The 64720-nt window shown below is 37.7% G+C and overlaps 2 protein-coding genes across 7 annotated transcripts; one reads left to right on the top strand and one right to left on the bottom strand.

Moving 5' to 3' along the window:
• Positions 1-4697: 4697 nt before the first annotated feature.
• Positions 4698-34926, bottom strand: LOC126869366 (uncharacterized). 6 transcript variants are annotated; one of them, XM_050625787.1, is made up of 12 exons: positions 34571-34926; positions 34327-34491; positions 28807-28878; positions 25455-25756; positions 23619-23956; positions 21059-21406; positions 18326-18869; positions 17110-17207; positions 9149-9260; positions 7663-8021; positions 6491-6702; positions 4698-5184 (listed from the first exon to the last, which is right to left on the bottom strand). In XM_050625787.1, the coding sequence occupies exons 2-12, from the start codon at positions 34344-34346 to the stop codon at positions 5007-5009; spliced, it is 2583 nt and encodes an 860-aa protein (XP_050481744.1). In that variant the 5' UTR covers positions 34347-34491; positions 34571-34926; the 3' UTR covers positions 4698-5006. The 6 variants fall into 6 exon arrangements, with proteins under 6 accessions (XP_050481744.1, XP_050481743.1, XP_050481745.1 ...); XM_050625786.1 differs by having other exon boundaries at positions 21050-21406; positions 34571-34924; XM_050625788.1 differs by having other exon boundaries at positions 4698-5160; positions 21050-21406; positions 34571-34922.
• Positions 34927-36029: 1103 nt separating this feature from the next.
• LOC126869372 (odorant receptor 13a-like) lies at positions 36030-44693 on the top strand. The gene is made up of 10 exons (XM_050625810.1): positions 36030-36986; positions 39340-39462; positions 39762-39879; positions 39953-40214; positions 40277-40441; positions 42509-42599; positions 42683-42819; positions 42898-43030; positions 43107-44363; positions 44425-44693. The coding sequence occupies exons 1-9, from the start codon at positions 36942-36944 to the stop codon at positions 43155-43157; spliced, it is 1125 nt and encodes a 374-aa protein (XP_050481767.1). The 5' UTR covers positions 36030-36941; the 3' UTR covers positions 43158-44363; positions 44425-44693.
• The last annotated feature ends 20027 nt before the right edge of the window (positions 44694-64720 follow it).

The following is a 64720-nucleotide window of genomic DNA, read 5'->3' as shown; positions in this document are numbered from 1 at the left end:
AAAAACTGTGATTTTCACCATTGTTCATCGTTCGTACCTCGATCTCTATGAAATTTTCAGTACGCATAAGTGACACGAATCTACGAAACGTATACTTTTTACCTACGTAACTTCCGCTACAGGCTCAGATAAATAAAAAAATATCGTAAAAAGCTGCCGTTACGATGAGTATATTCTTCGCGATTCCGATCAATAGCAATTTTTGTTCAAAATTGCTTTTACCCGTCATCCGGTAAACCGATCCTTCTTGCTTGTGAAAAAACTCAAGTTGTCTGGTCCAATTTTGAAAAAGTTATTCCATTTTAAAGGATGCCCGAATATTAACGTGACACACAGGATATAAATCCGTATGAAATACTTGAGAATAAAATAACTTGATCTAACTCTCTTATGGGTCGATGTTTCAACGATTTAACGTCACATGTACCAATTAAAAGTTAAACGTTTTATGATGACATATACATACGTACATACATATGTATAGCCCGTATATTCTCGCGATTCAAGAAAAAAAGGTATCGTTCGTAGGATTCGTACTTGCTTCTCTGTTGCTCTTTCTTCGGCATATTATTATTGCATCCTAAATTTGACCTTAAATTTCTCAAATATTGCGACCATATATACATACGTATGTATATTCGCATGTGTGACAATTAACAATGCTCGGCTAACATTATTCGCGTTTCGTCTTTTCTTACCAAGTAAATTTACGATGTACGCTTTATCAATAATTTCGTATACAGAAGAACCGAATCTCGGGTTTAGCTGAAGCGAATGTGAATCGGTCGCCTGAATGATCTTAGCGTTTACGATCGTGCTCCTATTTTACGCATCTTTGATGAACGGTACAGCTGAAAAACAAGAATATCTTTCTCAGGTACAACAAACTCACCGAAAGTTGTACGATATCCAATACCATCGGATGACGATTCTCCAAGTTCGTCGCGCTTCTTTCTACCAATTCCCTCGTCCATGTTCTATCCGCGTTTACGTCAATAGCACAAACCAGACAACGCTTCGAATCTTCAAACAATTAAATATTATAAAACAATGATTTTTTTCTACCGGAAGATTTCGGTGAATCGATCGTAGAGTAGCAAGAACTCAGTTTCAAACGACCACATTTATCGTCATCGTTCTATCACGATCTCCGCTGTAAACGTCAGAAAACGCTATCAATTCGTTAATGAAACAGTCGGTTGAGTCGATTTAAGGGATTGGAAGACGTCGAGAGAGAAAGAAATTTCCTCGACTACGGAGAGCAAAAAATCAGTGTTCCATCGTACGTGTAGCGATGACGTTAGCGACGAAGGATGTATGTAGCAAATATTCGCCTATTCGAGCCTTCGCAGCTGTCCCGTGTCCTTTATTTATAACACAGATAAGAGATCTGCCTATCGTTTAAAACGCTATTACATGTATGTATATATAATGGCGATACATTCGGCAAACACGTGCATGCATGGCCGCAAGTTTTAACCAGAGTAGAAAAGGAGGGATATATCGGCTACATAAACGATCCAATTTCATTCGTTTCGATCCAGGGCGATCAAACTGCGATGCAAACGAGCGATGAAACTTCGCGCTCATTGTGATTTTGTACTTATGACGCTGTGCGACTCGGCAATTTTATACATGGATACAAATGATTATAAATTACGTAAGATCAGGCTAGTGAAATATTAATAGAAAAGCGAAGGAATGAGAGTTTTTATAAAACGTGCGTTAACAAGTTTTTAAAAACCATTCTTTGTTATAATTTGGTGCTATTTAACATTAAACCAATTATTCTCCATGCGTCGAATTATGCTTTCGCCACATTGGTGAATAATACTGTTCGAATTTTATTATCTACTACAAAAAAATGAGAATGAATAATTATTATAAATCATGAAAAGTGCCAAATTCTTTGTACGATATAAGTACATGTGAGGTTTCCTCGTCACGTTTGCATAAGAGGGCATTTCTCACTGGGCAATGTAATAAACATTCTCATGTTAGCCGACATCGACAAACACCTCATCAATAGTGGACACAAGTTGTGCGAAGAAAAAATGGAAACACACACTACGGAACTATTCTAGAGAAAACAGTTTCGAAGTGAACGAGGAGAAAACTAAAATATTAGTATTCAGAAGAACAAATGGAAAAGTAGGAAGCAGAAAAACGAAATACGAAGGCCAAAACGTAGAAGAGGTAGACGTCTATACACCTATGTAAGAATATTATTTTCAAAGTCAGCCACGTTTCATACGGCAATAAAACATTGTACAACTCGGGCAATAGTCGCAGCAGGCACGATCTGGAAATCATTAGTAACGACAAAATATAATAGTTAGGACACGGTAGTAAAGCTATGTGAAATATGAAATGAATAAGAAAATGGAAAATGTGTAATCGAGTCTCCTGAAAATTGTGTCAAATGTATCTCATAGCACATCAGGATGCACCTATGTATGTTGAGGTTAGGAATTGGAAGAATGCTCTTGGAGCATCAAATGTTGAAATGAGGCGGGGGGGGGGGGGTGAAACGTTAAATTACTGGACAAAATTAACGAACATGGATGACCATAGGATACCTAAAAGTAGATACTTGAAGAATTACCGAAAAAATGGGACAGAGAAACACCGAGACTCGAAAAGGAACTGGTTCGCTGAAATAAAGAAAGGCAAACTGGATAACCGTGGATATGGAATTAATAACTCAGCAACAGCAGCCGAATTAAGCCAAGTAATCAGTAACAAGTACTAGAGAAACTCTTCCGCAAAGACAATTTACCCATATATGTATGAAAAATACAACAAAAATAGCAAAAGCCAACTACCTAAATACCAAATTGCCACTAGTGATTACCACGAGATTAAATGACGCTAGCAAGAAGATAGGAACGGACAATAGTAAGGCCAGGAAATTGGATAACTTACAAAACAAATGCTATATGCAACAGACAGGAGCTAGAAAACAGAGAATGACATATTGACGGATTGCCCGTAATAGAATCAGTTCAGAACACGATTCGTGATCAACTATGATCGAGCATGCCATAATAATATATGTAATAATGACAACAATGATAATAATGATAATAATATAATAAATATCATTGTTTACAATCACTGATAGAACCCGTACTTACGATAAATCTGAAATACTCTGAAAATCATTGCAGCGAATTGTGTGTTTCTAGAAGCAAGTTTCTTAAAACTAAAAATAATCACGTTGGAAGAAGCCCTGCAAAAGACAATTTGTATTTTTATAAGAAATCGCGATCATGGGTTGAGAATCCAGCCGCCATTGAAATCACATTGAAAAAACATTGAAAACATAGGTGTATGTATGTACGAAGCTGTCGAACCGCACAGAATGCGATTGCAACTACGTGTAATGTATCGTTTGTCTGCATCGAACATAAGATAGGTGGATTAACTAAGGGAATTTGTTGCTCGTTGCTATTTTTTTTTTTCGCTATGTATGTATATGCACGTACATGTATCCCCGTTCATAAATATTAGAATACCTAATGACTTCGTATAAAACACGATAATTCAATTAGTCAATTATGGTAGTCAAGGAAATGATTAATAGATCAGTATTGTGTATTCGTGAAAGATAAGGAATCAAACGTTACATAATAAGACATTGCGTGCTACAAAACATATGAGAAAGTTATAAAATTATTTGAAAATGTTCGACATTTCGATATTCGACGAATTACCATATCGCTTATCGACGCAGATAGTGGCACGAAAAAAAAAAAGAAAATTAATTTTTGTTTTTATTTGTAATAAATTCTATCGCGTGAAACGGTATACATCTCTATCTGAGTTTGTCACGCCAGAATTAAGTAAATTTAGACAAAGTAAAAAGAATAGCCCGAAGAGTAAAAATAAAGAGTAAAAAAAAGAGTAAAAATAGAGTCACGTTATAACAGCATCGAATAGAAATAACAAGGTCTTACGAAACTATCGTACAAAAATACGTAAATACATCGTATTACGAAAACGTAATACGTTACGTATGTGCGTAACGCGTATACAACATGGTACAAACTGATGAACGTAAGTTACAAACAATTTTTATTTTCCAAGTTGTGTGATAGGTCGCTAATGTCAAGAAGCGATATGTTGGTCTCGATGAATCACCGATTGAACAAATTTAAGACGATCAAGTAGATAATTCAGGGAAGTTTGTCAAAGCCTAAATCCGGTTTATGGAATTACCGATAACGCGTACAACTAAATAACAACAAATAACAATGATTAACGGAATAATAATATAAATATTGGAATCGATTAAAGTTTAGGTAACGATAGAAGAAATGCATGCGTGGCATGCATGGCATGCATGGATGGGGAAAAAATAGTTTTCTAATAATTCTTTGGATTTACCTTATTATCCGTAAATGTCTTAATATGTACATAGGTATATATAATTACGAACGGAGGTGTACGTATTTACATATTACTTTAGCTTTTATGCTGATAACGGCAAAGCTGTAAAAACTTTGGAAAAAGATGCCCTTCTTCCCTGTGGAAAACACATTTATCAAACAGGGAAAAAGAGGATTCTTCGTTGCGATACGTACTACGGTATATCTTCGAATCTCCATTAAGGAAGAAGAAAACGATTGTATTTGCTTGCTATAACTTCTTTTCCCGCGCGATAAGAGAAAACTACCCGTTTTTCTACCGTTGCCTCGAAACACATTCATTTCTCTTTCTTTTCGTAATACAATTTCTGGTTGCTCTTCCAAGTGAAAGAGGGAATCCGAGCATCGACATCGGAATCGCAATCGGAATTTCGGTTATCCGCCGAACGCGGCGCAATTCATATCGCATCTCGTCCAGATCGGTATGATTCTCGAGCTAGAGCTCGAACGTCGAATCGAGCAGATCTAATCTAACGTATTCGTGTTCTCCAGATGTTGTGCTATGTACCAGTTAAATAGTAATTCCTTAATTCCCGCTTAATTGCCAACGAGACTACGCAGTCTCGTGGCGAGGCATTATTTTCTTACCAACGAGACTAGACCGCGGTGCGTAAGCTTTGGCTTCATCGACGACTTGTTCTGCCCAGCGTTTACTTGTTGGTGACTTCTGCTCGTTGTTTGCTGCTCCCTCGCGTTCTGCTTTTTCTTCAGTGACTCCTGCTTGGCACCTCTGTGCATGTGAACGCAGCAGAAGCTGTTTATTAACGCGACAGGCCGGAAAATATAACGTTCGTCATAGCTTGCCCGGAAAACGCTACTATCGTTAAAGAAACAAACATCTATGGTCGTGATTATACAGAGAGCGACGAGCGATAAGCAGCAAAATCATACACAAGCGGCTACGTCCTACTCATTTCCGTAATCTTTACGATTATCCTGCCATAAAATCGGCCTACACTGCGGTTCAACTGTTAAAGATTCGATATCAAGATAGTCGTTCGCATTCGTCGTTAGTTACTACGTGTTTGTTTGTCGCTCGGGTATCTACTACAATAATAATTAACATAATAAAGGAATGACGGTCGCCTGATTGGTCGCCTTCTCTGTCGCTCATTCGTTATATCGCCTATTTCCTATACCTGTGAAAGTTAATAACGATTTGGCAACGATTTCAGCGATACGAATTGGCAGTGATATCATATCATGGCAGAGTATCGTCAAGTATTCGGCGAAACTTTTCCATTATATTTCAAAGATTATACCGACTATACCTGGATAAAAAATCCATTCACGAATACTCTCGCCGAAACTCTAACGACGAGGAAAAATCTTTAACAGAGCTGTGTTGCGAACGAGGCTCAAAAATCGAATTCACAACGTTTCGGCCAGCTGAATTTTGGCCAAAGGCAAGAAGGAGCGGTTCTCAGCAAGTTTTTACTTGCATTTTCTACCACTTACTCGCGTGAAAGCGAATATTCTATCATGGTGCCGATAAAGAATCAATTCCGAACTAAAATAATCATCGAGCCGAATCTAAAGCTGCGAGCTTAAAACTATGTTGTGTCGAACCCTTGTCGATCCATTATATCGGTCGCTTCTTTCAAACTTGCACTTTGCGTCATTTACCACATTCATTAGCAGGTATTTAAAAAAATTTTTTTTATTTTTTCCAATACTTTTTCTAATACTTTTTACGCGTCATAAATCAGTTAAATTCGTAGCATGTTCTAACATTGCTGAAGCGTAGCATACGCGTGCCGCGCACTATAACATTTATCTTAATTTTAATCGATGGTACGTAACTCTATTCGTATAGATACCTATACGAGTGGTACGCGAAAAATAAAGTCTGAGAATTTCTGCTATAGATTTATATAGGCCACATACAGCAGCTTATCGTTTACTCCTTATTGCTTACTGCTTACCGTTTATCGCTCTTTTGTATAATCGTGGCTTGAAAGGACGAAGGAAGGAATAAGGAAGGCGTAGAACAAGACGTAGAACAAGGCGTAGTAGAAGAAGGAGAGCGAATTAGAATAAAGTGTAAGCGAAAAACTTACAGATATCGAGTGAGATCTTCGACGTCGACGAGCATCGAATCTTGTTCCATGTGTAAGTCGTCTCTTCTCAAAAGTCCTTCGACCAGAGCCTCGTTCAGAGCAGCGATTCTTGCGTGCAAATCGTTCGCGACTACTTGAAGTTGCGCGACATTTAGCTCCGTTAAAAGTACTCGAGACAATCTGCGCCTATCCTCACCCAGCTGAACGCCAACCTAGGGATAATAACGAACAGACCTTTTTATTCTTTTTAACGCAAAATATTATATTCCAGTTATTCGAACACGTTTTTCTTTCGATGTTTCATAGCAGTAAAAATAACGACACATAGATCTAATTGTTTTCCACACTTTGTTCTTCGTATGTTGGTATCGTTTTGGAAACACAAGTTGGAGAACACCTCTGTTTGTCTCATAGGAAGTTTTATAATATAGTTTTAGTTTTGGTTGCTATCACGGGATAATTAATGCATCGATTAATGCTTAATTTCATGATATTATTAGATTTCAGGATATAGATCGAAGAATCTGATAGTTTTAATATTAACGTACTCAACTCGTATTCAACTAGAATACGATACGGAGTTCCTTGGAGGGAGAAAAAAATAGGAGAGATTAAGAGGCAGACTTTACTGGAGGGTGGTTAGGTCGGGGTGTCTCTGGTCTTTGTCTTGTTCAGAAGTTGTACCAGTTATGTCCAGCTCGAGACCATCCGTTCTTAAACAATGGTCGTAAAAGCGAGCCTGATTGAGTAGCGATTCGACATAGCACAACATACGGTTGCCAGATTGAAAGAAAGGCCAGAGTACAACGATACGAACGTTAATCTTTCTTCAGCTCTCTAACGATCATTTTCGATCCAGTAACCACAAATATCTCGGAAGCTAAAAAGAGTCCGATATTTTCGTGAGAGGAAAGAGTCGTTGAAGATATCATAGAAATTATGACACATTTAAAAATCATGGAAATCATCGAGGCAATCGCTAATCGACGAGCTCACTGTAAATCTAATCTATAATTTGATCAATATCCTTTGTTTGATCAAAGACTTTTCGAATTAAAGATATTTTTCTTGAAACTAGGAAACTCGCGGAAAGGACAGCACGATTAGATGGAAAAAGCTTGAACCATATTTAGCGATGTGAAATTATTTGATATATATATGATAAAACTCACTTTTTCGAGGCTAGATCGCACCATCTCGGTGATGGGACTTTGTTTTAGCCTTTGCCTCTCCACTTCCATCTGCATATGCGCCATTTCTTTGGCCTGTGCCAAGGCCATCCGTGCCTCGGTTTGCAATCTGGCCTGTCTGGCGAAGAAGTCGGCTTCGTCGATCGGTGCTGAATTCAAACCGCTATCCAGTCTCAAAGGTGGAAGGCTCAGCACTTGAGGTCTGACTGGCATTTGTTGTTTCTGTTGTTGCTTCGAGTTCAGTGGGCTCGGCGTGGATCCAGGGGATGCATCGTTCTCTGAACACGGAGACTCCGTGTCCGAGGGTGTTTCGTTCATGAAGCAGATCTGTAGATTCATCCCTGAAGAAAGCAATTGATTTTCTAAATGTAAAATGTTGTAATTCTAAAATGAAATTGTACACGCTCATCTACCTCTGTATATAGGATAGATTATCTTCGAAGATATTAATTTGTCTTTATTTTACCTAATTTTGTACTTTTGAGTTTTTGTTTTCCAATCAAGATGCTACACGAACCATGTTTTGCTGGGAATTGAGTTGATTTTATAATTTCTTACTTGGACTTGTTTTCAACCGAAGTAGTATGTAACGCAAGAACATCTTACGTAGATTGCTGTTATAATTATCTACGAAGAGATTAATTGGCTTTTATTTTATTCATCTTTTCGCAACGTCGATCTTTTATTTTATAACAAAGATAAATAATAGCGAGGGAAAATCACTCTATATCATACCTTCTCTCGGGCTCAAGTATAGCAATTTCAATGATACAACGAATCTACTACGTATTATGTAATTGATAAATTTTGTAAGAAGAAACAATATTCTTGATAGAAATACAGTCGAACATATTTCAGTTGATACTAATTACTACTAATTAATTTTCTTAATTCTACTAGAAACTGCTCTCACAATTATTTCGAAACAGTAAGATATTTGTAAGATTTATCTAAAGCGTGGAATTTAGCCTTCCAAACTTATCTTGCGTTTCCATTATTTCCATATTAATCAATAAAATGAAAAGTACAAGCAAGATGTACATATAAATTCGGCGTTATGCTCTGCTTAAGCTCGCCTTATTATTTATTTCTCAATAAACAAAATCTCTATGTTATATTGCATAACAATGCACAACCAATTACCATTCGTTCGAGGTGGTGTAGCATTTTCAAACAAAGGATCTCCATGCCTTGAAAAATTATTTACTTCTATAAATAAACATAATTTTATTCTAACTTGAATCTTTCACATATCGTCAGAGTCCGCACTCCACGCCACGCACGCGATACATATCCATAATAAAGTTGATAACCAAACATTAAACCAATAATCATATACCATTGCAGTTATTCGATCGATAATGTCACTATAACTATAAAATTGATCTATGGGTATAAATCGATGCTTTTCCACGAAAGATGCGATTAACGATATACGCTTCTTGCGAAATGTTCAAGTGATACGGACCGCTTTGCAGCCGCGACTGGAGACTCGGTTTTCTTCCGCGTTCAGCGCGCAAGTCTTCAGCGTCTGGACCCATTGCCAATCTCCTTCGTATCTCTTCGCGATCATTTCGCCGCTGTGAACAAACAGAGAAATCTAAAATGTAAACACGAGGGTGGTAGAAAACCGTCTTCGTGCTTTAATTCTTCCTAATTGCTTTCTTCGAAACTGTGCCTATGCGTGAGAGTGAAGTTATTACCGACATTGACGGTATTTAGCTTCTCTAACGTATACTGTAAATTAGACATTAGCCATTAATTGGAAAGGAAAAGGGATGTTGTCGATAGATTATCCGTTTATTGTACTTTTCTTTATGATTTTTACACGGTGACGAGTGGGAAGGATAGAGTAATTGGTGTTTGCCAATCGAAACGAAATGGATCAATAGTAGAACTATAATATCTATTAGAAGCGATGTTTATAATGACTTTACGTGATAAGGAACAGCAAACGTCTCTCAAAGCATTTATTATTACGTAAATTATATTACGTACATTACACGTAAATTCGAGTAAAGAATAATTTTTGAAAATAAACCATGTAGTAAATAAAAATGTTCAAAATGAGTACGAATGAATGTATTCTCAAATTTAGAATGTATTCACAAATATTAATATCTAACTATATATAATAAATAATCGTGATTACTAATAGGAAATATAGGAATAGCGAATCTTTACTATTGAAAAATATCATTTCTCTAAAATTTCCATTCTTATTATGAATGGTGCCATTGGAATTCGACTTTTTCCCTATTACTATGAGTCAATTAGAATTACAAATCCACCATGGTTAGATATTATTCTAATGAATCATCTAATGTGCCGTAATATGTCATTACAAAATTTCTACACTTGATATAAATATGTATATTAAACCGAATTGTAGACAAGAAATTGAAAGTAAACCATGATGATTCTGCACCGTAACGGAATTTAAGAACCAACCGTTTCCCTTTAGTAAAATTTCGCAACTAGTAGGAAAAACTATTTAGAAAGGAAGCATTCTTTAGAATGGGAGGTCACCGGAAGTCACACCTGAAAAGTTTCATCCGATTCTCCCCGCACTACTCTATCGAATCGCATAACGAGATCTTCCCTTTCAACATCTTTTGTTTCGTCGGGCTTCTGTAGCAATAAAGTCGTTCCTTCCGACTTTGGCTGTTCCTTGTCGGTCTCTTTATCGTCATCCTGATGTCCCAGAAATGAAAGTCAATTCAATGTAACGATCGATACGTTTGATTACCACCAATAAAAATGATCAGAATGATATTCAGTCGTGCGAATGGCGACAGAGATTCGCGCGCAAAGCAAAAGGATAGTGACGAGTAATAAGTGATAATGCAATGCTCGATGTATTCAGCAACACTCAACTTTCTTTCCTCCTTTTCCTTTAGCGCTTTGTACTTTTGTATTTTTATGAAATTACACGACGACTAATAACTCGTATGTAATAACATCTCGGTGTCGTTTTTAACTACTTTCCAAATGCTTCGATTTCAATTTTATCTTAATTTTATCGCAAATACATATATAAATAAAAAAGATATTTAGATTTGAAATCTACTTCAGAGAAATAGATTTGATTTGATTTGAAATAGATTGAAATAGAAAAGAAATCTACTTCAGAGTAGAGTGCAATTTCATGGAATCAGAAATTTTTCATTTTTATCCTTTAGGTGGATAAAATACTTTATGATTCGTATTCCTATTCGTATCCTATTCGTATTATTGGCCTTTTTGTATACCCTATTGGATTATAGTAGTACAATATAGTAGATTATAGTAATACATGGACATGTAAAGGTCAAGTTTGTTTTCTAAATGGAATCATATTATCATATATATGGCAGCAATAATACATTAACCTACTCACGTGGGAAAACTATTTATCAGTTTAGTGAATATTTTAATTTTTATTTTGTAAAAGATATCGCATGAAACACATATGCCATTTGTATTTATTTTCCTCTAAGATGTCGGTATCACAGAGACACCCTGTATAAATAACTGAAACGATATTTATATATATTATACATATATATATATATATATATATATATATATATATGAACTGTAGTCCTTTTCAACAATGACATATCTACCATGACAGGTTTTAGCGTTTCGCCCTTTTTTTCGATGAAAAGTTTGAGATTACCAAAAGACGAATAGATCAGTATCCGTATTCTTTCCGTTTCTCGTAGTTTTAAGCCTATCTATGCTTTGTGTTTTCCTAATAATAACAATAAGAATGATTTGCTTTTTACTTCTACTGTATAGTAGAGAAACTGCACCAAGAGGCTGTCTGCCAATAGGACATGAAATCATTTCCGAAAACTTTTTCACAATTTCTTTCAACTTTCTCAATTATATTCCTAGTTATATTTAATACTTAATAATTAACACGTGGTCGGCCCATTTCTTCAATAATTGCCAACAAATGCGGCCATCAAAATCTTTGCGTGTCGTATTTACAAGATATGCGAATGTATTCTTATGTTTATAAAAATACTTTTAAAAACTTTTAAAAAATGCACGCAACACATGCAAATCAAATAGTATTTCTAGAGACAAAATAAACTATCAAAGCCTCGTTTCGCTTATTTATCTTTTTATACAAATATCATGCGTTTGCATAAATGTCCGCAGCTTATCGACCACCTACTTATTCGTTACTTATCGGTATTCATATTTTTACTTTCTACCTAGTTGTTATATCGCTATTATACATTCACTATTCTACGATCCTAACATTAATATTATAATATTATTTTATAAAACATTACTTTTAAGCACATTAAGCCGCAAAACAGAGATACGTACGTGTATATACATACGTGTTTAATCTATCGCCATTCTTTCGGCTGATAACTGATAATGTATTGGAGGCTATGTATGTATATCTTACGAGATCGAAGTCATCGTATGTAAATGTGTATAGATCCGTAACGAATCGGGAGTCCTTTTTATAATGTTTTCTTGCTTTGTTGCTACTACCCATGTTTTCAAGATTTTGCCCTAGTTGTTCTTTCACGTTTTAAGCTTTTCCGTCAAGCTTTTTCCTTGTCAACTGTTTATCTCCACAAGAACACCATACGCATTTTTCCTTCACTCTGTTTACACAGTCTCATCTCCGCGTATCATTACGAAAGGAGTTCAACAGGCGAATTGGAAAACCATTAACATTAGTGGAAGGAGAAGAAGCCGACAGATTTGACAGACCCGTTGATATTTCTTCGTTCACCATGTCTATAATAGGTGCTACGTCTACATGCGCTCGCGCGCAACAATAAATTCTTCCTCTTGCTCGTATGCCGGAGAGTAATAGCTCGAGAGTAATAGATAAATGGCTTCATCGAATGATTTCTTATTCGTTGTATGCGCAAGGCACGAGAATAAAAATCCAATTTTCTTGTGTTATCTATCGGTTACTTTCTTTTCATTCATTCATATGTCAGAGACTAATTTTCCGTCGACATTGTTCTCAAATTATTCATAGTCATTCTCATTTCTAGCAAGGATTAGCTTCGTCTTGGCTCTACTTAAAAAATGAAAGTCTAACAATAAGGTAACGTTATAGAGTTAATGAAAGGTAGTAACTATGGACATTGAAAGCGGATGAAGAATGCTTAATCGACAATGAATTTAAAATCAATTTTCTCGGAGTACGATGTAATTTCCTCTGAATATGATTTGCAAGTGATTGGTGTAGGTCTGGTGAATTACATTAAACGTAAAAGAAGAAACGGATCTAAAAGTCTTTCTATTGTCCTCTCTATATTCAAACATGTTGAAAAAAATATTGAAATATCGTACAAGAATACTATTTACTATTTAGTATCGATATCAATAACAAATCTGCCTTTCTAATCTTCTAATGTACATATATAATGTAGGATTCATCGTAATCAAGTTACTGTACGAAGAGATGTAAATATGTTTAAGATATCAATTTTAAAATCTAAAATCTTAAAGCTACACGCCACCTACTAAAAAAGTAAACAGAAAAGGTCTTTTCTTTTTTCTTTAAGAAGAATTTGATGATATTTTGCGATTCAATTTGCAATTCGATCGATATCCTCGCTCGTTCCCAACAGTTGGGCTTTCCTTCTATCGATGTCACAAACGACTATAACGCGTTTGTTCACCTCGGCAGACACTGTGGCGCGTGCTTTCCATTATATATAATAAAAGGCAGACGAACAACGTCACAAGACGCTATTAGATACGAGACCGTGTTTATGATGCAAATGAAACGTAAGTATAATTTAATTACACGCGCCTTTCGATTTATCACGATTCGATCTATATTGTAGCATCTAGAGATGACGTAAACTGCTACTTGTGAATCAAGAGTGATTCGATCACGTTCGTTATCGATCACGCTGGTTCTTCACAGTGATTTGCGATTTTTCGTAATCGCTTCTGATTGGTGAACAGCATAACCGTTCTTTGCAAGCATCACATAACCCGTATGTTTTGTATCAACGATATTTGTATCAAGAATTTTGGAATCGAAAGGATAAATTCAGAATTTTAAGATACTGACATAGGATAGAAAAAAAAGGCAAAGAAAAAAATGAATAATTCCTCGTTTCGAATATTAAATAAAGTAAATCTACGATAGACGAAGGAAACGCAACGTAATTTTAAATTAACGTTATACGTAGATATTTTTGTACAAGCTATATCGAAGTATTTTATAAGAAATGATCACAGACAATCAAGATGAAGAATTACGATCACAGTGAGCAAATTCACTCGAGATAACAGAAACACGTTCATAGTTACGAATAAAGCTAGATCAGACCATAATCGTGATTCTGCAATCGCCGTAATAAATCATAAATCATCAAATGTCAGTGATTTTGCACGCCATCTCTAGTAACATCGCCAAGCTATTTTCCTCGCGAATACTGATATTCAACATAACCTTCAAAAAGTATACGATCTATATGATTTTCGGGATTCTTTGATCAGAATGTACAACGAATCACGATGAAATCAATTTTTCGCTAATAGTTACACAGCATTACTAAAGTAAACCAAATTGTCGAAGAAGATCACGAGGACACTGTTATTCAAACTTCGTCGCATTTATCACGTCAAGAATATCAATTTCTCCTTTGACCGTCATAAAGTAAGCCGCAGCGCCAACGAAACATCGTTCCGCGAGTAACGGATGCGGAAGAAGATCGAACTGCCGACGATTCGAGTGAAAATAAACTTTATACACTGTTTGCCGATGTTAGACGCATTTAAAGTTTAGTAAGTTTCACATAGTTTGGCAAATAGCTGTTCGATCAACCAACGAAGCTTTTATCTCGAGTCACGATTCACTGTCGTTCATTGTCGTTCATAGAGACAAGATATTTTTTCTAGCTTTTTACTCGTGATAAAACAGATCGGAAACATGGAAAGATACTGGAGTTTTTACGACGTGACTGGACTCGCGCGAGACGAGAACAACACGGGACTGGCATAAAATGAGTCAAGTGAGCGGCGAACCGATCTTCCGGTAACGTTTACTCGAAGGAGGTGGTAAAGCCGATGGTGCCATTAACCGTCTACGGAGGCTGAACTATCTTTTCACAGTATTCGGTGAAAGTGGTTAGCTTATTTGATGCGCGAGTGTTCCTGTTTATTCACGTTTACAACAAGGAAACATTTAGTTTATACGGTTTATTCTTGATCAATTATACGGTTTAAAGTTCGGCAAGTAGTTTCGACTTTTCACGGGAAACAGGAGAGAGAGAGAGAGAGAGAGAGAGAGAGAGAGAGAGAGAGAGAGAGAGAGAGAGAGAGAGAGAGAACTATCAGCTATACGTCGTAAGACAAAATAGCTCGAAATAAGCAATTTAATTCGTCTGATACGACGAATGATTAATGCAAATAGTTGGCTGTTTGAATATTATTCGAAAAAATCAGCTATTCGGTATAATAATTGAAATTTAATTTAAGAATGATTTTACCGTTAATGTATAGTATTTTCTATTAGCTATTGTATTACTTATTGGATATTATTATTTGATTATTCCCCGATATATATCTTTTGGTTGATATTGATTGATTTAAAAAATTATAAATGGCAATAGTAATTTAGGAAGTGAATTACTGCTTATTCTATTCCGTTATTCTATTAATATTTAACGTAATAAATAGACATAGAGTATCGATCAAGCAAAGAGTTTATTTACTAACGATTTCAATTACTTTAGAGAATAATGATTCAACATTTCTCTCGAATGCCTTAAATTATTATGCTTTTATAAGTATTTCATAGGTATTGCTTGTCCTTGTTAGTTCTATAATCGCACTTGCTTTTCTAAAATCGCAGTTCTATTTGTAAAACGTTTGGTATTTCGAAACAAATCTTTTGATTATCACTGCTAAAGATGGTATATGTACCTTCACAAATTGTACGCAAAATGTTTCGCTTGACTGCTCACGCTCGAGTACTCTTTTCACCTACGTGAAACCGAAGGTGAAAAGGATACGTGAACCGAAGATGTTAGAGAGTTAGTTGCACCTCATCAAAACTGGTTTATGGGTAGTACGAAATCTCTTTCGATGCATTAGTTTATGATAGATCAGTCGTAATTATTTTTTTACGCATAAATTTGTAATATCTATACGAATGTAACGGCGAAATAACGCAAGTATTCTCCGCCACTAACACATCGATTTGTTTGATTTTATACATAAAAGAAAAATAAAATATCGAAAAGTAATATGTGCATTTATACATGCACATACGAGCGATAAATTCTTTTGAAAAATGTCTTTATCGTCTCCATTATTTATTTTCTCTCATAATTTATGACGCATCGTTAGGACTACTCGAACGTTTTACGTGCTAAATAGTGTTACATTTTATCTGACATGACGGTTGCATTGATCCTCTTCGTGGCGACATCCGTTTCCTGCTCCCCCATTTCCATACAATGGACATTGCGCCGCGCCGGCGAATATAGATCGTCTGTGCATTTAACGAGACTCGCTATCGGGACCCTGAAACGAGGTCCCAAGCCTCATCGACCTCGTTTTCCGCGTCAATAGTCAAAAAATTACTCGCGCGAAACCCCTCGTCCGGAATTACATGGATTTTCTTTTCTCTCTTGCAAGCAGCCGATCGAGTGCCTACGCGCAAGTGAAACATTCTCTTTCACGGATTCGTTTCCTTCGCTAACTGTTTCACCGATAAAGTAGGTTAAACGGGATTTCCCAATTGTCATTTAAACTCGACATAATTCTTCTTGTTCCCAAACAAAAAGAAAAGCTAAGGAGAAAACCTGTATTTCTTTTCCATTTCTGAGAAATAATTAGGTTAATTAATGTTCGAAGAAAGTTTCTCGACTAGTTAAACAAACTTTTGCGTTTTCTATTTCTTTGATTTTCAAATAGAAACATTATGGTTTCAATTAACGAAGATATTCCACAATTGAGAATATACTGGCGACTTTCCAGTTTTTCGCTAAACCAGTAGTTGCAACAATTTTTATATCGCATATCGCGCCTAAACTGAGATCGATATCTATCTTTGTGTACGCCTATCGCATCCTTTACAGTTTTATTTACAGCGGTCGACATTTATAATTACGAGTATATCTCGGCCTTTGACGATTCAATATCGTCGCGTGAACGTTCATTGAATGTTACCGTATTATCATCTGTCTGTGAGAACATTGGCTAGCCGAATTTACCTTCCCGTACAAAAATTACGCGATCATAATTAACGTAATTAACAGTTGCACGCTTACGTTCGACGTTTCGTTACTTTCTATCATTACCCCTTCTACTACAATTTATTATTCGAGAAATACAACCGTTAACATACCTCGTTTCTCTTGAATCGGCCTTGTAACGAAAACGTTGCTACGCACGACACCAATGCAATTAGACATATGTAAAAAGGTGTTTACTCACTCGTCGTTCTTCTTCGCGTGCAGCTCTCAGGTGAGATTCGATCGCATCCAGATCGATCTTTGGCATCGCTGTCTCGATATTGTAGACGTCGAAGCCACCTTACATGGAGAGAAGATCGCATGAGATATCGTTACAATCTTAATTATGTAATGTTAAGTTATTGCAAGTCGAGTCACATAGAAAATAAAGATTTTTACTTTATTATCTTCTTCCTCAACCATCATAATTATTTCATTTCTAGGTTTACTATTATGGTCGTAGCCTTTTTACATTTGTCACCGAAACATTATGTGTATAATATGATATATAGTATACGTATACATAAAACATATACATATAATGCATGATAGATAAGCGATCGTTTGAACGAAAATGAACAAATGTACACAAGTTGAATTAAGAAAAGAGCAAATTGACATTTTTATTACTTTCTTTTTCTAATAATTTTTGTTTTATAAATCTTATTTTATTACTATCCGACACTACGATACACACACCACATGACACTACGATAAAATTTCCATAGGATAAGCGTAAAATCTTTCTTCCATGATAATTTGCTCGATAAATGGTTAGTAATCCGATCTATTAGTAAATGTTATTTGTTCTTAATACGCGATTTTCACATAATAGAAAAGATATTTGTTACCATCGTAACGCTATCGATTTACTAACAGAAATGTTGATAAATAATCTCCTCCGTTTCATTTGATATACGTATTTTCCTTCGTTCATCGATAAAGAAGAACTTGGATAAAGAAAGAAATATGCATATTTGATATTTACTTGAATAATTCCTCTTTTTCTTCAATTACTGGAAATTGAAAATTAGCCAAAGGAGCAACACACAAGCTATTACGTATTGCAATTATAAATGATATCTGCGTAAGGATTGCTGAATTTGACAAAATTTGTCAAATATAATCCTAGACTATAGATACAATATAATGTGTAAAATTATACGTTATAATGTGAAACACGATGTAAAAAATGTTTTGAACATACTCCCCTTAAAAGAACTACATCTATAAAAATATAATCGTAAAATACGTGTAGAGAGAAACACGATACTTGGATAAAAAGCTAAAATATTCAATCTTCACCACTTAATGTCGCAGAAATCTTATTTATATAGACATTATCACATATAACGTATACATTATTATATGTATTATATATATAATAATAAGTTATAATAACGTTATAATAAGTATACCTGGTCCATTGTCCGCATCAGCTCTTCTCTTGTCCGGACGTTTCTGTGGGTTCGCCGCTCTTAACTGTTGCAACTGTTGCTGTTGCTGTTGCTGCTGTTGTCTGCGTTTCGCTTGATTCCTCACCATTTTTTCTTTCTTCTTGGTATCCGCGCCCGATGCTTCCGGAAGATCACGGTCCAATAGCTTGTTCGTATCTTGCATGTCGTCTTTCGTCATATTGCTCGTGGGAACAGAGGATCGCGTGGACGAGTGAATAGGATCCAGTGCCTCCATAGCGACCACGTCTGGTACCGGTTGCACGTACTTCTCGAGATCGACCCCGATATCACGGCCGATGCTCGAGAGCAGATCAATCTCCTCGAGCTTCGTGTAGGTGGGCTGCTCCTCCGGATAACTGTCAGTGTCGGTATTGCTCTCCGAGTCGTCGTCGGCGGAGCCGCTCGACGTGGCCGTCTGACGGTTGCCTATTTTGGAACGGGCCTGGTGAGGCAACTCCTTTGCCTCGCGTATCAGGTCGATGTGCTCCACCACGATATCCTCTGTCTGAAAAGACAATGCTCGTTAGCCGCTTCCTTTTGCTTCACGGACAATGGCATTGGATGCATCGGACGTTTTTCATTCGATTTTTACCGAGTACCTTTGCTATTTATCGTAAACGCGATTCCAGTTAAATTTTCATTTTCTCTTTTATTCAACGCTATGCATCGTACGAAGAATATTATATACATATAGCATGTGCGCTAGTAGTACACTAGTAATATGTACACTGTTATACACGTATCGTGTTATACGCTTGAAAAGCGTACTCTTTAAAATCCGCACTGCATGTGACTTGAATTTGAATTAGCACGTACTCTTACAATGGGCGTGTACGTGTGCGACTCAGAGACAGATGCGGGACACGATTCTTTGGTTTCTGAAAAATTGAGTATCGCATAATGCAATACGATATAACGCAGCACAATTTTATTAAGAAATTCGTAAAAAGTAGAATCGATTAGTTTGACTTTGGATTACGAGTGGCCCGATTCGTTTAAAGCGCTTTATTTATTAAAATTTACATAAATTTTAGTTATGTAGAACTGTTTTGTTTTCTTCTAACAAAATATTAGAGTTCTGCTACGTATATCTGTTACAATATTATGTTTATACGTTATGATACAGTTGGTAAAAATTTTTGTAGTTTTTATTTCAGAATTTACCCACGATCAACAGCGAATATATTAAATTATTGGAAAACGTAAATATCAATTTAATTCGTGAATATCAATTGGTTGAATATTTGTTGGAAAGTGGTATTGAATAGCATTTTAGTGGTCTATGCAATAGATATTTGCCGCAATATTAGCCAATATTCTATCTGTAATATAACCCCAATCAGTTTGATTAATTGTCATTGGTGCATAATGGTTAAATAGTCATGATTTCGCTTCATCTATGATATTTATCATGATATTTTATATTCTAATATCGCAAGATCTTTCATTTAGATAGTTCCCATATCGCTTAGAATCTATCGTTTAGAATAGAAAATATATTCACGTTACGATGGAGTGGTTTGCGAATGTGTGAAACAATGCAATTGAAATGGCTTCAGAAAATTACAACAAACTGACGCAAACAACTATATAACACGAAGATAATATCATGATAGAGATATAGATGACATAAAATAATATACCTCATAAAATAATACATATAAAATAATATATAAAGTATAAAATAATACGATATCGAAACATGCTCATGATAAAACGAGTTTTATCAATTTTTCAAATTTTCCCTATCGTACGAATAATTGTTCTTTCTTCAAATAACAATCTGTATAACAGTGGATTTTCATTCCGAGTTTATTTTACAACTTGTTCTACGTTCTACAGCACGATATAGTCGCGAAATTCATCGCCTCTTAGAATATTACTAACGCTTTAACATGATTTCGTGAAATTAGCCTGATTAGTCCTAAAGTTTGCGGAAATTTCTGATTAACGTAGTGGTGTAACTGTAATACATACATGTCGCCAGTCGATGCCGACTGACGCTGTTTTAAAACCAGGAATGTAGTGTGAACTCTGTTGAATACATTGATGTGTTCTGCACGCGTGTGTGTTCAGTGCGCAGTGCTGCGCAGTTATTAGTCTCGCACATACACGGACAGAAGCGTGACACAGACGGTATAAAGCGAATTCTCGTTAATCTTGATTGTTCGTGCTTCGTCGCAACAGAAATCGTTCGTATTACAGTGATCGCTCTGTAGTATCACTGCCGCTTTGGAAAATTCCGACAATTAAGCACTTTTCTTAATCTCTAGCGTTGCGAGATTCAATGTGAACTTGTAATATAAACATCGTAACGTAATGTCCGAAATGACATACGATTTACGAGAAGCTGGCAGATGTTAAACGACCAAAGTTAACATTTTTTCCTAAGAGATATGGCTCCATTACGCGGTGTGTTATCGAATTATAAATTGATTTTAACTTATACAGATGAGCGTTTATCATACGTTTAATACAGAAACAATGTTAGTTTATTAGAATTGAAATTATAATCGCAATGTCGAAATAACAATATCGTTACAACACACATGTATTTACATGTATATCTGTATTTACGGGTCACATAAATTCTTCGAAAAAGTTACTTCGAACTTGCTTCAATAAATCAATAAACTTATTCGATATGAAAGTTTGTACATAGATGATAGAAAGCTGGAAACCCACCTCACCGACCTCGCTAGTCTTCCCCGAGTCTGGTATTTCCTCGATCTCCGGAAATTGGAGGATCTCCTTGACGCTAGTCGTCAGTTCGACGATCTCGACCTCGACCGGAATCTCCCGTTCCTGATTCTTTTCCAACACTGCCTCCGACAATTCCGTAATGTCCTCTGCGACTGTGTTAGCAAGCGCCTCCTCCGGTTCTAGCACCGTCAAATGCGTCTCCGCTTCAACCACGCTGTTCACGATATCCGATTTCGGCGTGAGGATCTTTTCTTCCGTTCTAGAGTCTTCAACGCTTTTCACGTAGTTTATACATTTCTCCGATGGCGGCACCACCGACTCGTACAAAGATGTTACAGTCTGGAAACAGAGTCGATGCGTGTTTAACCCTTCAGTAACAAGTCGACCAACTACTTGCATATAGTCATTATATAATCGGATCGTATATCGTACAGACCACAGACGGTTAGTATAATACATTTGAACGGATCCTAATGCATCCCATATGATTACGATGATACATGGAAAGGAAATAAAATACGATGTATATTGATAAGATAATATACATACGTATTAGCCGAATTGGTGAAGGAAAACTGATAAAATTGTAACAATGTCATTTTTCAGGAAATGACGCGAAGCAATTTCATTTATGCATATCTCTGATTAAATAACGAGGAAAGTGTTTGGCGTTGTTGGAAAGAAAGCAATCGTTGGTATATTTCAGTCACTGTTAAGTCTTAGTCAAGTATTAGTTGCAAAGGAATGTCGTTGAACGCCATTGACACATTCACATTGTTACTGACTTAACGTTATGACTTTTCATAGCTATGCAGTTAAACTTACAGGTAACTTACAGTTAACTTACAGTTTAAGAAAGAAAAATTTAATCTGCAGAGAAACTATAAACAAGCTCGGAATTGGAAACGAAGGGAATTGGAATATAATTAAGAATTCCTCTGTTGAACGTATTTTGGACCAGTCTGAAACAAAGGCGGCGTTTAAATGAAAGCTGTAGCTAAATTTGAAACGCGTGAATTTGCTTAATCAATATTAGCTGTGACTCTGGTTTCCAACTTTAAGTTTCTTATTCCGTTTAACTAAGCTTACTTGGTTGTTACTCGATACATTATTCGTAGCGTTGTCTAGCCTCTATTTCAAAAATGTTCATTTTATTAATTATCTATCCAAAGAAATATTTTTGTAAAATATACCTTTCTGATTAAATAAGCTCGTTCCTAATTAAGAATTTTCGCGTCTGTCTATCACAAACACGAATTACAGCATCGTTTAATAACCGAAGCATTCCCACATGTTAAAATTGTTTATAAGTGAAATATATATATATATATATATATATATATATATATATTTATTCATTTATTTATTTATTTATCTCTTTTGAAAAAAGTGTCTCAAAATTTCGCAAGTGCTGAAAAATATTTGAACACTTACAATTAGTTGTCTTTGACAGAATATAGTTTAATTACGATATTATGTACGAAAGGATCTGAAATTATTTCATTCTATATTATTGTTACTATAGCTATGTATAATAGAATGATCAAATTGACTTGTAAAAACTAATATGCAATAATAAAATTAGCCAATTGTCCAAGCTCATATCCAGCTTGTTGTTTGAAAAGTTCGTTGTTTTCAGGTCTAAATTATAAATGGAACAACAAGATTCTAATTTCGAGTAATAGTACGTGAAACCAACGGATACATCGACAAATCGCGTATTTAATTTTAATATAACGCCGTCAGTCAAATATTTTGATAAATAATATAATAAGGATATAATATATGCTGTTCCTATTCGTGAATTTGCCATTCATTCCTATATTTTACAATTTATATATTATCTTGTATGCGTATTGTAGCTTCGTTGGCATTTTTCAAAAGGGTACAACTTATATTTGAAACTTAACTACGATTTTGATAATCGTACTTTTAAGTACAAGAATAGCCCAACAGACTTTGATCGTTTTCTTTTATAAAACACAGAAACATGTTTTCAATTCTTTTCTATGTACATGTATGTAATAGTTACTACAAAAGGTTGTTGCACGTACCCTTATCGTTCAACGAGACGTTTTTTATATGAACGTTTTTAGTATATGCCAAGTTGTACAAAATTTAATACACTTGAAACTATCTAGTTAGCGTGTATATAAATGTTACGATAAGTAAGATAAATAAGATTCCACTTTGGACTTTTTGAAAAACAACCAAGTTATGGTAAATTTTATAAATCGATGTTGACTAGATCGACCAATCGAACCTAATCCATGCCTACAGTATTCGATCATTGTCCTTTATTTTGAAAATTACATTTTGCCAAGTATTGTATAAATATCAAATAATAATAAAAATAAAGATAATAATTGGAAGTAATTTCACGATGTGCACCATAAAAAAAAAGAAAAAAAAAAGAAAAATATCGCACGCTACATTTCATCCTCCTTTGTTCACCTTTACTTACAGTCCTTTAAGCCCTTTAATCAGCTTCCTCGATGAGTATTCATTTGCTAAACAACGAACAATCAAAATCCGTAAGCATGTTATTTACCTGTATATTAAACTTAGGTTTCTCATAAAAAATCTTCCTCTCATTTCTTTGACCGCACAAATGATTGATGCTGTCTTCAACGTTGTTGTTGTACTCGTTGTCGTTCTCAGCTGGTCTGGTGTCGATGTCGTTCAACCTTGTATAATCGGGACAGCTCTCGTGTTCATCCTCTGTCAGATCTGTGTCCGATAGAAGAGAAGGCGCCAGGTGTTGAAAGCCAGGATAGTTAGGGTTGACGATACCGCGACAACCTGAAGGCAAATTTCCCTCCTCGGACCAGTCAGACCACTCGGACGGTGTCAACTCGTGGGACGAGTCTTCGTGAGAGGAGTTACGCCCTGTGGAATTTCATGCTCGTCGCACATTGCCGGAATACTGAATAATCGTAGCGTGCCACTGACTGACTCATCACAGCTGCACCAGACGCCCCTCACCGGGGATTTCATTGAATCGTTTCATTAAATCACACGTGTTGATCTTAAACATTCTCACATGGTTCGAATCGCTGCTCTGGCAATTGCAGATATACATGTAATGGCTGTTTGTAAACTCTTATACTATTACTAGTATTCCCTACTATTGCACTATAGTAATTAATTAATACTAATTAATTAGTAAATTAGCCGAAAGTGCTGGAAATGCGATTAGTGAATTGGCAATGTAAATGTAAGGAAGATGTAGATGTCAAGATGTCAAAAAGCTTCTTCCTCTTCATTCCTTTCTTGTTTATGTTAGTTAATTACATACATACGTGTGTGTGTGTGTGTGTGTGTGTGTGTGTGTGTGTGTGTGTGTGTGTGTGTGTGTGTGTGTGTGTGTGTGTGTGTGTGTGTGTGTGTGTGTGTGTGTAGAATTAAAGTTCAACTAGAAAATTGAATATTTAATATGGATGTTACATGATCTTAAGGTATTAAGATAAAGAATTTGGAGACTTGGAGAAATATTAAGAAATGCGATAATCTGCTGAATTTAAGATATAAAGGATTACCGTTAAACTAAAATATTCCTAAATATTTAACATGTATATCGTCGCCGCAACTCTTAACTGATTTCCAACTTCATCCCATTTCTAATATTATTTTCAAAAAGATGTAATTAGTCAATCTACATATGTCTGTCATATCTCGCTGGTATAGACAATAAAGAATACAAGTTGATGATAATACGATGAGAATTCCACTTTATCAATATCATGTAACAGTCACGCATTAATTAACATTCCAACTTATTTGAATACTTCTATTTTGAAAAGACTGGTCTCGACTCATATCGACGGTAAAAATCACATAATTTTCTAGCGCAACGCTTTTCCGTATATTAAATCATTGTTCTTTGGATGATTCTCGAGATTCGACGATGAATTGTTCCTCGTATTTTATAAAAACAGTTCATTATTAATCTCTTCCCATAAATTTCTACCATAACCAGCATTTTCGACAGAAACCTAGTCTTCAGTCACAAAGCATTCAGCCAGGATGACAATCGCAGAAACTGAATGAAATTCATCGCAATCTCTTTTTTCGGAATCATAAAAAAATCTGCATTTTCACAGCGCCCATAGTCATCTTCCAATAGAATCTTTTACCTAAATCGTCTTTGCTACTCAAATTTCGTCCATTAAATCAAGTCCATTGTGTATCTGTAGAATAATACGACATTAAAGTTTTGCAAGGAAGATGACAGAACGCAATGGATCAACGAGTTATGTACTTGTCATTCTGCAAGGTACATCGTCCGCGTGTCAAAAACATTCCGTTCGTCTTCTACTTTGATCGAACTATCTAAACTACACAAACCATTTATAAAATTTTTCTTATTTCAAAAAACAATGATTACCTTCGTAGTCGGCCAAACTCTCCACGGAACTGTTCCTACAGATTCCCGGAACTGTCAGGTTGTTGTTCAAGTTGCTGGTTTCGTTGTTCGAGCTATTGGTTTGCACGTTTTCGCGGGTGATGGCAAACGAGGACCACGTGGTCGTGTCTTCGGCGACGCGAAAATCCTGCGCAACTTCCACAACGAATTCGGTGTTGATTTGGTGGCTCCTGGCGACCGTATCTACGGTCGTCGACGAAGTTCCGTTACGATTTCCGATCTCCTCGACGATCGGCTGGCTCTGGTCGCTCCTACGTAACTGACTGCGAGTGAGACAGAGAAATAAGTCCAAATGGATCGATACGTTCCGTTAGCCGTGGCCCGTACGATCTATAACGATGCAAATATAGAGGCAGCACACCCATGTAAGATGTCTGCAAGGTGGCACGAGCTACACTCTGCTATTTCATATCGCTCTAATTTTGCGAATAATCAAATTTGCGATTACGAGCAACTAATTCAGCTTTATCGCGCAATACTTTATTTACTGACTCTCTTGGACCTCGACGCGCGATTATCGCTGCTTTTTCTTCGAACGCGTTTTGTATTTTAATTACATTATAATTAGAATAATTAAAATATTTTTGGTAAAACTTGATAAAAGCTTACACATCACTCGATCAATCGATATTATTTTACGAAACAACAGAATAATTGTTATCGCTTGACGTAAGCGGTGGCTGGCTTAAAGGAACTAACGTGCGCGCTCCCGCCTGTGTATATGTATTGCAAAATAAACAAAAGATAAGTGCTAGATTTGAGTTGGATTTAAACAGGATACATATCAGTAGGTAGTGGTATTGACAGATTTATGAGAATATGTTTCGTGAAAACAAAGCGGGATCACCGGTGATACGTTTAACAGGAAAAGATTGTTCAAGATTTCAACGTGTTTTGACGTGTCGAAAAATTATTGAAATCAGAGATGAAGTAACTTTTTTGCAGTTTCATTTATATGTGTGTATATTGTACATATATATACAGCGTCCCGTTTGGAAGTACGCGCGCAATTATTTGCCAAACTGTATCTAGTTTAAAAAATGGTTTATAATAAAACTTACTGTTAACTAACTGTTGCTTTTTATTATTAAATATCATATATACCTTAAACGGATATTGATTAAAATTTACTGAATTTTTATTTTCTCACTTTGTTTAAAAAATTGCGCGAATTACTTATCCTCAAAGCATACGAAAAAACTGTTTATACTTCCTGTAAATGACATATACAGTGTATTTTCACTTCCTTTTGGTATTTCATTTTCTTCGTCCCACTACTTTTTCTTTCTTTCTTTTATGTTATCGACACCGCTGTCAATTTCCCTATATAGACAAGTCAACAAATTTTGTTCAAAAATCAATCAAATATTAATTCTCAATTCTATTTCAACTTACTTTCTTAATAATGTCAGAAATTAACCAGCAACATTCATCTTTCTTCCCTCTTTTATTAAGAGGAACAGATTTCTATGAAAGAGATTAATTCATTGATTGGAGAAAGTATGTACAAATATGTATCCGCAATACCAGTGCAAAAGGACGAATTTTTTCTCTCAGATCAAACAGTAGGTGGTCGTTAAATTGAGTTTCGAACGTTAGGCAACGCAGAAGGGCATCGGTCAAGCTAGTTTTCGTCGAATCTTTGAATCAACCGAGGAAAGTGATTAGTGCGTTACTGTGCAATTTCATTGCATTTCATTCGTCGTTAGAACACGAATAGACTATTTTCTATCCGGTCTCTCATAATCTCGTACACACGGCGGCCACGTTTTCGAATATTAAAAAGGATAACGTAATTCTATCTAATAAAGGCAACACACCATACTAAAGAAAAGAAAATTACTATTAATTTCGCGTAATCGCTTGCTAAGGATATGTACGATCCTTACGTCTAAGGATATTTACAGGAGAGAATTATAAAAATCATTGAACGACCAAAAAAAACTTTGTATTCGCTAACAAGGCACGTGTAACTGTAAAACTGTTTTCTCCAAAAACTCGTGTCTTGGGGAGGGAGAGGGGGGGGGATAGGTTACAAAACACATGCGGCACAATCATTTATTGTGGTCTGTATGTATAGTATATGCGTGTGAGTGCGCGTGCGCGTGCCTGTATGTGTATATGTGTTTGATGCATTTGGAAAAGGTTGAAATATTTATAAATGACAACATCGATAAATTAGAATCTAAACGAGGTACATAATTACTTTAATCTCGTTCTACTTTCTCATCGACATCGTAAGAAGCACGAATATTTGGAATGCGTGAATAAAATGGAGATAACAAGAGAGAAATAATAAGAATGAATACAAACGAGTATATGTATATTATATGTATACGGTAAACTCTATGAAAAGGGAACCGTTTAGAGTCAACACTAACCTTATGGTTTTTCCTTTTCAGTTAAATGCCTTGGCATTGCTAATAATAAGGCACGGAATAAATATTCTACGATTTAGACTAGTTAAGTAACATTTAAAGCTACTCGTTGCTAGATCAGTGAAAGCTACGCCGTTAAGCTGTGAGCTAATTACTAATTCTACAAAGAATTATCAGCTACTCTACTTAACGATAATAAATAAAGAAAAGGGATGCAGTATTAAGTGAAACGTGATTAATCGATATTGAAATAAATATTGCACTCAAGTTCATGACGATGCTATTCACGTGAATCTCTTAATGTTTCACTTTACCCTCGTAATAATATTCATCGAAGAACAAAAATGCAAAATAATTAATTTCATGGGAATTATCACAGCGATGATTAAACGATGCTAAATGACAATTTCAAATTAAGCGCAACAACATTAAAAATGTTGACGCAACAAAATTAAAACCAGCCCGAAACGTAATAACGAACACCTCCTAAATTTTTCACTTACAACAAAGTTCGTATCTTTGATCGAACAAATAAAAATATAGTCAACCTAAAAGAAATCGATAAAAAAGATAACAAGATAGAAATTTCGATCTAGTTAGCGGGGAAAGATGGCAAAGAAGCCTTATTATTCGTTTAGAAATTTCCAATTAGAACGACTGAAAGAAAACTTTTTGTCGTACGAAATACTATCACTGTTCACGGAAACCTTTAAACCACTGTTTAACCTTTTTCGTGAAAAAGCTCGTTTCGAACGAAAGCGACCACGGCGCAACAACGATCACGATCACGATCACGATCACGATCACGATTACAATGAGGATCACGATGACGACCACGGTGATGAAACGAAATTGTGCGATTACGGAACGGTGAAGACGGATCACGAACATCGACTAACCCGGTTTTGACTCAACGAATTTGCAGTTGCACTTACTTGTTGTTCAATCCTCCAGGATGCAGCGGTATCGAGACGACAGCCTCCTTGAGCCGCATATCGAATCCTCGTCTGAAAACACAGTTCCAAGAGAGACTGGTTGGTTAATCAGGTGGATCGAAAGGATTCTTTCTGCTTTTGCACGATAAAACACGATAAAACACGATAAAGCACACACACACACGCACGCACATGGTCGCGATATCCATCAATCCCACGGAATCATTTCATTTCACTGTCGGAGCGAAAGAAGAAAAACGCTGGATCGAACCTATTGTAAAATGACCAATAACTCTTCTCTTTCCTCTCTACCAGTCCGAGGGTTCTAAGGAAAGGAGGAATGGGACTTACCGACCGCCATGTTGAAGTCGTGCGCAAGGGTGCTCGCGTTTCCCGTGGTTTATCGACTCGCAACCAACACCCTCGTTTGCTCTCCTTTCACTCTCCTACCACTCTCGTCGCTATTCTACCTTGTCTCTTTTTCGCCCACTATATCCCTACCTTCTTCCTCCTGCTCCGTCTTTCTCTCCCTCTTTCTATCTCTCTCTCTCCCTCCCTCTCTCCCTCATCATTCTTCGTCAATCTCTCTCTCTCTCTCTCTCTCTCTCTCTCTCCCCCTTTCCTCACTCCCTTTCTCTTTCTCTTTCTGTGCTTTCTCGACTAGTTAAAAGTTGCTGTTTTTTCCAAAGTTTTACTAGTATCGCAGAAATTTACATTACACGAGGATATCCTTTATATTTGGTTAGGTTGTACTTTCGAAAGGAATATTTTTGAAAGGTTTGGCAGGCATAGTGGGAAACGTTTAATCGATCGTTGCTTCCATCACGCTTTCGGCTCGAGAGATGCATTTGCTCGGGTTTCTCCGAGAACCTGATTTCAATCGCATGGTTTTAAAATATGGTGTTTAAAAGCGAATGATTTTGGTATAATTAAAAAGATCGTTTTAGTGCAGATAGCGAATATCACGTTGTCTGTTTGAGTGAAAATATTTGTCATATCTTAATTTCTTTGATATTTTGACAAGTACGCGTTTTTAAATGTCACTGAAATTGTTCTTTTATCAAATAAACTTTGTTTTTAACAAAGTATTATTTTCCTGACCTTTTGGTTTTGCACAAGTTCCCAGTCTTTAGTTACACAGAAAGTTATTTGATTTAAGCGTTACATATTTCATTTAGTACTCTATGATTAAAATCTTTTTGTTGGAATTTTATCTTGGAACACTTTATGTATACGGAATGCTTGCAATATACACTATTTCATTAATTCTACAATATATTCTGTAATATATTCTGTAATATATTCTGCAACATATTTTTATTGTATCATTTCAATGTTAAACTTGCCTACAAGATACACTAAAATATTTTAATTCTTTACTGTTGCCTTTTTTTTATATTTTCAACAAGTTAATGAATGAAACGTAAGAAAATCCGATATCCTTGAGTTTACATTTACGGACTATGTACATGTATACATATGTATTTCTAAATATCGCGATAGAAACAATTTTCATAATTTTTCTAAAACGTCTTCTCCTTATTAGCAATAAATATCGAATATCTCAGTTGAAGCAGCAGTAAAATAAACAGAAAGAGTAGAATTATAGCATAAACTTTTATTTCAATTATTTTCTATTTCTTTTATTTTATCTTAAAGACCTTTAATACTTTTACATCGATAGAAGACTTGAAAAGGCTTACATACGAATGAATACATATAAACAACATAAACAACATAAATAAATAAAAGATTTACATATTATCAAAAGCAAGATTTACATAAATAAATATTGCTTTTCTACGATATTCCACGATCTCGTCAATGTATACCAAGCAATTTTGCTTTCTGCAGTGTTTATCGTTTGTAAAAGGCCTGTAACCAACCTTACGCATGGGTTTTACCAGCCTTGTATTTTATTTCTGTTATTCCACGCCTACTTATTTCTTATGGTTTCTGTTTTCTCATCCCTTTACCTCAATTCTCAAAGCACTTCAAACAGGTAATTAACGGAACAATTCACAGAGAATTTCTTGACCTGTCCTTACTCGAATCTCGTGCAAAGTAGCCTATCCTGTAATTAAAGCGATTCATATCTATTTCAGCTATGTCTATATATTTTTCTTTATGATAACGACGTATTTTCTCAAGGGAGAAAACGCAAGGTACTAGATAGAAAATAGGAGTCTCACCGAATACTAATCACAGTACTAGTAATTTTACTAATTTTCCATTAATAATAATTGAAAGATAACTAACAGACATCTAGCAATTACTTACTAAGACTTAAATTTTTGGAAATATCGACGAATTTAATTAAAAGGAAGAAAGTAAAAATAAAAATCACTCAGCGTACTAATAATAGTACGTAATTCTGCTAATTTGATAATAATAATAGTAAAATACGCCAATTAAATATTAAGGAAAAGATTTTCGAAAACCATTGAGAGTTTCATTACAATATCTATTACGATAATTACCATCATTTTTTAGAAGATTACAGTATACAATCAGTACAAGGTAGAATTAACATGCGTCGTCTGGTCGAATAAAATCTATTATCAATAGGTTAGTTAACGTTTAAGCGAAAATAAAAAGAGATATTGCCTTCGGTTTTCTTAATTGGAACGAAATTGACAAACTGAGCTTTAGAAAACTTTGCCTTAGAATTAGTGTAAATTTGCGAAAAACAATTTTTTTACATTTTCTCTAGCATACTGTATTTTATAATTCAAATAATCTATATTACATAGTGTAATAGTGTAACAATTATTCGTTTTACGTAAGGCTCGGATGTTCGTTGGATAATGAGAAGAAAAGAGAGTCCACGATGAAAGAGAATGAGAGCCGCATATTGCATATGCACTGTGAACTACGAACCACCGGACTATTTTTCCGAGAAAAAGAAGATTCGTATACCTTCCTCTCTCCTCTCTACTAACCCTTTTCTCCTGCAAGCCCTTTAACTTTTAACTGTCTCCGCTTGGGTTGCGTGCTATACATTATGTACATCGTAGATACAGGAACGCATCGATCGACCGTGTCCTTTCTACCCTTCCTGGTAGTGAGTTTCGCTTAAGGCCACGTGCTGCAATCGTGGCATGGATATTAGAGAAGTGTTCGCTCAACAGCTGGAATGATTGGATAAGCACGTGAAAAAGGCGGCGCAAGACAAACCGCAAGTTTTTTCAATGAGAATGAAACAATTTGTCTGCCTATAATATAACAAGCTTTCTTCGTTTGAATAATTGACGAGGATTTTGAATATAATGCAAGCCCTTCGTATACTATGGAACCATTTAGACGTTGTTCCACTGATAGCAGGAGGATGGAGGTGGATAAACGGGTTGGATTGATGGTGAAATATACAGGGATGATAAAAATTGTTATTTCATCCGCGTTAGATTATTTGTAGCGTAATGAACCGAATGGTGTGTAAAGTTAGTTGGTTAAACAAGGATTGTAAAAATTGTCGTTCCTTCTATTTATTTCAACATCGTTTGTGAGCAGCAAAATTAGTGTTTGGAAATGGATTTGAAGCAAGCACTAAAAATAATAGTTGTCTAGTTTCTACATTTTTATGAAAACAGTTGTTAAGAAAAGGGTTGATTTTTGTTTAAATGGAAACTGTTGATCATTAAATCTTGAAGAGATTTATCAAAAAATTGATCGATTAAAAAATATCAATTTTTAAGCGTTTCAATCACGAATACTATACTAAATGAACAAAACCTTTTTATTTCCCATTAATTTATTCACATACGTAGAATCGCCACCTTACCGACTAAGCCATAATTATCGAGATAATTCAAAAAATAAAAGAATATATAGCTACTCCTTTAATATTGCAAAGTACACAAGATTTAACATATTATATATACATATATTTTCATAACATTGAGTATCTGATACAATATAATGTTTATAATATGTTTTTTGAAATATTTTTCTCAAAAATCAGACACTTTAATGCGGTAAGGATGATGTTACTCGCTCCAAGTTTCATACTATAATACATATGTGATACCAGACTTCGCGGTACCATCGTATCATATAATACACGACACACTTCTGGCTATAGCCAGAGGTCACAGATTCTATTCTTTTGTTGAATCACCGCGGAGATTCATAACGATTTCATTTAAATATCAATACTTGCATCTATACTATATCGATGTAGGAGCATGTGATGTGGCAAAGCGAGAGAGGAGAGGCCTTACGAAATCGGAATTTACGTAATCGGACGTTCAGCCAAAGAGCCGAGAACACTCATCGCCAACATACCATCTTGACTTTCCATTGTTATTTATTGTATTATATGTTCCTATTTATTGGGCTTGGAGAACTCTACACCTACTTTACAACATTCAGCTGTCATACATTGACATTGGCCATTGTATGATTAAACTTACAAGTACATCTTTTGTTTCTTTCTACGATAGTTTCATTATCCGATTAATAATTTCCCACTAACGGTTTGCACCGTAGTGCAAACTCTTTTTCTCAACTTCTTTTCTAGATGACTCATCTATCCTCATTTGTCTTCTTCGTTAGTCAATTTCTTTTTTTCTCGTCACTATCTCGTGTAGTCGTGTAGATGTCTTTATCCCGGACGAGCCCGTATATATACGTAGAATGGGGTTTTGGAAGAGAAACCAGAGATACTGTCTTTCAAGCTTAGGTAGAATAATTTATAAATTAAAAAAAAAAAAAAAAAAATTATTAGACCGAAAGTAGGGCAATACAAGTGTTATCCTCGCGTGTCTTAACTATATGTATAACCGTCTTCGCTTCTTTTCATCAATTGTGCGCCGTTTTTTCTTTGCTTCTCACATATCCAGGCATGCACATACATACACACATCGTTCTGGTTTACATGCATTCATATTCATACATTGCACCATATTCTTATACGTATGTAAACTGTACGTACGTCAAGCAATTGCAAAAAACATATTCGAATATTTAGAATTTAATTTTTCCAAATTACATACTATGTACATTATCTTGCTGAAAAGTTAAACGAGCAAAATTGTAATGCTCCCTTTGTAGAAACCTTTGCTTTTGTGGCTGTATTCACAAAAGTAACTAATAATTATCAAAATTATCTGTAATTTTAACAAAAATGTTCAAGTCCCTTAAATTATCTATTGCAATAAGTAAACTGTTAAACCAAAATAAAAATTCTACACGGGCACTAATTATAAATATCCACGAGAAAAAGACATTAGTACTTACTTTCTGTAACCGTGAATATTATTCAATTAATTACTGATATGATAAATATTCTCTATATAGTAGAATAAACTACAAACAAATTCGATATTTTCCACGTAAGCGTGAGTTCATTTAATCATCTTAACTTAAAAACATAAACATTAACTACCCATCTCGCAATCCAACGATTCCTAAACATTTGTAATCTAAAATTACCTCACATAATCTAAATTATCTCTTGTTACCGCTTCTACATATCGTATCTTGTATTTCGTTAAATCGGGCATGCAACGAACCACTCACTCGTCTCTCGTACGTTGCATAGTTCCCAACCGACAAAATCCTTTCGTAAAATCCACCTTTTAGAAATTCCACCAAGCTCCTTTCCCAAACAGTAGCACGAAAACGCGTCTTTCAGCGTCCTTGCGTCACGCGACTCGCCTTTCCTCCATATTGTCACGTACGATTCTGTGTGGACTCCATGGTTACCCAGTTCACATGTATACGAGCATACTGAACGTGTGATATTAAACTTTTTTTTACTTACATGCCTTTTCACTAGTAATCAGCAGTTATTCCTTAGCGTTTCTTAGCTATGATCAAACCGAGTCCTTAGCTTTCACGATGCCCCCGATGATAATGTCGCTGCCCTCGCATTCCACGATCGAGTCCACCAGAATCACGATAGAAGAGACGCGGGTGTTATCATAAAATTATTATTTTCTTTCGGATAATTCTGAAGCGAAAATGCCGATTTCAAGTTCTGTTCTTCGTTGTTTCCACGTCCACTGAGAGTCACGCAGCGATTACGCAAAATATTTTTGATGCACGCGCGAACAACGAGAGGAAACTGTGAGAAACGGTGTTGGCGTTCGATTTCTCTCTCCCTCTCTGCTGCTCGTCGCCTCATTCTCAACCCCCGATCAGGGTAGTGCATGCGCGTGGGCGGCGTCGGGGTTGCTGACGCCACCGTTCGAGGTAAACGAGAGTTTGTTTTCAAGTAGCTCGATATCGGACAGGACAAACTTCTTCATTCACGCATTTTACTGTCAGTAGTACTGAAAGGTAGGACAAACTGTGTATTAACACAGTTTTACGTCAATCGTGTAAAAGTATACCTACATACAATTAGAAACCTCCTAACTCGTGAATGGGAGAATTATTGTTAACCACAGTTCTGGTTGGGGGAATAGGAACTAATAACTGTTACAAACAGGTTGTTTACAAATAAAATAATACATGCAAAATGTGGGTACGTATTTATATTCGTGCGAATCGTGTTTGAAATCGTATAGCATTATAGAGTTTCCGTATTAAATCTTATAGAAACACACAAGATTATAAATATATAAGGTATGTATGTATGTATGCATGTAGTGGCGAAATGTTGAGTGCCGTGAGAGTTATGGGGAGTACAGCAGAGCGAAGTACACCGGACAACCTATAGTGGTGCTTCGTACTAAAGCTGCAATATGGCCGCGATCAAGTTGTCTCATGCGGTTTCACGGAGTCTCGTGTTCATAATATCTATACATATCACTGGTCGAATATCGTGCATGACCGCGATAACTTGTGGCTGCAACCTGTAACACGGCCTCTCGTCTTCAACCAGAGAGGAAATAAGAGTGTTCGCTATGTGTTGCTCACGCGAATTGTTCTGGTTGTTTCCCGACTAGTACTGCCCCCCCCCCCCCCCCCCACCACCCCTCATCTGCCAAATGCTGGAAGCAACTTTACGCTAACATATCCAAGAACCTATTTAATTTCATCATTGACTAATAAATACTCGTCTGTGGTTTCACGCTGCAAGAACCTATATGTAATTGTACGGTCCTACAGAAAAGTTCATACGTGCTTTTCTATCCGAGATAGGCAAGTATAAAAGTAACAAAATCGCCCAATAATCAAACTACGTTGCCTTAAAAGGAGAAATTAATTGTATACTATATTTACTTTTAGAGAAGAAACGAAACGGTCCTTTCGAAACGTCCTTTCGAACGGCAATGAATCAAGAGAGTGATGCAATAATTTTAATATATTCTCAATACACAAAAGTTTTTCTTAGGTTTAATATGAAATTTAATTTCTTCGCGATTATGTTTTAGTTATAAAAAACCTAGATTTCATTTTAATAGTAGTTTTACTAGTTGACGGACAGTAAATAATATTTCTGACGCGACGTATCTGTTTTACATGCCCGTTCGTTTACAGTAATGATAAAAGTAGAAGAACAAATTGACCGTAGATAAGAATCGACGTAACGATAGATTTCTGATCCACAACATTTATCCATCTTAGTTTCATCACTGACCTAATGACGTAAAATTTATTAATTCTATGAATTTTGATCCAAAATTTAAAATTGGTAAGATTATACATATCAAGATTGGTAACCTATCACAGAGGTGCTTAATTGATTGTCCACGAGCAACACCTGTCCTTCCGAGGTGTTCCCGAGGTATCCAGCGACTGTCTTTTTGTTTATATATCGAACATTAAAGCAACGGCACGAGACAAAAAAAGACAAAAAAAGACAAAAAAAGAAAGGGACATTGTGCTAGTGCATTATTGTGTATCGCGTTCCTATCCGTCTATATTGCCTTTGTTACGTAAACGCCTAATGTTATGTCCTAGAAGCTAGGATCCGCTTACAATAGAGTGTGTTTGTATCGTTAAATGACTCCTAGTAGTGTAAATTTTAAGAATGTTATATATCGTCGCAGTTCCTTTCATATTACTTAGAATTATTGGAAACCACGTTATTGGCCTCATTTTGTTGCTTGGATACAAGTTAACAGGTGCAACATATTTACGATAACTCCTATCCATAGGTTGTTGGTGAAGCATACCTGATTAAATCTTTCAACCATTTTTGGGAATTTCCGTGAGCCTAAATCTTGACATTTCGTTGATCGAGGATGGTTGCTTTCGTCTGTAACAAAACAAACGTTGCCAAAAGCGTGGTTAGTGTTGCAATATATTTAGCATTCAGCGGGAAAGATTTCGTCAAGCAGCATAGTCATTTGGTTGGAGTGCTTGAGAGTGGCAAATTTTATTATTATTTTTCGCATTGTCATACGATTGATTGGCACTTGACAAGCTATTCTGCATAACCCCATTAGTGAAAAAGTGCTCGGTGATGTGATCGGACGCGTTACAATATTAATTCTTCATTATCAAATTGTTGATATAATCGTTGAAAATCACGTTACCTAGGAATCATCTCTGCACGTAGTGGTCTTCCATTATTCCCCGCTGGATTCCGACATATTTCACGAGCTTATTTGTAGCTTCCTGCTGTTTCGTCATTAACGCGCTATTTATAATACTTTCTCAATGTAAATTCATTGTAAACTTTAGTCATGTGAACAGTCGGTTTAATAATTACCAAAACTTTGACATCACTTTTCAGGAGAACGGTTGAGTTGCAGTCCGTGGTTCATGTTACAAAGTTGGTTTTCGCGACGAGTAGAATATATGAGGCAAGCAAAAATGTCTGACCTTTTGACCTTGACTTTCAAGGACAATTTTGACAAGACCTTTTCTTTAGTCAAACATTCACCGAATCGAAAATATAGAATCACGCTGTGATGATCATTACCAACAATATTTATATACCCTGTACAAATAAGCTAATAAATTTCGCGTTGACCTTACCAAGCTGACAATGTCGATTCCGACAAATATTTAAATCCTGTAACGATGCACTGTTACGTGACAATTCATTGTGATCCTCACATATGGTATTGTTCTTACACCTTAACTCCTTTTGTTTGCGTTCACAACATAGGGTATTATATTTATCGATATATTTCAGATTGTATAATAGCTAAATTCTATTACAAAATTTTTACGTACTTATCTAATTTAATTGGAAATATTACATCGTTTAAACAATGGATTTCCTTTTTACTATCACAAACACACAGTGCAAATTTATATTAGGCTCAAACAGTTGTGCTTTAAGATGATTTGGCATGGAATATATCAAATTTATCGAACCATAGACGAAACTATAATAAAATTCTATCGTGTATTTTTCTAATTTCATCCTATATCATTACAGACTTTTGTTTTAATAGAATCAATCTAGTTATGATATATGTAATTACAAAAATTAATTCGTTTCTCTCCTATTCAATTACCTCGGCCGTAAGGAGAACGAAGATCGGGATTAAAACAACACTTTGCCTTGACAGTTTCGGCAGAGTACTCTGAAATGGCCATACTCCTACGAATGACAAAAGACGCTTGTTCAATCGAAAGGCAGGCTGCTCGAAGAAATCCATGCCGATTATCATCGCATTTCATTCATTGCTCCGACTTACATACAACGTGTGTCGTAGACTAGTGTAAAAACGAATCAATAAAACTTGCACGAAGGCAATTGACGATAATTTGCTTGTTAAATTATTAACGGGCCAGTTAATTATTTAAATAGCCGAAACAGTTCATCGTTCCGTATTCATTAAATGCGAGAGACAAGATTTTCACGTCTACCTATCCCACAAGGTTCCCTCCAGTTTCTATTCCTTTCATGTCAGATATATTCGCAAAATGATAGCTAATTAAAGAAGATTGTTGTTTCATCGTCCCTTCTTTCTTTCTTTTCGTCATTATAAGCAGAACATTGTACTTAATAAGCGAAACGACCGACTGCTATCATATTAAATGAGTCGCTGAAGCCAACCTATAGGAAAATGATTGCCTGCGGTAGAACGATTTTCATTTTAGAATGAAATAAACCCTTTGTGCGGACGGTGTCTTTAATCTTCTTGATGTGTAAAGCTAACAGTGTGACGTGTGAATTAATTTTATTTTTATGCGATTTTTTGATTGGAATATATAGCGGAATATATGATATATGATATATATATATATATATATATATATATATATATATATATATAATTCATATAATATACTTTCTTCTTTTCTCTTTACATCGCAATAAACGTTGTGCAATTGTAATTATATGATAAACAAGGAGAGAGTTTATTGCAGGTCATCTAATTGAGATTGTTCTCTTTGAAGTACAGTAATTCCCGAATAAGTGATCATAAAACCAGTTTGCTAATGATCATTTAACTAAGTTAAGATACGTGGATCTTGTACGATCGATGAATGACAGTTCAAAGAGATAATTTCAAGCGTTTAGTGAATTATTTATACTCGTATGTTAATGAGAATTTACACGTTTTATAGAAGAATGTAATAATTTGGCATGGAATAGAATTTTGTAACTTTTCTCGAGTAATCAAACACTTTTATTCACATATTTTTGTAATTTTATATCGTATATATTGATCTTTCCAGATTAGAGGACTGTCCAATGCATGGAGTGTCAACTATGGTTTAGCCATCGAATGCATGCCACCGATCATAGCACTCTTCCTTTCTATGTCGATGTATCTCAACGCAATTTTTAACACAAAAAAGGTACTACATGCATTTATTTCGCTTAACAAAGTAATACTTATTAAGGATTGAGCGCGATTTGTTAATTTAATTAACGGGTTCTATTTGAATCGTTGCATAGGGAATAATTTTCACAAGATGAAAGCAACTTGTTTATCGTTGCAATTAAAATTTACACACGACGATGAAAACATGAAGAAAACTTTCGAAAATATATTTGCGAATTCCTACATTCTAGAGAATGTAGAAGAAACTTTTCTTTCTTAATTTCTTCTTTCTTTCTTAATTAAATGATGTTTCTCCTATTCTTCTTTCAACAGATGAGGGATGTACTCTTATTCATTAAAAATAACCATAATTACTATGCGAATCGTCCAGAAAAGCTGATCCTTCGATATTATGACGTACAAGGAAGAAAAATTACACTTTATTATGCCTGTAAGTGTCTGAGATCTCGAACTTTCTTCAGAGTTATTTAAAAGGGTAACAAATTTTCTTATTCCCATCCTAGTATACGTTTACACAACAGTGGTGGCTTACATAACGATACCAGCAATATCGCTACTAATTGATTTCATTATACCCTCGAATCATTCTGAAGAGAAAAGCTTTCCAATTGAACTCGATTATGGCGTGGATACACAACACTATTTTTATTATCTGTTCATACATTCATACATGACAATAGCCATGATTGCCAATTTAATTGCTTCTTGTGATACTACGTACATGCTATACGCTCAACATGGCTGTGCTTTGTTCGCAATTGTGAGGTAAACTTTACATATATCTCTATTATGTTTAAAATTCTGATGTGAAAAAGAAATTTTTCTAGTTACGAATTGAGAACTGTGCACATTTTGGATGCGAGTAGTTTGATAAATTTAAAGGATCATCGTTTATTCGAAAACTACAAAAATACCGAATTATTGCCGGAAGATGAGAAGAAAATTTGTACGAAACTGTTTCTTTGTATAAAAGAATATCAAAATGCAATAAGGTCGGTAGGCTTAGTATACGGTAGGATGGACTTGGATTCTCACGTTATCAAAGTTTTTTGAGACAATCCTTCTGCTACTGGATGAAAAAGTGATTTGTACAAAATTTTAAATCGACCAGGCGACGGGAGATGGTATCATATCGATTTTGCAAACAATTTTTTTATTTTTGTGACTATTTTTTCCACGTCGTAGTATATATAGTAAGTATACATGTTCATCTTATCGTTGAATTTGTCTTCTTACGCTCTGTAACAATATTTATTATTATTATTTGTTTGTACTTTAGGCTCAAAGCCTAATATACAACGAGGGGTTGTTGCATTCTTATTCCTAGTTAGTTATATTATATTGCTATTTTATTATACTACTTTAACTCTCTCTCTCTCTCTCTCTTCATAATTAATATGTAACATCTAGTACAGCGTATACGATACAATGATATATACATACAGTACGTACTATATACAGCTATATTCACATTTATGGTTGTATATAAAAGTATCTTTTCTCATATATTAAGCTTTATTACAGATCCAAGTGCGGTCTTCTCATCTTTATCGTTGATTGTACGTAATTAAAAATGCTTTTTGCCTCTTCTTTGTTCTCGATGCTTAGTACCTGTCGGAAGTCCTTTCTCTTTTTTCTCCTCTGTACATCATATCGTTGATATCGGGGACATATCGAGATACGTTATATGGCTGCCATACCGCGGAATTCGGGTATTTCACAGTAATCGACAGCCGCAGTGTAGAATACCAGAACCAACGGACGAGGGGAGTCACTTCTGATTCCGAGACCTGATAGAAAAATGGTCGCGTTCCGCTCTTGTACTACAAAGTAGTCGTGTAAATGATAATTCATTGTAAGAACGAATTCGTCAAGTGTTAAACCAAGCGTAAATAAAGCGAGTTGTGCCACGATCGCGCGAAACAGCGATGTTTCAAACGGTTTCATGTTTCAAATTTCAAGGTTTCTTCCCTTCTCATGTTACACAGCTGGCATACTTGCGCGTCATTTATTTTTATTTCTTTTCCTTTCCCTTCTGATACTATACTACATTCATGCCTCCCAGCTAAGCATATTTGAACAATTGTCCTAATCCTGTAAATTATTGGTAATACAAGGCTTAAGTATTCTTCCCCGTTTGAATTTGTTAAACTCTTTATACATATATATTTATATCATATATCGGACTGTATTTTGGGGCAAAAGCTTTATCTTTATCATCTAGGAACGTTTTGATTTCAATTTTGTTCCTTATATCGGCTATTCGATACCTCCTTCTCTGATTTTTCTGGCTCTAATATTCCGCTACCTTGTAGTTCTATTAGTTTTTCGTCTAATATCGCGTACCAGTTGTACTTTTTGAAATTGCGTGAAACTGTAGAAAAGCTAAGTACCCTTCGATTTCAATGATTTTTGGATATGTACATACAAGAGCTAAACTCGCTTAGCTTTCGTGATATTGGAGAGAAGGCGCCGGTACCGCTACACCGGTATTGCTGCCTAGTACAGTCGTACGCCTGTCGCAGCAAAACAGGTCGGTATTAGTTACCGACCGCCAGCTGCTTATCTTCTGTTTGTACACGAAGATCGGGCGAGCTTAACGACTCCGTGCAGAACGTACGTACGTACGTATTATAATTCATTTAAAAATGAATATCATCAATGTATTCGGTTTTAGGCTAGTTGTTTCCTCAATTTGGCCGTCGCGAGACTGCCGGCAACGCTTGCGTGAAAAGAAAAAAAAAAGATAAATTCAACGATATATCTGAGACACGTGACACATATCATACTTACGATGTACCGCAACGCGGTACGGTAGAAACGAGTCACAAAAATAAACAAATTTTCAAAATCAACGTGACACGATTTGCCGTTCGATTCTAAATTTTTCATAGATTATGTATGATATTCATCTAGTGGTACTATTCTAAGGGGTGTCTTGAAAAAAAGAACTCAAGATTAACTTTTGACAAATAAGTTGAGTAAGGTCCATCCTAGTGTACAGTCATGCTGTTTGTTTCTTTCACGTCATACCGACAGATGGATTTTATTTTTCTTAGATACTGTAATCTTGTCGAATCATTGTTCGCCAAATCCATATTCGTTCAATTGTTCTTTAACGTTGTCTGCCTTAGCATTGCAGGAGTCGAAGCGAGTATTTGTACAACATTATATAATTATAAATTAGAATATTCTTCTTTGATTCAAATCTATAAACGCTTTACTATTTTTAGACTGTAATGAAACTAGGCAATGCAGCTGATACGATACGATTTGGATCATTTACATTCGCGCAAGTTGCTCACATATTCGTCCTCTGCCTTCCTGGGCAAAGATTATTGAATCACAGCGAAGAGGTGTACAACGCGGCGTAAGAATATCTCCTTTACTTTTCTGAAACGTTTGCACTCTTATATTTCAAGAGTTAATTGACGATTAATTCATCTAGATGCGATGCTATGTGGTATATATTTCCTAAAAAGTGTCATAATTTATATAAATTTTTACTCGCAAGGACTCTAATATTTAGCAAAATCACAGCTTTCAAAGTAGCGACCATGTCAATGGAAACTTTTCTCGCGGTAAATACTTTCTATCGTGACTCATTTTATACGATGGTAAGATTATACATAATTTTATTGTAACACATACTTTCAGATTATTCAAACAGCAATGAGTTATTTTACCGTGTTGCTTTCAACTACATGAACTTTTAATGAAATTAAAAAGCAATATATTTTAGTTGCATATTTAATAAAGATCGTAGTTTGATAGATAAAGAGATTGCTTTCATTTTATTTCTGCGATAAATATAAGGATACGTTTTAAAAAAACTCAGAATAACAACTGGCATGTTCAGCAACGCCAGTATTAGAAATAGAAAGTAAAACACAAAACAATTATGTATTAAAGTAAAGGTAAAGGTAATATATGGTGCACGCACATTGAAACTCGCACTTTATCTTGACTTTGATCTCCTTCTTGGTTTTTCCTTTTTCCTCGTTGCGTTGCGGTGATTGAATTTTTGAATGCAAAGATTCGATAAGTACAGGTAAGTGTATACACGCGTTGTTCCTCTCGAGGTACATACATATATGTAGCGACGGTTAGTGGACTTTACAGCATACTGCATGCTACGTGTACATCATGTAATCATAAACAATCTCGAATTATTAAATCGGCTTGACGATTTTTTCTCGTCTTCGAACATGCCAATAACCCTAGGCATTGCGTATGGGGCAGCTTTGCTTCCCTTCTTTATCCGAGCTATGATCAAATCAGGAGTAATTGATCCCAGTATTTTAATTTGAATCTTTTTTCCAAAAGTTTGCATAGAAAATGGTTGTCTCAACGAAAAATCCACGGAATCCATTTTAAGTATCCAGTTTAAGATCGTTTTAAAAAGAAGATTCGGTCGAAACTGTAGAAAGACTGACTAGGCTTCGATTTCGATGATATTTCGACATGTTGTAGAAATCAATATTTCAATCAACTTTTTCCTACACACATAAGGAGCGAACTCGCATAAATTTCGTCGAGAAATATTGGCGAAAAGTTACCAGTATCACTACAGTGAATACTACTTACAGTTGGGTAACATCTGTGGCAGCGTATGCATTAGTTGAGTTTAACTAAACTAAGTAAGACGACATTAAAATTATATGCAACACAGAGAAGTCGACATAGACGCAATAGCGTCGTAACAAAGGCAATACGTCGATTGGATCTTTTATACGATATTGAATTTATTCGAAAGTATTAGAATAGTTTATTGGACAAAGTGATCGATCCGAACTCTACGTAGTTCATAACAGTGACTCGGCCGTCTGACGAGCGCATGTTCCACTGTTGCAGAGTTTTTCGTTGGTCGGAACTATGTAAGATATTTTGTGTATATGGAAATTTAACGCAAAGGTACGTTGCGGGTAATTCTAATTATCTCATGCCTAGTTATAGGTTATCATTATCGTTATAGGTTTGTTTTTCTTTGTATAAATTGCCCTGCGAGCATGGATGGACGATGCATCTGGAGAAATGGACTGTGACGAATAACAACGAGCAGCAAGAGGATTAACAAGAGGAAGAAGGAAAAGAGCGTTTAATCGCTGATAATGAGAAAATGTATTATCTCGTTGGTTGCGTGCGAGCGTGGGAGAAAAAGTATGAAACGAGGAAAGGGCAGAAAGAAGTAACTCGTAAATGTGTAAATTAGATGTGTAAATAAAACCGTTTGGAAATGTGAAACGTTTTGCGTAAAGCAGGTAATGATAAGAGCGTAAAAATATAGGGTGAAAAGACGAGGTGTGTAACAAAGATGCGTAAATAAAATAAACGCGTTCCTAACTTGAGTGTGTGAAAGGTGGAGCGATGTTGATTCAGCATGGGAATTTGTCAAAACGTTGGTTAGTTTTGTTAGAAAATTCTAAAATATGTAAAAGGATTGTAGACGTTTGATGCGTGAAAGTTGAAAGAAGTAAGAAAAGGTTGAAAGAAGGAAAAGAGAGTATAAAATGATAATAGGTAATACGTAAGGCAATATAATTTTCCGGATAGCAAAGGAATGGATTCTTGCAGTCCAGTCTACAGGGTGGTTGGTAACTGGTGGTACAAGCGGAAAGGGGGTGATTCTACGCGAAAAAAGAAGTCGAAAATATAGAATAAAAATTTTTTTTTTAACTTTTTTTTTTCAAATTTTTCCATCGAGACGACGATCCACAGTGAGATCCGTTATAACGTACCGCACGTGTACCGAGCGAAAATTCAAAGTCGATTTTCTCAAAAACAAAGCCTCAAACGAAAAATTTTTATTCCACATTTTCGACTTCTTTTTCGCGTAGAATCACCCCCTTTTCGCTTGTACCACCAGTTACCAATCCCCTGTATAATATAGTGGCGGATGGAAAGAGAGTTTTGCGTTTCGTCCCGGGACTACCGGAGGACTCGTCAGTAAGGCTATGCCCGGTAGTCCCTGCCTTAGACGTAGAGGGAGTCTCGCTAGGTGCGGTATTTGTATCAATCGTCCGTATATACGACCGTTAGCGAGATAGACAGACTCGTTGTCGTCGTAGCCCTCTAGTGTTGGCGGTTGGTACCCGCGGATCGCCCGGGAGGTGTTGCGCCGCATTGATGCCTCGACCTGTCGGCGTTTGCGGGTTTAGAGTCAAAGATTTCCTGCGGCGAGCCTTCCTTGTTACCGTTTCCTACCGCGAACTTGTCACGTAATTTTTGGGGTTGGTTGGTGAAAATAAAATAGCTGAGTCGTAACACAACTATTAACTTTGTTTTAATTAAACTTTATTATTAATTCAGCAATCACAATGTAACACACACTGAATTAACATAAATCACAATTCATTCCAACCATGTTATGTAAGACTTAGTTACAACGATACGTTAAGTACGCGATTGTTATAAGGGTAGAGACCGGTATAGATATGTTGACTATTCTAAGGATACAGAATAAGTGAGTTTTTCTGGCGATACTATGTCTGAGGAAGGCTAGGGGTGGGTGTGTCTAAGGACACGGGACTATGGGATTTGTTGATGACAATTTTGGTTAAGGAAGTGAGGGCAGTAGACACTGTCTCCGATTGGATAATAAGACGGTTGGTGGACCAGGAAGGGTTTAGCCGCCCTCGCGAGAAAGTTGCTAACGGAACATACCAGATGTGAAGAAAACCAACTTTCTAAGCTAACACGTGGTAGACAATAAAAGTAAAGGGAAATCTAAGACAGGAAATACTCGCTTGGTCCGAAGGACCTTAACTATGAAAATACCAAGATCCCTGGTGGGTACTTAAGACTATTGAGGGTGCGCACCAAGGATATGCAGACATCTGGGTGCCATCCTGTCCGCGGTGTATGGCCTGGTCTCTGACGTGAATTGACGTTATAAACTCATTGGTCGCGGGTTTGGTTCTGTATAAAGAAAACTTCGAAACGAATTAATCGTCGTGCTCAATGTCTGTCGTGATCGTGAAACTTTTCAAAGAGTCTTCAATTTAAGTTGATCTTGAGTTGATAGGGCGAGCCTATAATTCAATGTTTCCTCTTGGCAAAAGAAATTGTATTTTGATGTTGCTAGCGGGTCCAGCCGTTCATAAATGTTAATCGACGTTACGATCGAACCGACCGCGGGCCATCGTTCGATAGATCGAATTAAGATCGACTTGCAGATGCTTCGATGATATCCAAATTTTTTTCAATAGCTTTTCTACCCTTTCAACTTCATTTTTGCCGATTAAAAATATAAAATCGTACACAAACGTACCATTGCTCCTATTACGTCGGGCGACACTCTACCTAGACCAGGCCACACACCGCGGCCAAGATGGGAACCAGATGTCCGCTCATCCTTACTGCGTACCCTCAATAGTCTTAAGGACCCATCATAAATCTCAGGAATTTGTTAGCTAAGGTCCTTCAGACCGAACAAACATCTCTTTACTCAAACGTTTTCTAAAGGTATATTGTACAGGAAAGTTAGTTTTTCTCACGCATGATACTTTACACTAGCAACTTTCTATCGAGGGCGGCTAAGACCCTTCCTAGTCCACCAACCTTCTTTTATCCAATCAGAAGCAATGCATCTACTGCCTACTTACTTTCCTAACCAAAATTGTCATGAACAAATCCGACGGCCCCTTGCGTTAGACACACCCATCACCAGCTTTCCTCCGACACAGCATCGTCTTATTCTTCATCGTTAGAATAGACAACATATTATTACCGGGTTTCTATCCTTAATTCAATCATTCACTTAACTTGTACATACGCATCAGTATAATTACCTTCTTTACAAAGTTGTTGGAATAAACATTAATTTATACTTGTTAATTCAGTATAACCTCAATTGAACCACACCTATTATCACCTATTATCCTATTATCGTCAGAAATCAGGGGATCGATCAGTTCGTGGCGTCGATTATTTTAATCGTAACGGGAATTTACGACTCTCGTTGTCGTGCTATCTCGCGATCGTGTCTCTCCGCAAACGGTCGAACAGCTCCCTTCTTATTAAAATATTATACTATTGCATCATTAAAATATTGAAACGTTAAAATATAAAATTTCTTTTATTGAGACATTAAAGTACAAACTGTTATCGTCCTTTTGTTAAGATCTTTTCGATTGATTAAGAGATCTATCCAAGCATCTGTAACTTAATATTACAAAAAAATAAGCTAAAATCTGTCATATCAAATCTAAGCGTGCAAAAGCCCAATGTGTGTTGCTTTCTAGCGATATACTGTTTCAAACGAGTTATCTCTATTACAGCTGGTACTGTAGAAATCCTTCATCAAAGCACTCGTTAAATAAGAAGAAAATTCTGAAAGAACGAAAGTCTCTGTAGAGATTGGAAAAATGAAAATTGAATAAAATCTGACTTTCCAACGAAAAATTATTTTTCGAACCTCTCTGCGATACTCGTCTTAGAATGAGAATGGAAACTAGTCAATTTGAGATGAAGATGAAGATGCGTCAGGCTTTCCCCAGATTCGAGGATAATCGTTACTCTTCCTCCGTCTTTCGTGTAATTTCTCGATGGCCTAATCGCAACAACCTGGAGTCCATACTGAGCGTGTATCATAGTTATTAATCGCGGCATGTGATTTGCTAGGAATAACATGAAATAAATTTTTAATAAAAAAAACCAGCTACAATGGATCGAATCATTTTATACCTTTCTGCGAAAATTCACACCCATGAGATCCCCGACAAGTTCACTCCTGTAATGATTAATTACCTAATGATTTTTAAAACAGTACGAGTTTACGGTTGTACGAACTATTTTACGAAAAAGATAGTTATCCGACGATGTTAAAAATCTGAGCATAATGGAGATGTACGTACAACAGATACTCATGGGAAAAATCAACGAGACTAATAATAAAATCAATGAATTAGAAAAATAAAAGAGCTATAGGCAAATATTTTATAATATACAGAAGCATAATCTGCAATTTATTCTAAAATAATTGATCCGAGCAAAATTTATTATGAAAGAAGGTTGCTAAATTTGATAGACATTGTTGAATACTAATCGAATAAAATCATTTAGTTAATTTTCATAGAATTTGATACTTCTTCAAGCCTAATAAATCCTTTGATAGATCTAACGAAGAATATTATTCGCTACATAATTAATATCTGTATCACATGCATCGATGCAAGCGCTATTGAAGAAAAAAGAGCCATTTTATGTTACAACTACAACGAGTAAATTTACTCGTTTAACTTGAGGGGAATTAAAAAAGAACCTGACTTTTAAGTAACTATTAAATAAGAATTTTAAATATCGTATACAGTGAAGTAGGTGTTATTCAAGAAAAAGGAACATTTTATTTTGTAATTAGAACGAGTAAATGAACGAATATCGATAATATAATATAATGCTTAATATGAATTTTATCTGTCTGATTATTTAATATCTTAACTTATTTCACAGTAACGTCATCCATTGCCGTTAGGCTTTTTTCCCCTTTTTGTTCAAACTAATTGATAGTCGAAAACTAGTATTAAAGAAGTGTGAATTTAGTCTTAGCCTCTAGAAACTATTAAAATGATAAAAATGGATATCGTATTAAATCGCTGAAGGCGCCAATTTACGATAAAAATTAAGAAATCGTTCAATATGATTTTATTATAATGGAAAAACCGTCTCCTGCTATGTGAAAATATCGTTACCGTTTGATTAACAAACCGGCATCTTGTCAAGGTATATAAGGAACACGGAAGTCGCGCGCGAGCTCTTTTGTGCCTGAAATTCCGGAGAGTGAACATCGAAGAAGGATTTAAATATAAGGTAAATAAAACAAAAAATATGAAACAACAACCTTGCAACTAGCAATTTACAACGTCTAAACTATTAATTTACAACACTTAAGTTATTAATTTATAACATTTAAGCCATTAATTTGTAACATTTAAGGAATTAATTTATAACGCCAAAACTATTAATTTATAACATTTATGTTATTAATTTATAACATTTAAGCTATTAATTTACAACATCCAATCTACTAATTTACAATATTTAAACTATTAATTTATATCATTTAAGCTATTAATTTACAACATCTAAACCACTAATTTACAACATTTGAACTGTTATTGTATACATTTATGCTATTAATTTATAACATTTAAGCTATTAATTTTTAACGTGTAGGCCATTAATTTCTAACTTTTAAGCTATTAATCTACAACATCCAAGCTACTAATTTACAATATTTAAACTAATGATTTATAACATTTCAGCTATTAATTTATAACATTTAAGCCATTAATTTACAACATTTAAACTGTTATTGTATACATTTATGCTATTAATTTATAACATTTAAGATATTAATTTATAACATTTAAGCCATTAATTTGTAACTTTTAAACTATTAATTTATAACATTTAAGCTATTAATTTACAACATTTAAACTATTAATTTATAACATTTAAGCTATTAATTTATAACGTCTAGGCCATTAATTTACAACATTTAAACTGTTATTGTATACATTTATGCTATTAATTTATAACATTTAAGCTATTAACTTTTAACGTGTAGGCCATTAATTTCTAACTTTTAAGCTATTAATCTGCAACATCCAAGCTACTAATTTACAATATTTAAACTAATAATTTATAACATTTAAACTATTCATTTATATCATTTAAGTCATTAATTTACAACATTTAAACTGTTATTGTATACATTTATGCTATTAATTTATAACATTTAAGATATTAATTTATAACATTTAATCCATTAATTTGTAATTTTTAAACTGTTAATTTATAACATTTAAGCTATTAATTTACAACATTTAAACTATTAATTTATAACATTTGAGCTATTAATTTATAACATTTGAGCCATTAATTTGTAACTATTAAACTATTAATTCATAACACTTAAGATATTAATTTACAACATTTAAACTATTAACTTAGAACATTTAAGCTATTAATTTATAACATTTAAGCTATTAATTAATAACATTTAAGCCATTAATTAATAACATTTAAGCCATTAATTTGTAACTTTTGAACTATTAATTTATAACATTTAAGCTGTTAATTTACAACATTTAAACTATTAATTTATAACATTTAAGCTATTAATTTATAACGTCTAGGCCATTAATTTACAACATTTAAACTGTTATTGTATACATTTATGCTATTAATTTATAACATTTAAGCTATTAATTTATAACATTTAAGCCATTAATTTGTAACTTTTAAACTATTAATTTATAACATTTAAGCTATTAATTTGCAACATTAAACTATTAATTTATAACATTTAAGCTATTAATTTATAACGTCTAGGCCATTAATTTACAACATTTAAACTGTTATTGTATACATTTATGCTATTAATTTATAACATTTAAGGTATTAATTTATAACGTCTAGGCCACTGATGTGTAACTTCTAAACCGTTATTTTATACATTTAGCCATTAATTTATAACATTTAAACCATTAATTTATATCATCTGAGCCATCAATTTATAACATTTGAGCCATTAATCTAAAACAATTACTCCATTAATACCTAACAGTTATACCAATAATCTATAACCACATTCTCCCATTAATTCAAAGTAGTTATGCTCTTAATTTATAGCAGTTGTACCGTTAATCGGTTGTAGCTCTGCATTCATTGATTTAAATCAATACCATCAATTCGTAGTGAGTGAATTAATGATTTATTTTGTTTCATTTTATTAACGAAATCTATCAAGTCTTTGAAGTACTATTTTATTTCTATGTAGCATTATTTTTTAATTTTCAATACAGTATTTAATTTCTCATTTCACTATTTCGTAGAAAACCTGTCTTAACACAGAGTGTAATCTTAAGATGTAATTTTCCATGTCTGCTCGAAACTAAGGAAACAACACCATATTCATGGAATCAAGGAATCGAGTGCAATTTTACCGAAGGCCACCACATCTTATCTGTAGCTGGACATGAGTCAGAGGACATTTCGAATCATGTTGTTTTTTTGCCTCGGAGTATCATGACCGTTAGATTACAAGTAATGTAAGAACAAATAAACTCCGGGCAAAACAATATCGCCGGTACAATGTCGCTTTATTATAAAATAATTTTACATCTTTGCTCCCAATGCTTAAAAACTCTGTATGTAAATGGGACCCGAGCGTAGTTACCTCCTCGTGGTGGGTCCCGGTAATTGGTATCGTTTCCCAAATAATAATACACCAAGTACTATTTTGAATATTAGTATTATTATTTGAGAAACGATATCAAGCTAAAAACTACTTGAACATAGTCTGGTCTTGATCATCCAAAATAGTTTTGGTGATCTAGACCGGACTAAGACCCCCCCGCGGGGGCGCCGTGGGACATCGTGGGACATCGCGGGACACCGTGGGACATCGCGGGACACCGTGGGATGCGAGCGTTTTAGTCTTAATTAATCTTAAGATAGATACCTATGTTATGTGCATTGTAAGCTCATTCTGAACAAAGATACTTATCTATCTTGGAACGAAAAATAAAAATCTCGTCTCTCGTGATGCCCTCGGTTACCACATTGGAAAAATTGTTCCCACGATTTATCGGTTCACGGTCGCTCAGTTCTTTCAAACCGTAGCGTGACGTACTCGCTCGCGCGTATTCCGGGTACGTGCGGGTCAACGTGCACTGGGCAACTCTTTGGATTCGTAAGTCGCCCCAAGCACACCTCTGTCTTGATGACTACTCGACGACTGCTCGTCGTTTGCCTCGAATCACGGGAGTTGTCATCGCACCGGTGATACCTGCGATCCGCGATACTGTCCGATTGGTACTTCGGTACTCGGGCAGAGACCTGCATTTCACGTCCTCCGTAATCCTGTTCAAGTGACGAACCCGCGGGGGTGGACCCCACTGTTCAGTTGGGGCCTTGCCTTCGTAATCCTGTTCAGCGGTCCCTCCCCGGGCCTTCATTTGTTCAGTTGGAGTGTGTTAAATCGCAGGCCTATTTGCTGGATCGCTAGTATCATCGGTCGGTGCCATCGACCGTGATAAGATCCAGACGACGTGACAGGAATCGGGCGAAGGTCAATGCTTGGGCTTTCCGCTGAACCTTAGGGTTATCCGGTGCACGGGGGTACGTTATGTAGGTTTGTTAGTTCTTTCGAGAGATCGTGATTTCGTTCGTTCCGGGCGCGCCGCGGTTTTTCTTCCATCGTCTGATTGTTGGGGCTCCCTTTTCGTAGTAGCCTCATATTGTTTCTTTCGTTCCAAGTTAGACAAATGTGTCTTTGATACCGAATGCGGCCAGTAGGGTTGCGAATTATTGTACTGATCGATGTAATCGTTGTGTGGGAGATAGATGGTGTGTTATGTATGTTGTTTTACGTTTGTAAAGATTCGTGTAACTGCTGCGTAGGAGATAGGTGTTTCGCGGTTAGGCTACGAAATAACTATCTCTTTACGCAGGCCCATGAAGTAGAGTCAGAACTCGACATTCTTGCCAGTAGGTTGAATGTCGAGACCGATGCATAATGTTAAATAACTCATGGGCGGGTCTCGTGCGTAGTCACCTCCTCGTGGTGAGACCTGGTAATTGGCATCCTTTTCCAAAAATTAATCAGTTGATTAATCTTTGGAAAACGATGCCAAGCTAAGAACTACGCAACAGTCCAGTTTGGATCACCAAAAGCCTCTAAGAGAATTTTGGATGATCTAGACTGGACTGCACCGTGGGACATCGTTGGACACCGTGGGATGTCGTCGGTCCAGTGTGGGTCACCAAATGCCGCGAAAAGAATTTTGGATGATCTATACTGGACTGCAACGTGGGACATCGTCGGTCCAGTGTGGGTCACCAAATGCCGCGAAAAGAATTTTGGATGATCTACACTGGACTGCAACGTGGGACATCGTCGGTCCATTGTGGGTCACCAAATGCCACGAAAAGAATTTTGGATGATCTACACTGGACTGCAACGTGGGACACCGTGGGATACCGTCGGTCCAGTTTGGGTCTCCAAAAGCCTCCAACAGAATTTTGGATGATCTAGACTGGACTGCACCGTGGGACATCGTTGGACACCGTGGGACGTCGTCGGTCCAGTGTGGGTCACCAAATGCCGCGAAAAGAATTTTGGATGATCTACACTGGACTGCAACGTGTGACATCGTCGGTCCAGTGTGGGTCACCAAATGCCGCGAAAAGAATTTTGGATGATCTACACTGGACTGCAACGTGGGACGCCGTGGGACAACGTTGGACACCGTGGGACACCGTGGGACACCGTTGGACACCGTTGGACACCGTTGGACACCGTTGGACACCGTTGGACACCGTTGGACACCGTTGGACACCGTTGGACACCGTGGGTCACCGCGGGTCACCGCGGGACACCGTGGGACACCGTGGGACACCGTGGGACACCGTGGGATATGTCTTGGCTATGTCGAATCCATTCTGAGCCCATTCTGTACAATGATACTTATCTGACTTGGAACGAGATATAAAAATCTATTCTTTTTTTCCACTGAATCTTGCGGTTATTTTGTGCACAGGAGTGCGTCGTGCGAGTCCATTGATTCTTCTGAAAGATCCCGATGTATGAAATCATTCTCTTATTTCAAGCCAATTTTTGACGAATTATCTTATTGTTTCAAATTGAGTTATAACGTCATAAACTTGCAACTTAGTAACAGTTGGATTCAAATACCTCGAAACAAGGTTTCGCGCGCGTTTGTGCAGTATTCTTTAAGTATATTTAAGTGGCGAACTTTTGAATCCTTGCAAATATTTTCCAATATTTATAACACGCGACTATAGTGTATTAGTGGAATGTATATTTCGTATTCTAATAACGAAAATTCATAGTATATATTCTAATTGCGAACAGTATAATTCTTGCAAACGATTGCATTGCATTCGCGGTATTCGTAAGCATTTGTTCGCTATCGAGAAATATCTTACAATTTTCAACTAAATAATATTTTTCAAACTTGTTCCAATTACTTAATAATAATTTTTAAGTGCAAAAAAATAGCAGTATTTTCTAAATAAACGTTCGATAGGAAAAAAGAAGAAAATTGTCGAAACGACGTTTCGCTTCTTTCTCACCCCCCTCCCCTCACCCGCCCATAAACAACCACCATTTTCACCACTGGACTTTACACGGTTCCTGCCTGATGTTAGTCTCCCTGATGATATTCGCTGGGATACCGCAGCATCCAGGGTAACGTCCTCTGTTTCTCCGCATCGAACGGTGAGTCGCATGCATTTTTGTTCCTCCGGTCACTCAATCATGTCGTAGGATGAAAGGTCCGAATCGGCACGGGTGACTGGTTGTATTACGTAGAATTTTCTGAGCATAGTGACCGCGGGTATTTTTTATACCCGTGAGTAGTAACGTTCTTTTTTTAAATTTATTAGTTTAGGATAGGTCTTCTTGCACAGCGCGATTATAATAATCAGTTTAAATACATACACTTGAGAATATATTCGTGTTATTTATAAGCATGCATGTTAACATTCCGTATGAATATTTGCAAATGGCAAATATATACACGAATATACTTGTTTGACATAAATATACTTGTTCTTAAGCAATGAATTAATCGTGACAATATTAAGTCACGTTCGTTTATTTCACTTTAGCTAGAATTTAAAATACGAGTTAAAATTCATTTTTTCCCGTACAAGAATATGTGAAATTTTACGTGCAAGAAGACACTTCGCGACAGGCAGATTTTTGAATCAAAGCAATAATTTTGAACACTGCTTCTGCACTTTCGAGTATATGCTTTGATAAAGAGATCGCCTGAGATTATTTCTTTCTTAGTAATATATTTGAAGTCAATAATTCCATTTGATGGAGTCACAGTCTTTTTCAATTAACGCTACCTTTATGCAATATTAAAATTTTGCTCTGATTTATTAAATTAATAAAGTAGAGTTACTTGATTACTATTAAATTAATAAAGTAAATTTAATCAGATACAAAGTAGTAAAATATAAAATCAGAGAACGTTAGTCCGTTAAATAAAAATTACACAAACTAATAATTTTTTTAGATCAGGATTTTCAGGTTTAACCCTTTCCGTGCCCATTGTCAGGACCTCATTCACGTGCCCAGGTGCTACTTGAATGGGAGAAAGACACTGGGCACGATGATCTAGAATTAAGTAATGTAATAATTTGTCAGCGACTGACGATGTGTTAGTGTACCGTGCACGACGTATTTTCCACGTTATGTGTGTGTGTTGTTAGGCCGTAGAACTGCGTCGCTTTTTTTCATTCGTTAAAACATCAAATATTAAAAATGTCGAAACATATATCGATTCAATTTACGTCTCGATACAATCACAATTTGTGATAATATCGCCCACGCGATTAAGCGTAACCACGCTTTAAATGTTGCCGTAAATTATAATTATAATTCCAAGTTTACTTACATTTATTTTAACGATATCATTTCCTCAGACGTGTTTTATCACGTTTTACGCAATGGTCACTAGCCTTCGTCAGTCGATTTCAGGAAAACGGTACGTACCTTAGAGGGTGCATGGCGTGTGTTAAGCTCGGGTGTCGGAGGCGTCCCGGGACGTCCTCTCTAGTGTAGGACCTTTGCGCCCGAGCGTTTGTGTGAGAACCGTGGAGCGAGTGTGTTGGTGTGCCTGTTTTGCCATTTTTAAATATAGCGCTAGGTAGGATAGGTAGTATACTTTCTGGTATGTCTGTTAATTATAAGTAGGTAGGGCCGGGCAGGTTGGCACAGTCTCTGGTCGGGTAGGCGCGTTTTCGTGTAGCCAACCTGTTTCTGGACATATTTGGAAAATCGACGGTGAAACTGGCACGAGTAGAGCATGCACTCGTCTCTGGTTTTGCCTTTCGATTTTTCGAATTTCGCGGTCGCGGTCGCGAGTGGGCTCGAAACGAACGTATATTGCTCGAGCACGCACATGCGAGTGGGCAATGATCACTGCTGTGATCGTTGGTCACTCCATGTGCACTTCAATCAGCTTCCGCGGTTTATATTTTTATTTTACCTTGGTAAGTTTTTTTTTTTGTTTGCGATTTAGAAGTCTCGAGCTTAGATTTAAGTTTCAGCGGGCATTGCGCCCGAAGAAAGAAGGGGCTATAAGCCGAAGAGGCCCGGCAAACTGCCACTCAAGAGGGCAACTACTAATGGCTCCCCATCCTCTGGGTCATCCAGAGCATGGGAAGTCATTATTGTTACTACTTTGTCACTATGCTTGATTTTAGTACTTGTAGTAGTAGTAGTAGCAGTAGTAGTAGTAGTAGTTTGCTTTTTTGACCGATGTATATATCGGTCCATCGTCCCATTGGGCAAATCGCGATTTTTCTTATTAGTGTTGCGACAAATTAATTACGGGTTGTATTAGAGTTGCGAAATAACATCGCGGCTTTCCATTAGTGCGGCGAGAAAATGATTACGGTTTGAATTAGAGTTGCGATAAAATGATAATCGCGTTTGCTTTAGAGTTGCGAATTACGATATCGCGATTGTCTTTTGCAAATTTTATTATGAATATTTAGAATTTACCCTATTTTCTATTGCTTAAAATTAGATTATAGAAATGTTAATTTTCAATTAATTTTATAGTATTACAAGTAGCAATATCAGAATATTTAAAGTAGCTTTTTCATATAGTAAATAGTAATTTTTATTTGAATTCACTATAAGAATTAGCGTTGCGATAATGAATGATCGCGTTTTGTTAAGTAGAGTTGCGTTTACAAAATGCCCAAACCCCCCGACTGCATTGGTCGGACACTGTTCCTGGATCACACGTACAGCTGCAAGAGTTGTACAAGTGTGATCGTTCATCAGCAACCTCTTAAATGGTTGCACTTTGATCTCTCGCTATTAGTGTTGCGTATTGCTTAAATACGAGTGCGTAGATTTATACTTATTAGCGTTGCGTATCAAATATCGGGAATTTTCAGGCTTAATTTTTTTTTTTAATGGTAGATTAATTGATATTGCAGATATAACGAAGCACTCATCGCGTTTGATTTTGAAAATTTTCTGCTTCATAAATATTTGTAGTAAATTAGTGTTGCGAAACAAGAATATTCAGTTCCACTCTCGGCGTGTTGATCGGGTTTATATAGAGTGGAATACGATTGAATTTTAGTAGCCCTTCTGGCTACAGCTTTGTTTCCTTTTCAGCGCCCCTTATTAGCACGTTTATTACTGAAAATACTGCTATAAGACATATTTCTTTGTCAGCGTTAACGTTACCATAACTGCTAAAATACAGAAATTTGTTACGAATGTATATTATATATAGATTTACATATTTGAAACTGTGAGCGATTTCATGCGCAACAAAGTATTATAATGAAATATCTTAAAGTTGCTATAAAGGCTTCAAATATTTTTAAAATTTAATTCATTGCAATTGGAATTTCCGCTGGTGATTATTCGTTCTTAGAACCATAACTTTTAACATTTCTTGGACCGCGATATTTTCAATCTTTTAACAGTAATGTAGAATTTTATAAATATTCGAATTTCATAGTGAATTTTTAATTCAGATTAAATTCAATTACTTAAAATTCTTGTTTTCAACGTAACCCTAGTTTCGATTAAAAAGATACAAATGATTCTCTATATTTGCTAAAATTTAATCAATAGTAATTTGATCTATAATTAACCATTATTAGTAGTTTATTTTTCATGTATAAAATGTTCTCGTTTTAAAAATACCTGTTTCTTTCATATACCACATCAAGTAAATGAGTTTGCTTCAAATTTATCAATTAGCAGAAAGTAGATTTCAATTACATATATGAACATTTCATAGCATATTAAATATGTATGCTAGATACCCAAATGATTTTTCTTCCATCGTCTAATTGTTCAGGCTTCTTCCCGTTTCCCCATTTTTAAAAGAAGCATATTGCGGTAACGTTGGAGTATATAACTTTTCGATATTTTCATAAGTATAGTACAACGAGTCGTACGTCTCTTTTGCAAGACTCAAAATTGTATACGCAATGTCAATAGTTTCATTTCCATTCTTTCGTTCCAAGTTAGACAAATGTATCTTTGATACCGAATGTTGCCAGTACGGTTGCGAATTACTGTACAATGTCTGTACTGATCGATGTAATCGTTTTCGCAAATTAATCAGTTGATTAACTTTTGGAAAACCACAACATCGATAAGTACAAACATTGCACAATAATTCAATACCAAGCTAAGAACCACGCTAATACAGTCCAGTTTGGATTACGAAAAGCCACGAAGAGAATTTTGGATAATCTAAACTGGACTGCAACGTGGGACGCCGTTGGACGCCGTTGGACGCCGTTGGACGCCGTTGGACACCGTGGGATACCGTCGGTCCAGTTTGGGTCTCCAAAAGCCTCCAACAGAATTTTGGATGATCTAGACTGGACTGCACCGTGGGACACCGGGGGATACCGTCGGTCCAGTTTGGGTCTCCAAAAGCCTCCAACAGAATTTTGGACGATCTAGACTGGACTGCAACGTGGGACACCGTGGGACACCGTCGGTCCAGTTTGGGTCTCCAAAAGCCTCCAACAGAATTTTGGATGATCTAGACTGGACTGCAACGTGGGACACCGTGGGATACCGTCGGTCCAGTTTGGGTCTCCAAAAGCCTCCAACAGAATTTTGGATGATCTAGACTGGACTGCAACGTGGGACACCGTGGAATACCGTCGGTCCAGTTTGGATCTCCAAAAGCCTCCAACAGAATTTTGGATGATCTAGACTGGACTGCAACGTGGGATACCGTCGGTCCAGTTTGGGTCTCCAAAAGCCTCCAACAGAATTTTGGATGATCTAGACTGGACTGCAACGTGGGACACCGTGGGATACCGTCGGTCCAGTTTGGGTCTCCAAAAGCCTCCAACAGAATTTTGGATGATCTAGACTGGACTGCAACGCGGGACACCGTGGGATACCGTCGGTCCAGTTTGGATCTCCAAAAGCCTCCAACAGAATTTTGGATGATCTAGACTGGACTGCAACGTGGGACACCGTGGGATACCGTCGGTCCAGTTTGGGTCTCCAAAAGCCTCCAACAGAATTTTGGATGATCTAGACTGGACTGCAACGTGGGACACCGTGGGATACCGTCGGTCCAGTTTGGATCTCCAAAAGCCTCCAACAGAATTTTGGATGATCTAGACTGGACTGCAACGTGGGATACCGTCGGTCCAGTTTGGGTCTCCAAAAGCCTCCAACAGAATTTTGGGTGATCTAGACTGGACTGCAACGTGGGACACCGTGGGATACCGTCGGTCCAGTTTGGGTCTCCAAAAGCCTCCAACAGAATTTTGGATGATCTTGACTGGACTGCAACGTGGGACACCGTGGGATACCGTCGGTCCAGTTTGGATCTCCAAAAGCCTCCAACAGAATTTTGGATGATCTAGACTGGACTGCAACGTGGGACACCGTGGGATACCGTCGGTCCAGTTTGGGTCTCCAAAAGCCTCCAACAGAATTTTGGATGATCTAGACTGGACTGCAACGTGGGACATCGTCGGTCCAGTGTGGGTCACCAAATGCCGCGAAAAGAATTTTGGATGATCTACACTGGACTACAACGTTGGACACCGTGGGACGACGTTGGACACCGTTGGACAACGTGGGACATCGTTGGACACCGTTGGACACCGTTGGACGCCGTTGGACGCCGTTGGACGCCGTTGGACAACGTGGGACATCGTTGGACACCGTTGGACACCGTTGGACACCGTTGGACACCGTTGGACACCGTTGGACACCGTTGGACACCGTTGGACACCGTTGGACATCGTTGGACACCGTTGGACGCCGTTGGACGCCGTTGGACGCCGTTGGACGCCGTTGGACGTCGTGGGACACCGTTGGACAACGTGGGACACCGTGGGACACCGTTGGACACCGTGGGACATCGTTGGACAACGTGGGACACCGTTGGACACCGTGGGACACCGTTGGACATCGTGGGACATCGCGGGACATCGCGGGATGCGTTCGTTTTAGTCTTACTTAATCGTTAGGTAGATACCTATGTTAAGTGCATTGTGAGCTCATTCTGTACAACGATATTTATCCATCTTAGAACGAAAAAAGGAAAATCTCGTCTCCCTCCACTCGCTTACCACACAGTACTTATTGTACTCGCGATTTATCGGCTCGCGATCACTCAGTTCTTTCAAACTGTCGCGTGGCGTACTCGCTTGCGCGTATTTGGAGTGCGTGCGGGTCAACGTGCACGAGACAACTCTTGAGATTCGTAAGTCGCCCCAAGGAGACCTCTGTCTTGGTGACTGCTCGACGACTGCTCGACGTTCGCATCGGATCGCGGGAGTTGTCGTCGCGCCGGTGATGCTTGCGAATCTGTTGGGGATTCAGTCGTGGATCTGCAGTCCTGTCCGATTGGTACTTCGGTACTCGGTCAGGGACCTGCAATTTCACGTCCTCCGTAATTCTGTTCGGGCCCGCGGGTGTGGACCCCACTGTTCAGTTGAGGACAATGCCTTCGTAATCCTGTTCAGCGGTCCCTCCCCGTGAGTGGACCCCACTGTTCAGTTGAGGCCTCTTGCCTTCGCAATCCTGTTCAGCGGTCCATCCCCGGGTTCCACGTGTTCAGTTGGAGTGTGTTAAGTTGCTGGCCTATGTGCTGGATCCACGGCTGAATTACCCGTGGATCACTGGCATCATCGGTCGGCGGCATCGACCGCGACTCGTGTAAGTTTCGAACGGCGAAACAGGAATCGAGTTACGGTCAATTCTTGGGCTTTCCGCTGAACCTCGGGGTTATCTCGTGCACGGGGGTACGTCGCGTAGGTTTGTTAGTTCTTTCGAGAGATCGCGATCTCGTTCGTTCCGGGCGCGCCGCGATTTTTTCCTTTATCATCTGATTCATCGGGCATTTTCTTGTTTTCCCATTTTTAAGGGATACTTATTGAGATCACGTTAGAGTTTATAACTATTCAGTATCTTCAATATCTTACAGTGTCGCAAAAATAGAACGATAACTAGTTTAGTACAGCGACTCGTATGTCCCTTCTGCGAGACACGAAATGGTATATACAGTGTCAGTAGCTACATTTTCTTCTTTTCATTTCAAGTTAGATAAATGTGTGTTTGATACCGAATGATGCCAGTAGGGATGCGAATTATTGTACGATATTTGTACTGATCGATGTAATCGTTGTGTGGGAGATGGATGTTGCGTTACGTAGGCTTTGTTCTACGTTTGTAAAGATTCATGTAAGCGCTGCGTTGGAGATATGTGTTTCGCAGTTAGGCTACGAAACAACTATTTCCATACGCAGGCCCATGGTTAAGTAGAGTCAAAACTCGACATTCGGCCAACAGGTTGAATGTCGAGATCGAATGTGTAGTGTTACATAACCCATGGGCGGGTCTCGTGCGTAGTCACCTCCTCGTGGTGAGACCTGGTAATTGGCATCCTTTTCCAAAAATTAATCAGTTGATTAATCTTTGGAAAACGATACCAAGCCAAGAACTACGCAACAGTCCAGTTTGGATCACCAAAATCCTCTAAGAGAATTATGGACGATCTAGACTGTACTGCACCGTGGGACACCGTTGGTCACCGTGGAACGTCGTGGGTTCAGTATGGATCACCAAAAGCCACGAAATGAATGAATCTTGATGACCTACACTGCACTGCAACGTTGGACGCCGTGGGACAACATTGGACAACGTTGGTCGCCGTTGGACACCGTTGGACACCGCTGGATACCATTGGATACCGTAGGACACCGTTGGACATCGTTGGACATCGTTGGACATCGTTGGACACCGTTGGACACCGTTGGACATCGTTGGACATCGTTGGACACCGTCGGACACCGTTGGACACCGTTGGACACCGTGGGACACCGTTGGACACCGTTGGACACCGTTGGACACCGTTCGACACCGTTGGACACCGTTGGACACCGTTGGGCACCGTTGGACACCGTTGGACACCGTTGGACACCTTTGCACAACGATGGACACCGTTGGACATCGTTAGACAACGTTGGGGTTAGGTTGGGGTTAGGTTGGGGTTAGGTTGGGGTTAGGTTGGGGTTAGGTTGGGGTTAGGTTGGGGTTAGGTTGGGGTTAGGTTGGGGTTAGGTTGGGGTTAGGTTGGGGTTAGGTTGGGGTTAGGTTGGGGTTAGGTTGGGGTTAGGTTGGGGAGCACGAGGCGGGCATGGGTTCCCGGGGCATAGGACCATGCCCTGGGAAACCCCGATGGATCTGATGTTCTCTTACAGTCGGGTGGCGGCCGATCGGTGCCCTTGGCACCCGTCGGTTCGCCGATCCGGTGCGGAGAACTTCGGAGAAGTTGGCGGGCCCATGCCTGTCAAGACCACTCACCTCACCTTCTCGCGGGGCTCCCTGTCGCCCTGCACCGGCTTCGACCGGGGCAGGGCGCGAAAGAGTGAGTGGCACCAGGACGGAGACTTCGACGACGACCTCGGCGAAAAACGAACAACAATATGGAAATGGAGAACATAAACGACAAAGTTTACGGTGCAGGGGAGGGATACCCCAGTACCGGCGCAGTCGCGGGTAGTGAAGTGGGCCCCGCTGCGTCGATATCTCGCGACCACGGCCGTTCGAGGGTGGACCGCCAGGCCCCCGGACGCGTTTCTACGACTGGCGATGAAACAACGGGAGAGAGGAGGAGGATAACGGTAGGAGGACATTCAGAGGACGACAGGATGGAGACCGCGGAGGAGCCTCCGAGGAAGGCGACGAGACGTTCGCTGAGAGCCGCGAACAGGTCCGAGTACGTTTTTCTCGCGCCGGCCACGATGGACGACGGTACGTCATCGATGGCGGGGGGATCGCGGGGGCGGGCGAGGTCCGACGACGAGGAGTCGGTCGCCTCGATCGCCTCGCGGTCGTCGCTGGCTTCGATGGCGTCCAGGGGTAAGAGGAAGAGAACGGCAGCCGCGACAACACCGGTGGTGTCCGAAGAGTTGGAGGTGCAGATGAGGACGAGTTCTCCGGCGGAAATCAGCGCGGGCCTGACGATGCACGTGTCTGAAATCATGCACGTCGCGACGACGTCGTCGAACCTGAAGGGGACCTACATCAGGTCCCTGAAGAACGCGGCGAGCTATATCACCGCCGCCTGGAACGAGGAATCCGCGAGGAGGGAAAGGCCAGCGCGTGCCACCGACGACGTGGACGCGAGGCTGTCCGTGCTGGAGGGGGAGAACGCAGCCCTCCGCCAGGAGCTGAGGAGACTGGCCGCTCGCATCAACGAGTGCCCGCGATGCTCCGACGCGGCTGCCGAATACGCCCGCCCCGCGTGGGAAGGCGGAACCGACAACAGGACGCGTCTGGACGCCCTGGAGAGAGCGGTCCGAGAACTGGGACCCTCCATTCTCAGGACCATCGAAGAACGATTCGGGGACGCTCGAAGTCAACGCACCCCCGAAGCACGACCCAGCGGGGACCGCCCCGTCGACCCTCCCGCCGCCCAACCGACGCCGCCCCGAAGGGAACGGGAGGACGGCGGATGGGAGCTGGTGGAGACGACGAAGAAAAGGAGGAGAAACAGGAAGAAGGCGAGCGAGGCGAAGGCAGCCGCCGCCGCCGCCGGAGGAGAGGCGGCGAGGAAAGGTCCGACCGCGCCACCACCGACGCGGGTACGGCAGCAACAACAGCGGCAACCCCAGGCCGGCAGGACGACGGGCGCACCGAAGGCGAGCGCCCCCGCTACGCAGAGAGGACCACCGCGGACACCCAAGGTGGTCACGCCCCCTCGCGCACCGCGAACATCCGCGGTGACCCTGACGTTGAAAGAGGGGGCAAGGATGTCGTACGCCGACGTCCTGGAAGCGGCAAGAACGAGGATCCCGCTATCGGAGCTCGGCACGGAGCGCCTCGAGATGAAGAAGGCGATGACGGGCGCCATTATAATACAAGTCCCCGGAGACAAGGACAGGGGAAAGGCGACGCTACTGGCGACGCGGCTGGCCGAGACGCTAGACCCGACGGCGGTGAGAATCGCCACACCGACCAGGATGGCGGAGCTGCGCGTGACCGGGATTGACATCTCGGTCAAGAAGGAGGAGCTGCGAAGAGCACTGGCCTCGGCGGCGGGATGCGGCAGCGCGGAAGTGCAAGTGGGCGAGATCGGCGCCACCAGAGGCGGCCTCGGATCGGCATGGGTCAGGTGTCCGGCGGCAGGAGCCCGCAAGCTGGCCCAGGCGGAGAAGATAGCCCTGGGCTGGTCAACGGCGAGGATAAGGGCCATACCGAAGCG

Source organism: Bombus huntii, chromosome 9 (genome assembly GCF_024542735.1).
Source record: "Bombus huntii isolate Logan2020A chromosome 9, iyBomHunt1.1, whole genome shotgun sequence".
Classification (NCBI taxonomy): domain Eukaryota; kingdom Metazoa; phylum Arthropoda; class Insecta; order Hymenoptera; family Apidae; genus Bombus; species Bombus huntii.
Note: the sequence above shows the minus strand (reverse complement) of the source record. Positions and strands in the feature narration are given on the sequence as shown.

Coding starts and splice junctions, on each gene's coding strand:
- LOC126869372 (XM_050625810.1), top strand. CDS start 36,942: ATGGTTGCTTTCGTCTGTAACAAAACAAACGTTGCCAAAAGCGTG. Junction 39,463..39,761: donor CAATTTTTAACACAAAAAAG/GTACTACATGCA, acceptor TTCTTTCAACAG/ATGAGGGATGTACTCTTATT. Junction 39,880..39,952: donor AATTACACTTTATTATGCCT/GTAAGTGTCTGA, acceptor TTCCCATCCTAG/TATACGTTTACACAACAGTG.
- LOC126869366 (XM_050625786.1), bottom strand. CDS start 34,346: ATGCAACGTACGAGAGACGA. Junction 28,879..34,326: donor ATGCAACGTACGAGAGACGA/GTGAGTGGTTCG, acceptor CTGTGTTTTCAG/ACGAGGATTCGATATGCGGC. Junction 23,957..25,454: donor GAGTTTGGCCGACTACGAAG/GTAATCATTGTT, acceptor GAAATTCCACAG/GGCGTAACTCCTCTCACGAA.